Source organism: Mesocricetus auratus, unplaced genomic scaffold (genome assembly GCF_017639785.1).
Source record: "Mesocricetus auratus isolate SY011 unplaced genomic scaffold, BCM_Maur_2.0 Super-Scaffold_100001, whole genome shotgun sequence".
In the NCBI taxonomy this organism is placed as follows: domain Eukaryota; kingdom Metazoa; phylum Chordata; class Mammalia; order Rodentia; family Cricetidae; genus Mesocricetus; species Mesocricetus auratus.
Window position 1 is genome coordinate 13,920,692 of NW_024429187.1, and position 71,584 is coordinate 13,992,275.

Sequence of the window (71,584 nt, forward strand, 5' to 3'; positions counted from 1 at the left end):
GCTATCCTGGTCATGTCTAGCCCATGAGCGACAGATCACATACCCCTAGTGTAGACTATGCGATGTGACATCCTGCAGATTTCATTTGATCTGTACATATTTGTAGTGATGACTTACTTAAAATTGAACAAGTGGCCACTGAGTGTAGTTATGTCCTGGCATGAAGCAGGTGCTCCATTAAAAAATGATGGCTTGGGTATAATCAAAAAGGTACAATTTTATAAACAGGGTTAAAGAAACCATAAACCAGGTATGGTAGCATACATGTGCTTATAATCCTAGCACAGAGTATACTGAGGCAGAAAGAGTACAACTTTCAGGCCAGCCTGGGCTATGGTCAGTCCCAGCCTTAAAATGTTTAAATAAAGAAAAATCAGGATAAACTAGCATCTCCATACTTCAGTGTCTGGGAACATTACATTCCTAGGCCTGGGGGGGGGTAAGGGCTGGTGTCTGGGCTGACAGAAGACACAGTGACTAACCAGGCTTGGACTTGGTGACCTAGGACGTACTCTGTTTTATCCTTTAGTTGGGCCACAGTTAAAACCTAGTAGACTTTTTTTCAGAGAATTACTTCACTTATTCCTAATGAGCTCTTAAACGTCAAGATTCTTGAAGAGTGGCAAACATTTCTGCTCTGGGGCTAACTGGTGTTTAGCAGTAAGTTAGCCTGGAGTGAGGGCCCACGTCTGTCTTCCTAGCACTTGAGAGGCTGAGGAAGTTGAGGCCAGCCAGGGTTAGAGGAACTATATCAAAATGGGGCAAGTTTAGAGCAGGCCCAGCTGCTTTCTTTCTGTGTAAGTTGTGTGCGTGTGTGTGTGTGTGTGTGTGTGTGTGTGTGTGTGTTGAGATAGGGCTGAACTTGAACTCTCCCTGGTGGCGGTCAGTTTGTGTGTGTGCGTGTGTGTGTGCGTGTGTGTGTGTGTGTGTGCGCTGTGTGTTGAGATAGGGCTGAACTTGAACTCTTCCTGGTGGCGGTCAGTTTTAACAGAGATAAAGGGCATACCTGAGCATTGTTGTGAATAAAGTTTGAAGATGGACACTATGGTATTACACAACTATGTTTGTGTGTCATACAGTTTCAGTTGAATGATTATCATGTTTGTGTTCTGGATTCCAGCGTGAGTGTATCTCTATCCACGTGGGGCAGGCAGGTGTCCAGATTGGCAATGCCTGCTGGGAATTGTACTGCCTTGAACATGGTATTCAGCCTGACGGTCAGATGCCAAGTGACAAAACCATTGGAGGCGGTGACGACTCGTTCAACACATTCTTCAGTGAAACTGGAGCTGGCAAGCATGTGCCCAGAGCAGTGTTTGTGGACCTGGAGCCCACCGTGGTCGGTAGGTGCCTGGCCCTGGGTGGAGGCTTTCCTGGGGGAGGGAGTGTCTGAGGAAAAGCCCGCTGACGTCTCTGCAGAGTAGACAGCTGTACACTGTGTGCTTGTGACTTTGCTGTATGTGGTTTATATGTAACCAAAAACTATGAGACGCTGTTGACATACATGCACAGTGGAATTGAATGATCCTTGCCTGAAAGATTCACGGTACATGCGGTCTCTCTAGATGAAGTGCGCACCGGAACCTACAGGCAGCTTTTCCACCCAGAGCAGCTGATCACTGGGAAGGAAGATGCGGCCAATAATTACGCCAGAGGTCACTATACCATCGGCAAGGAGATTGTCGACCTGGTCCTGGACCGGATCCGGAAACTGGTAAGAGGACTTTGGAGGAGGTGGTTGTCCTGGTCAGGAGAGCCACTGTTGGTGGGGTGGGGGTGGGGTCACTCTGGCAAACTGTTAGCATCAGGAATCTCTCATGAGTTTATCCAATTCCTCTGAGATGCATCCGTAGGTCTTCACGTGTTCAGAGTGCGGTGTGTACGCTGTAGACTGTCTGAATTGGATTCGGTTTGCAGAAGTGGCGGTCATGGGTGTGGGGCTTGAGGTGGGTGTGGCTTTGTAGGCACTGGCTTACGTACTCTGGTTCACCACAGGCAGATCTGTGCACGGGACTGCAGGGCTTCCTCATCTTCCACAGCTTTGGAGGGGGCACAGGCTCTGGGTTCGCATCTCTGCTGATGGAACGACTTTCAGTGGACTATGGCAAGAAATCCAAGCTGGAATTTGCCATCTACCCAGCCCCCCAGGTTTCCACAGCTGTTGTGGAGCCCTACAACTCCATCCTGACCACGCACACGACGCTGGAACACTCTGACTGTGCGTTCATGGTGGATAACGAAGCCATCTATGACATCTGTCGGCGCAACCTGGATATTGAGCGTCCCACCTACACCAACCTCAATCGTCTGATCGGGCAGATTGTGTCATCCATCACTGCCTCCCTGAGGTTTGATGGGGCCCTGAATGTGGACCTAACAGAATTCCAGACCAACCTGGTGCCCTACCCTCGCATCCACTTCCCCCTGGCCACCTACGCCCCGGTCATCTCGGCTGAGAAGGCGTACCATGAGCAGCTGTCAGTGGCAGAGATCACCAATGCTTGCTTCGAGCCAGCCAATCAGATGGTCAAGTGTGACCCTCGCCATGGCAAGTACATGGCCTGCTGCATGTTGTACAGGGGGGATGTGGTCCCGAAAGATGTCAACGCGGCCATTGCTACCATCAAGACCAAGCGCACTATCCAGTTTGTGGATTGGTGCCCAACTGGATTTAAGGTAGGGCTGGGTTCTGTGACAGTTGTATCTGCAGGGACGCAGTAGCTCCTGTCTTAGGCCATAGCTTTGGGTAAGAAGCCACCTTTCCATGTCAGGCTCCAATGAAAGCGTGTGTAGTAATTAAGTTGCTAAGTGACTTAACACTTTACGGTTTTACCGTATGTTGTAGTGGAAAATGAATTTTTGAGAAAGCAAGGGCTTTCCAAGGGAGGGAGTCCGTTGGCTGGGGTTGGGAATGCTGTCCCTCGCCAGGTTTCCTCCCAGATGAACCCTGGTTCTGCTGTAACAAGCTGACTTTGGGGAAGTACACGTTAGGGCCTAGGTGTTCCCACAGGGAGAGTCTGCTGACACCATGGACCCTTAGTCTCTGCCCGAAGTTCCTTTTGTCAGCATCTTACGGTTTATTAAGTCTTTAGCTTAGCATTCGTAGTGGCAAATGCCTATGATCCCAGCACTAGAGAGAGTTCAAGGCCATCCTTGGCCACATAGTGAGTTTGAAGCCAGCTTGGACTTTGGGAATAATTTTTATAACCTTTAAATTATAAAAAAGTAGCAAAATTTATTAAAACTATGAAAAGCTGACCACTTTTGTGATGGATAACAAACCTGAATCTGTACATGCCCAAAGCTTTCTTCTGTTCCATAAAACAAGAGGCAGTCTTTGCATACTCAGATATTGTATGCCTCTTATATGATGATGTTGGGGGACAGGCCAGCAGAGAGGAGCAAATGATAGGCGTTCCATCTTAAAGCGGGACTGTCCTTGTTGACAAGGGGAGAAGCCACGCGTCTGTCCTCGTGTTCCCAGCTCTAGCCTGACCGTTGTTAGCTGCTGCTCGCAGTCTGCTGTGCATCAGTGTGTGACAAGGTTACATTCCTAGGGTTTATCGCCCACAGCTCCAAGTTCTCCTTGCTGGAGTTCACTGCTACACGGAAGTTTTCTTCACGTTAATACAAAGATTTCAGATTGGTTTCCTTTTGACTGAGCATACAATAAATGTTGGGTAGGATTCTCATTAGGCCTTTGATGTACTGTGTATTGTTTCCAGTTTGGCCTTAGCAGTTCAAGTAATTACTTTAAACCGTTATGCATGTTACTTTTGTAGGTGATTATTCATTCCCAGAAGTAGGAGTGTTTAGCCTGGCCCTACCGTTCCCAATTTAGAGTAAGCCATCATTTCTTAAGTCTGTGTAAACTTTTTCTCCTTCTCTCCCAGGTGGGTATTAACTACCAACCTCCCACCGTGGTCCCTGGCGGGGACCTGGCCAAGGTGCAGAGGGCCGTGTGCATGCTGAGCAACACCACAGCCATCGCAGAGGCCTGGGCCCGCCTGGACCACAAGTTTGACCTCATGTACGCCAAGCGGGCCTTTGTGCACTGGTATGTGGGAGAAGGCATGGAGGAGGGGGAGTTCTCAGAAGCTCGGGAGGACCTGGCAGCACTGGAGAAGGATTATGAAGAAGTGGGCGTGGATTCTGTGGAAGCAGAGGCAGAGGAAGGGGAGGAATACTGAGGATGTGGGTCTGGCTGGCAGCCATCCATTTATATCTTCCCCATTGAAACTAAAAGATATATTTACTCATTAAATTTTCTGTGTTGAGGCATTTCCTTCCCTGTGTGGTGTACTTTCTAACAAAATTCCTTTCTAGATACTTGCCTTTCCCAAGTAAATTTCTCTGGGGAAAATATAGTAGTGTTCTTCCTAAGAAGTGATAAACATATCTGTCTGTCCTGTGATGTTCTTTAAGGACATTAGGGTTATGTGTTTTGTTTTTAAAGTACTGTTTGGATGGCACAGAAATGGACCCTGCCAAGTTTCATACACACACACACACACACACACACACACACACACACACGGCTATTACATCACAAATCATGAAATTCTTGAGAATAGTGGAGAAAATAGAATTGAAGTTCAAAAACAAATGAAAACTAATGATTTGTAAGCAGGCAGCCAGTCTTAGGAAGTATAAGAGGCTGTGAGTAGAGTAAAACTGGGGCCATCATAAGGAGAGCCGGAAATGAGTGTGCTAGTGGCTGGTTTGTTCTTCTAGAACGTGGTGGATTGAGTGTCCATATTGAGTGGAGAACAGGATGGGTGGAGGAGGAAGAATGGGAAAAAGGTGGGTACCCATGCAGGTGACAGTCCTGAGGGGAGTCAGGTATAGAGGCAACACAGAAACGCCCACCACTGTGGAACCTGACTAGAACAGAGTGAAGTCTTCACAATAATACAAGGGCTTGCAGAACCAACATCCTTCTGGCCTAGAGATTCAGTCAGGCTCTTCTGGAGCCTGCAGCACAGAGGCCCTTTGGGACCCTTACAGCAGCTGCTTCCCCTGTTAGTTCACAAGTGGCAACCTCTCCTTCCAGGTGGCTGTTGAGTTACACGTAGTAGCTTAACAAAGAGACTCAACTTGGAGATAAATCCCAATAAGTATTATCATAACTTAGGAAGCATTACTTTCCAGACACCTGACCTTAACAAGAGTTGTGTGTCTGCATAATAGAGATAATTTTTAGGGGGTTTTCGAGGCAGGGTTTCTCTGTGGCTTTGGAGGGTGTCCTGGAACTCGCTCTGTAGACCAGGCTGATCTTGAACTCACAGAGATCCACCTGCCTCTGCCTCCCAAGTGCTGGGATTAAAGGTGTGCACCACCATTGCCCAGCAGAATAGAGGTAATTCGTGGAGTAATTAATGGTGAAAGTGTGCAGAAGCCACTCTATGGAGCATTACAATAATGTAATTTGCTTCTTGGTTTGCTGTTGAATAATAGGGTTTTTTATTGCTTGTTTGTTTCATTTTATTTGCATAGAACTTTAGAAACTGTGATGGTGCTTTTAATGTAGTGAATTTGACTTTTATTGAAGAGGGTCCCGGGTTCTAGATGTGGCTTGAGCTAACAGCTGTGACATTCCACAAAATACCTCAGGCTTTCTGTTCTACAGACAGGGAAAGTAACTTTCCTGATGTTGCCACAAGACACCTGGGAAGAAAGTTGAGGAAAGAAGGGTTTGTTGAAATTCACAGTTCCAGCCACAGCCCTCCACACTGGAGGTGTCATAGTGGCAGGCTGGTGCTGAGCTCCTTTTTAAAAGTTCTTAAAGAATTACTTTTAACCATAGGTATAAATGTGTATCCGTGTGAGTACATGTGCATATGTATGGGTGCCCAAGGAGGCCAGAAGGCATCAGATGCCCTGGAGTTGTTACAGGCTGTGAGCTGCTTGACATGAGCAACGGGAACCAAACTCGGGTCCACTGGAAGAGCAGGACACTCTGAGCAAAGCTCCTCTCTTCTCCTTGCCATTCAGCCAGGGGTCCCAGATGATAATGATGCTGTCCACATTTAAGGTGGGCCTTTCCACCTCAAACCAATCACGATGTCCCTCACAGACATGCCCAGAGATGTGTTTCCATGTGGTTATAGGTTCAGTCAAGGTGACAGATGGCCCTTCATAAACCCATGACACAAAAAGTCCCTGATATACTACTTCTGCGTCAGCTAGAGAAAGGGAGGTCAAAGCGTCCTTTGCTAAGGTACCTTCAGAATTCTTTCTAAGACTTTGGTGCCTGGTCACCTCTTTTCATCGGGTTTTAAACCAGTATGATTTTCCCCACCATGACAGTGTTCTTCACATCAACAAAAGCACAAATCCAGAAACTCAGAGACAACAGTGAATGTCACTTCAGAATGTAATTATTACTGCTATCATTAGTTTAGCTAAAAATCCATTAGGCCGATCTTTATTACAGATGCATTTCTAAGGAGCTGGAGAGTTGCCCCAGCAGTTGGAGCACTGACTGCTCTTGTAGAGGATCCAGTTCAATTCCCAGCACCCACAAGGCGGCTCACAGTCACCCGTAGTTCCAGCTCAGGGGGTCTAATGCCACCTTCTCCTTGGGCACAAGGCATGCACACGGTACATATTCACAGATGTAGGCAAATGCACACACACACAAATATTAAATCTTTAAAAACTGGTTTTGATATGAAGAAACACCAGGGTGTCTTTTATTCATGAATACTTGTATTTTTATACTACTTTTCCAAAGACTTAATGTTTTATTAAAAAGGGTAAATTTGGCATATATGTCCACCTGACCAGTTGTGTAATAGACTAGCAAAGAATGTCTGGACGAGTAGGATGTAGTTGCTTGGTAGAGTGCTTCTCTAGCACACATGAGGCCCTGGACATGTGATGGTGCACGTGTGATCCTAGAACCCAGGATGTAGAGACAGACCCTGGGCTTCATAGAAAGCCTGAGGCCAGCCTGGATTAGAGGCCCAAAAATAAAGGAATGAAGCAGAATTCAGAATGAAGGGGCTGGAGCAATGGCTCAATGGTTAAGAGCACTGCTACTCTTCCAGAGGACCCGGGTTCAAGTCCCATCGCATGGCAGCTCACAACTGTCTAACTCCTGTTCCAGGGGACCTGACACCCTCAAACAGACGTACATGCAGCCAAAACACCAATGCTCATAAAAGTAATTAAGAAATAAAGATGCCTATGCTTTTAAAAAAAGAAAAATGGCCACACCTTTAATCCCAGCACTCAGGAGACAGAGGCAGGAGGAACCCTGTGAGTTCTAGGCCAGCCTGGTCTACAAAGCATGTTATCTTTTAAGAGCATCTTATTTTCATGAGAATTTTCCTGGCTCTAAAAGCAGTCACCCTTCTTAGCCAGGACAGCCGGCCAGCTAACCCCAATTTCTTTTAGCTGTGGTTAGGGGTGAGACACATCCTACAAAGACCACAGAAAGTGGTCAGAGGTCCTGTGGGCATGATGTCGCTTGCTCACCAGGAAAGCTGTTTCATGTATCCCAGAAAGCCGCATTTCCTGGCTGTTGGTGAGCACCCTGTCCTAAGTGTGGATGACCGCCCCACACATCTGACCATTGCTGAGTGAGTGATGGCAGTAGCCATGACAACTGACGACTTTACTCAGGTATTATCCTTGGAAACAAGGTAATCTATAAATTCAGGGGGATTTTGCTGGCTAGATATTTCTAAATATATTTGCCACCTGAGGAGACTAACAGGTTTGTTTCAGAAGAAATCCTGCAAGCAGAGATATACAGCATTTTTCAATTGGGTAGCAGCTGATTTTCCCCAGGTAGTTCGGTCTCACGTTTAGAAAAATAACTCTTGAAAGCAGTGATACTCACCACTATACCACCAATGCGGGGGGCCCCGATGCAGATGACAAGGGTGTGGCTTGGGCAGTTTGTGGGGCCACTGGCAATGGGACCAGGATCTATCCCTAGTGTTTTAACTGGCGTTTTGGAGCCCATTTCCTTGGAGAGACACCTTGCACAGCCTAGACACGGGGAGTAGGGGTAGTTGGTGCTGCCTTAATGTGGTGATGGCACAGACTACATTGACCCCACAGGAGGCCTTGCCCTCACCGAGGAGCCCATAGGCATGCGGTAGGGGGAGCGGGAGGAAGGAAGGGACAGAGAACTGGGATTTAAAAAGTTAGGGGGGAAATGGCTCTTGAAGAACCCCTTCTTTTACAACATTTTATAGCCAATTCGCTTGTTAACAAGTTCATTCTTTTAGTAGTTACAACATTATCTGATGCAATTCTATCTCAGAGATTGTCCAGTTTTCATTATTAGTTGATTTTTGAATGCTAAGGACTGAACTTAGACCTTCACACATGCTAGTCAAGTACTTGTCAACTCCATTATTATATCCTTGGCTCTGATTAGTTTCCTAGTTTTTAGTTTGTGTGTTTTGTTTTGTCTTTTAAACATGATCTCACTATGTAGCCCAGGCCAATCTCAAGATGACAGAGATTCTCCTGCCTCTGCCTCCTGAGCACTGGGATTGGAGTGCACCACCAGGACTGGCTTGTTGTAGACAGGGTTTCTCTGTGTAGCCCTGGCTGCCCTGAAGCTTGCCCTGTACACCAGGCTGACCTCATACTCACAGAGATCCTCCTGCCTCTGCCTCCTGAGTGCTGGGATTAAAGATGTGCATCACCACTGCCCAGTTTAGATTTTTTAACCTCCATTTCATTGCCTGATAGCCCACAAACGTCTATAGCTTACAGTTTTGGGTTCCACACTTCTTACAAGGTTGAGCCAACATCACACAGTGAATGACAATAGCAGCACACTTTGTTACTTCTGCATCCCCGGGCTGTAATTAAGAATAAGCATGGAGCGCTGAGACGGCCTCACATAGAGGACTAGTGACTAACAACATTGCAAAGAGGATTAAAACTGTAAATAACTGCTCCATTGTCCAAATGCCTGAGCATTCCCTGGGTACAAAGACGCAGCAGGATCAAGTAGGGGACCCATGAGAAGGGGGTCCAGATTTCCATTCAGTAATAAACCAAAAATAACATAATCTGCTAGCCTCATTATGGTTAGAACGAGACACCAGATGGGCCGTGGAAACCTAAGTTGTTGGGGATACTCCCTGGAGACTTCGCTGTGGACTCATCCCTAAGGTGATACACACAGACCCAGCTTGGTAGGATCACCGTGGGCACCTCCCCTGGAGATGAGGCGGTTGTGAGCTGTCGGGATCCAAACAGGTTCTCTGGAAGGGTGGTTAGTGCCCTTACCCACTGAGCTGTCCTCCCCACATACGGAGTCCACACACAGCTCACGCCACTCTTCATCTAGAACGTGAAGACCAGATGCTCCGAGGAGAACCAGGCCTGGCAAGATGGCCCATCAGGTGGGGCTCTTGCCACAGAGCCTTAAGGCTCGAGTTTGGCTCCCAGGACCTACAGGACAGGAGATAATTTATTCCCAGACGTTGTCCTCCTGAGTTCCACGGTGGCACATTCTGCTCCTACCCCTGCACACAGAATAAATGAATAAAGGTCTTTAATAAAAAAAGATTCCACATCAACTATCTCTCACCTCTTGATATCAAAACAAAGATAAAATTTCACATTTGAGACATTGTTGATTAGTTAGGCTTTTCTCTCACAGTTCCTGAGTGAGAGGCCCATAAAGGATCTTTTGTCTGTTCCCAAACCATTCAGACTGTTGAACAGCCAGGAGTGCGCGGCCGCAGAACCTGCTTGATCTGTGGTGGGGGCAGAGGGCTTTCACTGAAACCGGGGTTGGTCAGGACCCTTAAGTCCTGCCTGCCCTCCTACTCCATGGCTCTAGGTGGACCCCACATCCGCAACACCAGCTGGGGACCGACACGTGAGCCTGTGGGCACATTTCACACCCAACCCTTAGCCGTGAGTTGAGGATGGGTGTAGAATAGCGTTCAGCACAAGGGAAAGAAATCAGAAGGCACGCACTATTTCTTCCCCTTGTCTTTCTGCAAGTGTTGTTGTAGTTCCGGCTGAGATGGCCTGTAAACCGGGTGCAGGAGGCGTATCTACCTAGACGTGAAAGGTCAGGCTAAATGGAGTCCACTGATCTTTACTTCACACACAGACAGTGGCAAGGCCTGAGAATCGCTGTGGCTCCTCCCCTGTGCCCTCCCCCACGACGTTCCTCACCCTCACCTGTGTCCAGCTCCTGGGCAACCAAAGTTAGAATGAGGCAAACAAGACTGACAATTTATACTAATTAGCACCTGATGTGCAGCTGAAGACACAGCTAAAGCCTCCTCCCGACTGTTACCCTCCCACCTGTGAGAGACCTGCCTGGCAGGTGCTGAGTCTCTCTCTGTCTCTGTCTCTGTCTCTCTTCCTCCCTCCCTCTCTCTCTCTCTCTCTCTGTCTCCTCTCTCTCTCTCTCTGTCTCTCTCTCTCTGTCTCTCTCTCTGTCTCCTCTCTGTCTCCCTCTCTCCCTCCCTCCCTCCCTCTCTCTCACACACACACCATTCTAGCAGGTGTTGAGTTACATGTATGTGCGCGCGCACACACACACACACACACACACACACACACACACATGTCCACACAGCCTCTGCTCTCCTATGAGGGGAAGCCATAAACCCCACCATTTCTAAAAGCACTCTACGAATTCCACATTTTTAGAAAACTACTGCCCTCGAACGCCCTCTTCTTTGATTTCTCTCTCCACAAACACAAACTGAGGTGCCTACATTTTGTACTCATACTGGCTCAGCAGTTCTGCTTCAGATCAGATGTTTTCAAATGAAGAGTTGCAAGGGTTATGTCCAGGGGAGAGGCAAAGACGGGAAGAGAAAGCCTCGCTTCATCAGAGACTCCCAGGTGAGATCAGGTACTACATGCAGCCTCTTGTTTATCCAGCATGAGTCCAGTGTGGCTCAGGGACACTTTCTGATGTACAAATCCCTCTGATAAGGTTGGCTTTAAGGTCATGAGAACCAAGTCAGCATGCTGACTCTTTGATCTGTGTACTGCAGTTCCTAGAAAAGTTAGTTCCTTGTCAGGTGGAGAGCCAGGAGCCCAAAAGTAACACGTCAATCATCACAGAATGGCAGCATTCTGCTCTCTGTCACAGAGGTGAATCTATTTCTTATTCTGGTTCCATTTAAAATGTGCAGCCATAATTCAGATCCCTAAAGAGAGAAAAATTCAAGTGCATCCGGTCTAAGCCAGACCTGTCGTCCGTACAGGAGCACTTCAGAGGCTTCGGGGTCCCCGAGACAGTGGCTATCACATCTCCTAGTAACTGTGGTTTGGCTGCAGGGTAGAAGGCACGAACCACTCTGGAAACCCCGTTTGATAGAGACAGCCTCTCTGACCTTGTAGCTCTCAGATGCTTGCTTGGTCTGGGACCCCCAATGCAGACCAGGCTGGCCAAACTCAGACACTCCCCTCCTGGACACCTGGACACCCAGACACCCAGACACTTGGCCACCCAGCCACCCGGACACTCAGACACCCGGACACCCAGACACCCAGTCACCTGGACACGAAGCCACCCAGATCACCCGGACACCCAGACACCCGGACACCCAGACACCCGGACACCCAGACACCCACAAAGTAAGAAGGAAAGTAAGATACACAGAAGTAAGAAACATAAAAGCCCAGAAAGAAAAGGTAGATGGGATAATTTAACAATAAGAAAGTCGGGCTTGAAGCAAGCCAAGCTAAGGCCAGGCATTCGTAGGCAGAATAAGCCTCTAAGCCTCTGCGTGTGAGTTCTGTGGGAGCTGGGTGTCAGGTCCCTCAAAAAGACCTAAAGAGCAAACAGCCAAAAGAGTAAAAAACCCTGAGTATAGCAAGCCCCAATGAAATGCTTTCCTTTGTAAGAGCTGCTGTACCATGGTGACTTCACAGCAAGAGGACCGTGACTAAGACACTTTGAGTTAAGTGAGTTATCGTCCCTCTACCTCTGCTAAGCTTGTCCCAGCACAGAGAGCATTGTCTGTGCTGTCTTGTGAAAGGACATACAGGGGCAGGGAGGTGGGACACAAAGACACAGGTTCATGCACACAGTGCCGCTCTAATGAGTGCCTGAAACCCTTTGCTTCAGAGACGTGAACTGAACGGATCACCTGTGGAGTCAGGTAGACGTTCGTGCGTAGATGGCGGAAGCTGTGTTCACTTAGCAGAGTGTTTCCTTTTCCATCCCGGCCGCTGTGATAAAACACTGGCCAAAGGCGACTGCGAAGGAAATCGTTTATTTCCGCTTACTGGTCACCGCCCTAGAGCCACCAAGGAGCTTGGAGCAGAAGCCACGCCATGTAGAGCTGTGTCACCTGTCACTTGCTGCTTTGCTTCCAGGCGCACGCCCATCTGCCCTTCTTTTGTTTTTATAAACAAATGTATTTGTTTCTGTTATTATCTGTTGTTACTTGAAGGGGTAAGCGCCCATGAGCACGGGTCCCCTTAGGGACAGAGGTGATGCTGATTCCCCTGGAGCTGGAGTTGCAGGGGGTTGGAAGAGCCTGATGTGGGTGCTGGGAACCAACTGAGGTCCTATGGAAGCCACTGAGCCATCTCTCCAGCCTCTGACTGCCTTTCGCATACAGCCCGGGTTAACCTGCCCACAAATGTCCCCAGAGGCCACTCCCACCAAGGCACATTGCCAGTCAAAGTTCCCTTTTCCCAAAGCATGTCAGATCGGCAACAAAACCAACCAGGGCAGACTCATGCATGTCTGTCTCACAAAGAATGTTTTTCCCCCTGAATCTGTGTCTTTGTCTGTTCCCAAAAAGCCATGGAGCTTTGTTTCCAAGGGGTCTGTTCAGTCATTATCTACCTTATGCAGATGCCTGCATTCCAGGCTGTAGGCCAAAGGCTGAGGCTACAGAGGTGAATAAAACCAGGCACAGCAGGCGGGGTGGCCCTCTTTCAGGGACCACTCACACAGGGCAGTGTGTAAGGATAGGTGACAAGTGCGGGCATGGGGTGTCGGAAAGACTTCCCGAGAGTCACTCAGTCCAAAGGCACAGCGGCCATAGCAAAGACTCCAGCAGGCTTGTTGGAGAGTGCGGGGCGGGTAGAGACAAAACAAGGAACAGACGCGTTGCAGGGGGAAATTTTATTTTAAGGCACCACAGAGTGCGTCTAAAACTTGGCTATCCCTGTGTATGTATAATGTGTACATATGCGATGCGTGTACCCCACAGTGGAGGTCAGAGGAAAACTTGGTGGAGTCCAACTCAGGTCACCCGGCTTGGACAGCAAGGGTTTGGTCCGCCTAGCTGGCTCTCCAGCCTTGTTTGTAAAATTTGAAACACAGCAGAGGTTGTCGGTGCCCTGCTCTTTACCCCCTTGGCTTTTCAATGCCTTTGGCTCTGGGCCAACCACCGATATTTGCATCTTCGGCCTGAGGGCTTTTCCCAGAATCGAGAGCCAATCTGGCTACTTACCTCGCAAAAACGCAAACACCAGGGTTGGGCCAGCCCTCAGAAACTGCCCTCTGCCAGTGACCCTCGGAAGTCCCCTAGCTTGCTTTGCAGGACAATTCTCAGGCCAGTGTTTGCCTGCTGCTGGCATTTCCCCCTAAGGTAGGCACCGGTCTCTCTGTGGCTGCCGGCTGAATAATGTGCTTTTTATTGGCAGGCTGCCTGCCTCCCCGGGTCATTTTCATGCTCTAGCACTAATGTCCACGGCGGAGTCTAAATGGCCTTCTGTGCTCCAGTCATATTCCAGAGTCTGCTCTGGGCGCCCAAATCACAAGGACAAAAGCTACTCGTAGAAAGGAATCCTTAGCTTCAGATGCCATTTCTAAAAAGATAGCACGTTTATTTGCACGCGTGGGTCCCTGTGAATGTGTGTACACGTGTGCACCTGTGTGGGGTGTGTGCTTCGGGACTTGCATTTTCTCTGACAGCCGGAGGCCCCCCACAAGCTGTACACCGTCAACAGCTCCTCCTCCATTAGGGTGAGCTCATGCACGCTCACCCCCATGCTGGAACCACGGCCATCCAGCCAAGAGCAGAAGACACGGCCCTCACCCCCTGGGATCCTGTCCTCAACAACCTCTGACGTTAAAGCATTTCTGCCACCTTTACGTTTGCATTTCCTCTGGGATGACCCCTGAGTTCGGGGAGAAAGAATGTGATACAGATGTTCCGTTTGGAGTTGGGTGTCTTGTTCTCTGTGGTCTGTGAGCTGTAAGTTTCTGCTTGGCTGCTGCCCACTAGACAAAGATCTGAGAGCTACACTAAGCAGCCTAGGGATGCAGTTCATCATTTTGCCATTTAGCAAAGCAACAGTAGCAGGCTCATCCCTGGGGGCTGCGGGCCAGCCCCTCAGCCACAGGCTCCCGAGGGAATGTGACAGCAGCGGGCCTGCATTTCTCCCTGTGCTCGCCTTAAACCCAACCAGAAAGTGACTGGTTGACCCCCATCACGCGTGTGTGTGTCACTGCCGCGCCGTCGGGCATAGCTTGTCACACTGGCCAACTGTATAGCTCACAGGGTTCACACCTGGGTAAGACTAATGCCCTGCCGGCAGCCTTCGTCCAGTCTTAGTAACACGGGAGGGACGTCCTACCTTCCCTGAAGGTGAAATCACAGGCTGTGGTCAGGACCCCAGAATCTCCTGCAGGCCCAAGTGCTAAAGTCTTAGACCCCTGCTCAGCACTGTTGAAGGTAGGGAAGGTTTTAAGAGATAGATGTCTTCCGTCATAAAGGCACGCCCTCAAGGGGCCCGTGCCTGTCCCCTTCCCTCTCTTTCTCATGTCTGGGCCACAAAGAGACTGCCTTGTGTTCCAGTGCAACCGCCAGCCACAGGCCCGAAAGGAATGGAGTCAACCAACCATGGATTGATATCCCCAAACTGTGAGCTACCACCAGCCTTTCCTCTTGATAAATTGATTGTCTCAGACACTTTATCATAGCAATGGCTCTTTAGTTAAAAAAAAATTTCTAACTCCAGACAACTGAGGAAATCCAGATCTGTGAGGCCCATCCTTTGCCTGTGACTGTCTCCAGCCTCAAGGGACACAAAGAGCAACTCATTCTCATGCCTCCATGTGGACATCTGGCCTTGCACAGGGCTGCACATACCCCTCCAGGACACTCAGAAGAGAAGAAACCATCTCTTTGGAGTCTTTATCACTTATGTAAATGATCCGTTATTGTCCTTAGCAGAAACAGTACCCTCTGGCGTCTACGGAAAGACATCTCTTGAAAAGGGATCTAGAAAACAACCATTTTAAAGCATGCAAATGCTCAGAAACACACATCAGAACACCAGCCTCCTTTGTGAAGACTACCGGCCAGAGAGAAAGCAGACCCCTTTCTACAAATAGTAACAGAACCCCTGCCAAGGCTGTATCTCAGAGCTCAGCTTTTCCAACCCTGACCCCGAGTTAGCTTTTCATAGACCCTGTGACCCAAGTGTTCCTGAGGGGAGTGCTCCCATGAAGTCATCCCAGATAGTAAGTGTCTGCATTGTTAGTGGTATCAGAGCAATCAGTTCACTGCAGACACAGGCTAACTGTGGGGATTTACAAGACACCTGTGCAGCCTTGTAGGATTGCCTCCTGGCAGAGACGGGATTGTTTTTTCTAGAAATATCTATGAAAACCAGCCCTCTTCTTTAATAGGAATTCCTAAAGTTATAGTCGCCTATAAAATCAAAATCACGTGGGAGTAAAAGTCTGCTTTCTTCTAGAAAGTTCCTCCCAACCTTAACAAGGATGTACTTGTGCAACTTCAAACTGTAATGGCAGCATCCATGTTGATAGTGCCAATACAGACCCATCAAGAAGAGAGAAAATAACTCTGTGTGGTGTGTGTGTGTGTGTGTGTGTGTGTGTGTGTTTAAACAACCAGGCAACTCTAGTGATATCTTTGTACAGATAACTACAGGCATTACCTTGAGGGGCATCAACTGTAAAGAATGGAAATAAATAAGTTCTATTATGATAGAGAGGACCCATTTTTACATTTTTTTTCTAGGAACCAGGGTAAAAATATCTATTACACCAATTCATCCATTTGTGTGTCTAGGGGAAGTTACTTCCCTAAACTTCATTTTATTTTTCACAAATGTGCTAGGCAGAATCGATTCAGCCTCTGCTTCTGACATCCCAGCCATGAAAATAAATGACACTCAGGCACAAGACAAAAAATAAAAGACTTAGAAAAAGATTCGTGTTAAAATGCTGAAAAAAGACAAAGGTCCATTACGTTATGGGGAAGGGGAAGGGACCGAAAGTGAGTGGAGTTTGATAGTGAAAGTGGCCATCCCTTAAGTGACAGGTGTACGGGTGTGACCTCAGACCCTTGAGTGACAGGTGTACGGGTGTGACCTCAGACCCTTGAGTGACAGTTATGCAGGGTGTGACCTCAGACCCTTGAGTGACTGTTGTGCAGGGTGTGACCTCAGACTCTGGAGTGACAGTTGTGCAGGGTGTGACCTCAGACCCTTGAGTGATAGGTGTGCAGGGTGTGACCTCAGACTCTGGAGTGACAGTTGTGCAGGGTGTGACCTCAGACCCTTGAGTGACAGGTGTGCAGGGTGTGGCCTTCAGCTTTGTTGTCCAATGACTGCATGGGGCGGGGCACAGCAGACACAGGTGTCCCCTGACGGGGCAGTGTGGGGGCCATGGCCATCCCTCAGTTCTACGGCCATCTGGGAAGAAGCAGATAAAGACATCTAACTCTTCCTTCCCACCCTTCCTTAATTCCCTCTCTCTCCTCCTTCCTTCCTTCCTCCCTGTTCTTTCATCACTCAGTTTTCTCTTTCTTCCTCCTCTCTTCTGTTTCCTTGTGACAACTGGGGAAAACAGCTGAGTGTCTCAGATAAGTCATGTTTTCCCTGGTATCATGACTGAATTTTATTGTCAGCTTGACTAAGAAACATGTGGGGAATTAGTGAAGCTCACTGTTGCGTAGGCCTGTGTCTCCAGAAAGGATTAACTGAGGTGGGGAATTGGGAAGACCCTCGATGTAGGTGAGATAATCTCTTAGAGTCGGGTACCACGGTGAATTTCAGAAGAGACAGTGTCTGGGAAGATGGCGGAGTGGGTAGACCAGACAACTGACAAGGTCCAAGTTAGGTAAAGGCCCTGTCTCAAAAAATAATGTGAAGAACACTTGAGGAAGACACATGATGCCAATCTTTCCCTTGCGTGCACCCACGTGAGCTAGCACAGAGTTCACACCCACGAGAGCCAGCACAGAGTTCACACCCACGTGAGCCAGCACGGCGTTCACACCCACGTGAGCCAGCACAGCGTTCACACTCACGTGAGCCAGAGCAGCGTTCACACCCACGTGAGCCAGCACAGCGTTCACACCCACGTGAGCCAGAGCAGCGTTCACACCCACGTGAGCCAGCACGGCGTTCACACCCACGTGAGCCAGCACGGCGTTCACACCCACACGAGCGTTCACACCCACGTGAGCCAGCACGGCGTTCACACCCACACGAGCGTTCACACCCACGCGAGGCAGCACGGCGTTCACACCCACGTGAGCCAGCATGGCGTTCACACCCACGTGAGCCAGCACGGCGTTCACACACTGTGAGGAGCCGCCCTCGCTATCGCTATCGCCATTAGAAGATGGCGCTGACATCTGCTGTCAGTTGGAGTTTACCGTTTAAGCTGTGCCTCACCCGTCATCTGGGGTGATGAGCAAACCACCAATCCCGGCTCTACACGTCTCACTCGGAGCTCCTAGGCTTATATAAGGGGCTGGGTTTCTTAGCTTGGGGTCTCCCTCTCAGAAGCTGATCATCTATCTCTCAAGATGTATTAAAGCTTTACTGCAGAAGGATCCGAGTGTCCTGCGTCGTTCTTGCTGGTGAGACAACACCCACGTGAGCCAGCATGGCGTTCACACCCATGTGAGCCAGCACGGCGTTCACACCCACGCGAGCCAGCACGCCGTTCACACCCACGCGAGCCAGCACGGCATTCACACCCATGTGAGCCAGAGCAGCGTTCACACCCATGTGAGCCAGAGCAGCGTTCACACCCACAAGAGCCAGCACGGTGTTCACACCCACGCGAGCCAGCACGGTGTTCACACCCACGCGAGCCAGCACGCCGTTCACACCCACGCGAGCCAGCATGCCGTTCACACCCACGCGAGCCAGAGCGGCGTTCACACCCACGAGAGCCAGCACGGCGTTCACACCCACGAGAGCCAGCACGGCGTTCACACCCACGAGAGCCAGCACGGCGTTCACACCCACGCGAGCGTTCACACCCACGAGAGCCAGTGCAGCGTTCACACCCACGCGAGCCAGCACGGCGCTCACACCCACGTGAGCCAGCACGGCGTTCACACCCACGCGAGCCAGCACGGCGCTCACACCCACGTGAGCCAGAGCAGCGTTCACACCCACGTGAGCCAGCACGGCGTTCACACCCACGCGAGCCAACACGGCGCTCACACCCACGCGAGCCAGCACGGCGTTCACACCCACGCGAGGCAGAGCAGCGTTCACACCCACGCGAGCCAGCACGGCGTTCACGTGTGCACTCAGCAGGCTCACACAAAGGGGAGGAGGAGAGCGCGCTGGCATCCATCTCTCCCTGCTCACTGTTCCTGTGAGAAACAAGATAAAAGCCTCAGCGACATGTTCCCACCCCCACCGTGAGCTGTGTCCCCTCAAACTGCAGGCCGAGCTGAAGTCGCCTCTTGTCAAGAGTTTGTCCCACCGGCGAGAAGAGCAGCTCACACTCGAGACATTTGAAGAATCCTGTCTGCGGACCATACACAGGCAGCATCGTTTCCCCCAGTCAGCGACGCCTTCAAGTATCCCATGGCTCCTCTCCTCTCCCCTCCCCCAGCACGTAAACTCTCCTCAAGTTTTCAGCCTAACTTTAGCTATCAAACAAGCGAGAGCCCTTAGGACACAGCTGCTTTTGTTTTCTGAGTGTCCGTGCTGCTGGGCTCCAGCATTTTCCGTGTCTCTCCTTGGTTTAGTTAAGCGTACTGTCAGTTAGCAGGTGGGGTGGGGGAGAGGGGAAGCGTGTGTCGTGAGGTGGAGGGGGGGCACATGTGGTGGGGAGCACGTGTGGTGGGGAGCACGTGTGGGGAACACGTGTGGTGGGGAGCACTGTGGTGGGGAGCACTGTGGTAGGGAGCACTGTGGTAGGGAGCACGTGTGTGGGGAACACGTGTGGTGGGGAGCACTGTGGTAGGGAGCACTGTAGTGGGGAGCACATGTGGTGGGGAGCACGTGTGGTGGGGAACACGTGTGGTGGGGAACACGTGTGGTGGGGAGCACTGTGGTGGGGAGCACTGTAGTGGGGAGCACGTGTGGTGGGGAGCACGTGTGGTGGGGAGCACTGTGGTGGGGAGCACGTGTGGTGGGGAGCACGTGTTGTGGGGAGCACTGTGGTGGGGAGCACTCTTGTCACCCCCCTCCCCCAAGAGGGTGTCCGAGCAGGGTAACTCGCAACACAAGGGTCCATGTTTCAGCATAGGAATAAAGAGAGGCAAGACTTTCTGGGCATTGGTCCCCGGCCTGCTCATCCCCTCCAGGCCCTCTGAGAGCCAGGGGCCTTTCTGTGTGTTCATGAATTGAGCTCTCAAGCCTCTCAGCTGCTGCTAACAGCAAGAATATTCCAGAGAGCCAGGGTCCCCTTCACTCCCCCAGGACCCGGGCCCCCTTGTTCACCGAAACGCTATACTAGTCCAGTGGATTATTGTGGAGGCGCTCCCTTCCTCCGCTGGGAAGGTCACTGTGTTCTCTCCACGCTCAATTAAAAGGCGGCCACTTCCCTGAGGCCACGGGTTCTTTTCGGGATTGACTGTGCCAAGTAATTCAGGCTTCTGTGTCCCTGAAGCAAAAGGCCTCCTGGCCAGGTCCCAGCACTGTAGTCTACGTGACTTCTGAAGTTAGTACCCAATGCAAAGACCTACCCGTGCTGCGGAGACCCCGGTGAACCCGTTGACGCAGGAACAACCTGCCGTAACAACAGGCAGCTGCTAGGCCCTGTGGGAACCCCAGAGCACGGTGAGGCTCAGAAGACGCCCACTGGGGGAGATCTAGCTCAGTAGAGATGGGGGAGGCGTGGAGAATGGAGGACAAGGCCAAGCTCAATTCCTTGCTGAATCACGAGGGATCCTGGGACAGGTGTCCTCCCGGGGGGGGCAGAAGGTCACCTTCCTCCAGCTCCCACAGACCTGTAACTGGGCTCTGAGTGGTTTCATTGCCAACGTTCAACGTTCCATCCGCGTCCACGAAAACAGGAGAGGATGGATGAACATATACATCAGTTTGGAAATAGCTTCGAATCTCTAAAATCACGGAGGTGTTATACGCAGACCTCTCAGGAGTTTTGACCCTGATTGTCGTGTGTGTGTGTGTGTGTGTGTGTGTGTGAGAGAGAGAGAGAGAGAGAGAGAGAGAGAGAGAGAGAGAGAGAGAGAGAGAGAGAGAGAGAGAGAGAGAGAGAGAGATAGGACTCCAATTTTTGAGGGGGGAGAGAAATTTAGAAATTTGTGTTTGTATTTGATTCTGAGAGTGTGTACCTGTAGGTGTGCAAACACCTGTGTGTGAAAGTCACAGTCACAGTGTCTGTCACTGTCCTCACTGTCACAGTCATAGGTGTCTGTCGCTGTCCTTCCTTCTACCTGTGTTCTAGTCAGATCTCTCACTGAAGCCTGAGCTCACCACTTGTCTAGATGGACAGCAAGCTCAGGTGATCCCCTTCTCCCCACCCTACCAGAACTGGGGTCACAGACATCAGCAACTACACCCAGCTTATATGTGGGTTCTGGGGGTCCAATCTCAGGAGCCCATGCTTTAGAGACAGACTCAGACCGAGCCCTCTCCCCCACCGCCTCCCCCTGCATATTTAGGAGAAACATCTCCTGATTGTTTATCAAGCTCTACAGTGATCTTTCCTGGACTTTTGCCTCTTTTTGTACACAGAACCAGGAGATGAAGAAATAAAACACAAAGCAGGTATATATATGTATGTATTTTTTTTCTGTTCTAGACTAAGTGTTTAAAGCTTTGGTTTGCTCAGGGGACACTTCAGCCTCAGTTGCAGAAGCAAGCCCGTAGGACAGCCCTCCACACTCGGTCTCCTCACCAGTCTTTAAGCCTGAGATCTATCTGAACAGTAAGTCCTTCATGAATATACAAGAAGCACGCGGTTCCTCATGAATATGCAAGTAGCCGCGCACTCCTCATAACATTTGCCTAAGTGGGTTAGCAATAATGCTGCGTTTCCCAGTAACCTTTTAACAGTTTCCCAACGTGAGCAAGAGGGGTTTTTTTCCTCCATCTGCAACATGAAAGTCTTAACACCCTGCCAGGAATCTTTTGTTTGTATATTTTATCCTACTAAATGAAAATAACTCAAAGAGTAACAGTTGATGTGAGTCTCTCATGTGGAAGTGACGTCACTGAACGGGGCAGGCGGATGAGACCTCAGGGTTCATGGAGCTAAATCCTACTGTCAAAAAAAAAAAGTGAGGTCCAGGCTGTGGGCGAAGCCCCCTCAAGGCTACATCGTATGCCCTGGTCCAGCAAGCTAGCGTGGATGCAAGTGAGTAGCATAATAAAATGAAGCCACAGGAGCATAGCCTCAGAATGAGAGTCAGATGGGGTTTGCTTACCCCACGACTAGGCCACCATTTGCCTAGACACAACAGATAGCATAGCCATCTATTATAGTGTGACAAACCACCACAGCTTAGTAGCTTACGTCAGCACCCCCTCATCTCACAGTTCTGTACATTGGAGGGTGGGGGTCTCAGCTTAAGTTCTCCACGCAGCATCACCCAGATCCAAAGTCAGAATGTTGGCTGAGCCGAGAGCTCACTTGGGGTAGGAGAAGTGGGCAGAAAGATCCTTCTCTTGGTCACAGTGTTGTCAGAGTCCAGAATCTTTTCTTGGTCGTAGCGTTGTCATAGTCCAGCTTCTTTCCCTGAAGGACTGACATGCCCAACCCCTTGGTGGCTGTCAGCCAAAGGTCACCATCAGTTCCCAAATACCACCCTCATTCCTTGTCAATCATGTTCTTCTCCTTCAAACCAAGATAGCATGAGAAGTGTGTGTGTGTGAGTGTGTGTGTGTGTGTGCGTGTGCATGGTGCGTGTGTATGTGTGTGCGTGCGTGTGCATGGTGCGTGTGTGTGTGTGTGTGTGTGTGTGTGTCACATGTGCTGTGTATGTGGTGCTGTGGATCAAGTCAGCCTTGTGCACACTGGACCCCGGCTTTACCATTGAGCCACTTTCCCAGGTCCCGGGATTCTTCCCATACTTGCTGGGGGATGGTTCAGTGGTTAAGAGAGCTTCTTGCTTCCCCGGAAGACCTGAGTTCAGTTCCAAGCGCTCATGTAGCACAGCTCACAAATACCTCTAATTCCAGATCCTGGGTATCTGATGCCGTGCTGGCCTCTGTGGACACTGTGTGTGTGCGTGCACACACACACTCACACACACACATACACACATATACACATACACACACATACACACACATACACACATACACACACATACACACACACAACACACACATATACACATACACACACATACACACATATACACATACACACACATACACACACGCACACACACACACAATAATCTTAAAAAGAAAACTGTCCTTGTACGTCGTCGCTTCCCATATTCTGAGTTTTAAATACTCCACCTAACTTCCTGCGTTGCCTATAATAGTAACTAATATATTAGTGTAGCAGTTATTTTTATTTGTTTTGCTTTTTTCTCATGACAGAGACATGTCTGATTGATTTGGGCACCCTTCTCACAGTAGCAACAGTATTTTGAGTCTGTATATTGTTCTTTAAAAAGTCCTTTAGATTCATCTATTTTATTTTATGGGCATGAGTGTTTTCCCTGCACGTCCGTGTGTACACCACATGCATCCCTGGTCCTCTGGAAGGGCAGCCAGTGTCCTAACCACTGAGCCATCTCTCCAACCCCTGCACAATTATTCCTGTGAGTTTTATTCCCTTCTTTCCTCCTCACTCACAAATATCTCTCCTTTTGGTTCAAGAAATGCCCGTGAGTTCTGGTAAGCACAGTTCCTGGTTCCTGTAGACTGTCGCTTTCCTACACGAGTTTCAGGAAACGTTGGTTCTGGGTATTGAATATATGGTTTTGATCAGGAAACGTTGGTGCTGGGTATTGAATATATGGTTTTGATCAGGAAACGTTGGTGCTGGGTATTGAATATATGGTTTTGATCAGGAAACGTTGGTGCTGGGTATTGAATATATGGTTTTGATCAGGAAACGATGGTGCTGGGTATTGAATATATGGTTTTGATCAGGAAATGATGGTGCTGGGTATTGAATATATGGTTTTGATCAGGAAATGATGGTGCTGGGTATTGAATATATGGTTTTGATCAGGAAATGATGGTGCTGGGTATTGAATATATGGTTTTGATCAGGAAATGATGGTGCTGGGTATTGAATATATGGTTTTGATCAGGAAATGATGGTGCTGGGTATTGAATATATGGCTTTGATCAGGAAATGATGGTGCTGGGTATTGAATATATGGCTTTGATCAGGAAATGATGGTGCTGGGTATTGAATATATGGTTTTGATTTGAATTAATAGTTGATACATTTAAGCAAGCAGTAAATGAATTCTTCTGACTCATTGCACTTAGCTGAAAAGAAGTGTTGACTTGACCTGACTGGAATGCAGGCCTTGTGAACCTTCATGATTTCTTTGAAATGGGAAACTTTGATCAAAGCAGAAAACTATTTTTAGAAGCAAATTTTAAAAATATAAAACTGAGCATAAATTTACCAATGTTTTGGGGACTAAAATAATTTATAGTTTTTAATAAGGCTAAAATTTAGATAGATGATCGATAGGTTTTGTTTTCGTTTTTGTAAATCTTTCTCTATTTTTTTTCTTTTTAACTGAATAACTTTAACTTGGTGGGTCTGAGTGTTTGCGCATGAGAGCAGTGCCTGAAGAGGCAGGAAGGGGGTGTTGGCTCCTGTGGAGTTCTAGGCAGCTGTTTGCCTCCCAGTGTGGGTGCTGGGAGCTGAATCTGGTTCTCTGAAAGCACAGGGGTTGCTCTTAAACCACTGAGCACCTCTGTGACCTTAAAGATACCTGCATGCTTTGTCCCTTACTCCTCGGTGTCAGGAAGTTATCTGCGCCTCCGATAACAGGTGTGAAACAGTGTGGCCAGCAGGAGACGGTTCGATATAGCACCTCCAGGCTCAACATATCTCCTTGCAGAGTTCCACGCAGCACCCCCCACGAGTATCCCCAGAGACTGTATTCCCCAGCAGTGTCATTCAGGCCTTTGTGGGGCACATCACCCAGAGGCGTCTCTGTCTTCCCCCTCCACCTGGGTTCAAAATAAAGCACTGTAGCCAGAACTGTCAGTGACAGACGGCTCGCTTCAGCCTCTGGGTCTCTGAGCGGCGATGCCTGCAGCAGATGGCGTGCAGGATGGGCTGCATAACCCAACCTCACCCGAGTGGCATTCGGGGTACCGGAGGATGAGGAATGCGCTTCTATGTTCAGCCAACAGCGTGATGATCTGTGCCCAGACCCAAGACATGGATCAGTGCCCCCTCTGACCATGAGCTTGGGGAAATTGCTCCTCAATTTTCTTATAAGAAAAGCAAGTCATTCTAATAGTGCACACCACTTAGGATCTCTGTGAATCGTAGATCGCACGGTTCCTTAAACTGTGCGCCATGGTGGGGTCTTGTAACGACTGAGTACGGGTCACATGACAACATAGGGTTTGAACACTCAGGGACCCAAAGTTCAAAACCAAGTTGGCTGCTGTCTCTGGGGTGCTCCTGGCTGCTCACCAGTGTCACAGCCTCGGTTCACTGAGCATTGAGCATGGGTTTCAGCCCCACCCTGTGAGGGGAGCTAATAGAGACACCTTACAGGAGCCCCCGCGTCTTCACAGAGAAGTCCAAGTGCCATCCACCATGCCCCTCGGACGAAGAAGGAAACCTGTGTCTTTGAAGGCGCTACGCGGGCAGTTTATCCGAGGAGTAAGCAGTAAACAGCATGGAAGTTTGCTATTTGAGGAGTGAGAACCGTAGGAGGACAGCCTAAATCCCGGACGGGAGCCTCGGCTGTTTCGTGGTTCTAATTGCAGTGAATGCCAAAAAGCTCACATGAAGATAATTGGGGTTAGGATAAATTGTGCCGTTGTCTTTATGAAGGTGATAGTAAAAGCAATGGGTATGGTATGGTTATGGTTATGGTTAGTTATGGTTATGGTAAACTTGTAGGTCACATGTCTGTGAACCTCTGCTTTCTAGGGATGAAAAATAAAACAGCCCATGGTGGTGGTTAGGCACAGCCATGCACCAATGTCTTTTGCACAACATCTTCTGTAGCACTTAAAATTTGTTATATTCCTAAAGCCTTTTCCAGCTAGTAAACAATACAAAAAGAACAGGAAAGGAAGAGAAAAAAAACCAAGAGTTACCAGGTGTCAACATGCTTTTCCGTTCCCGACTTCTGGATTACCGGAAGATCATTTCTAGTTGACTGACCCTGAGCTTCAGACCATCTGAGTTTAAGTTTGCTGTGACAAGTCCTTCAGACCTTCGGTGTGGCTGGACCGAGAGAGGCTTAGATTAGCCAGGCCTCTCTCTGGCATGTCTGTGAGGCATCTCCAGACATCAGCAGGCTGTGGGGCTCCAGCCCGGGGAACGGCCGTGTGAGCTGTGGCAGGACGTGGGTTATGCGGCACACCTTTGGATGGTGCCCTTGTCCCTTTCCCCTTACTCCTTCCTGCTTCTTGACTAGCCGGAGGGGAGCCATCCTCCTCCGCAATGATGTTTCTGCCTCACCCTGGCCCTAAAGCCGTGGGATCAGGATGACTCCCTGTTGAGAGAAGCCTTTTCCTTGTCTGCCACTTTGGTTTTTCCCCACCAGTCACCTGGGCTCTGCTGCATTGTAGTCCCCAAATAACACACAAGATGCTGTGCTGTATGAATTATGAAGCTGTTGGCCTTGCTTGTTTCTTACTGACTAGCTCTGACTTAAGTATTTACTCCATAATTGTTAATCTAAGTATTTCTCTTACCAGAGAAAAGGGTCCGGACTTCTTACCCCTATGGCAGTCCTGCTGGACTCCTAGTCCCACCTATCTTGCTTCCCTATTGGCCAACAGTGCTTTATTCAACAACCAATAAGAGACAGATTTACAGAATGGCATCTCCCATCAACTCCCCATGAGTCAGGATGAGTTTGTGCTCGTTGCTAATCATCTCCCTCTTGTGCTTTCCACGGTGACAAAAACTCTAGCGCATTTATGACAGGGACTTCATCCAAATGCTCTGCTGCTGCCGTTTACTGTTATGGAGTCACGAGGTTGTCCCTGTGGGCTGAGGCCTGCAGTGTCAACACAGGACAAAATGACGAGACGCAACCCCAGGTGTAAATGCTGCATTGGGAACTTACGTCCTTTTCTTCTTTCTTTTTCTTTTTTTTGGGGGGGGTGGCTGGTTTTCACGGTGCTTTATTGGACAAGAGAACAATGGCATCCCTGTCCTTGATTGTAGAAGGCAGAGGGTGAGGGGAAACTGAGAAGCACAGCTACAGGCAGGGCTTGTCAAGGACATGGGGAAACGGCCCTCATTCATCTGTTACAACCCTGCTTTAATGAGAATCAAAGGAGGCACTGTTCTTCTGCGTCCCAGGGAGAAAGAAAACAAAAAAAAAAAAAGTCTGAAAAATGAGTTCTGTGAAGTCAGATTTGATTTAAGGACCTGCGTTGGGAGATAGCTAAGATCCACTCTGGTGTTCTCTCTTTTCACACTGGAAAATATTTATACTTATATCCTTTGCCCTTAATTTGGACAAATAATATATTGGAAAGACAATGATAAAATAGGCTGGAGCTGAGAAATGTATACTGAGACATGTGTAGCCTTTTTTACTGCTAAATGGAACACTAGACAGAGCAAAAGACATGTTTGCCGAGTCCTTAAGAGGGTACGTAGTGTCCCTCCCCTCACCTGCGGCAGCCCCGCCCCACATACACGGTGGGTGTCAGCGTGCTTGTGTAGAAAGTGCGCACACAGAGGCCAGAGAACAGCCTCCTGGCGTAGGTGTTGGCCAGATTTAAAAATTCGAAAACGTATTGAACGTCAAATGATCTGTCTTACTGAGATACACAGTCTACAAAAAGCCCTAAAGAAAACAGCCAGCTTAACTACGTATGTTACATCCCCTAAAAGAAGTGAGTAATGCCGGGCATTGGTGGCGCACACCTTTGATCCCAGCACCCAGGAGGCAGAGGCAGGTGGAGCTCTGTGAGTTCCAGGCCAGCCTGGTCTACAAGAGCTAGTTCCAGGGCAGCCTCCAAAGCCACAGAGAAACCCTGTCTCAAAACAAACAAGCAAACAAAAAACCAAACAACAACAGAAAAGCGCGCAATCACAGCAGAGGGAAGCGTGCCCGCGTAGTGTAGTGATGACTGGGAAGGCCTCTCTGCCTCTCATTTGCCGTCCCTGCAGGAAACGGCTCCGTTGTGATCTGTTATCTTTTCATCGACGGGACTGACAGTTCCCTGCTCTGTTTCTAAACCTTCTGAAGCTGCCCACAAAAGGCTCCAACCCACAGTGCCTGCCACCCTCCAGACTCACCATTACAAAGTAGCATAAACAATAAACGAAAATGTGTTTCAAGCCCGGCTTGCTAGGCTTTGTTTTTCCCAAGCATAATTTTAAGTCCCACACAGTGTCCCCAGTGCTCCGATGGACCCCGGGATGTCACCACGCCCAATTTTCCAGTGTCTCAAACAACTGCTTGAATTTCATGGTGCCAGACAAGAGACTTGATCGTGTCTCCTAATTTTTATAGTATTTATTATTTGTACTTTGTGTGTGTGAGTGTTTTGTCTGCATGTATCCGTGTGCACTGTCATATGCATGACCAGAGCCCACACATGCAGAAGCGGGCATCAGATCCCCCCGGAACTGCAGCTGCAGGTGGCAGGAGCTGCCACATGGGTGCTGGGACCCAGACTTGGAAGAGCAGTGTGTGCCCTTAGCCACGGAGCCGTCTCTCCCGCCCCAACGTTTCCTAGTAAAATAATTACCTCGGGTAGCATGAAATTACCATAGTGACTCAGACACCAAAGCAAAGATAATATCCATCTAAATTTCAAGGTTCCACTTCAACTATATGCTTACTATTTCTTTGGGGGAGTGACTAGATGAATATTTAAATACTAAATGAACTCTTCATTACCAAACCTTCCCTAAGGAGAGAAAACGTTGCTGTGCTAGAACAAGCCGGTGTCTGGAGCACTTGGTGCAGTCTCCTGCAGGGCCTGCGCCATGGCCCCCGCAGCACCTATCAGTTCAAACTAAAACCCTTAGGCCAACTAGAGCCCCGCAGGAGACTGAGGGAGCAGCTGGATGCTTGGTGCTGACCGCTTCTCCAACCTTGATCTGGAGCAACCACTTGAGTTTCGAAGTTTCTTTAAATAGCATCTGGAATCATTAATTAATAAACTCACCGCCTTCCTCAGAGCCGGAATGGGCTTCCCTGTGGCATTTTAATTGCACGTAATTGATCGCCTTCATCGCTTACCCAAGACACGATAAAATAAGTTAGCAAGTTCTTACAGGGAACACCTTGTGGATGCGTGTGTCCTCTGACAAGAGCCATTGAATTTGTGTCAGCAGTGTCAATTCAAGTGTGAATTGAATTAGTCTCTAACCTAGTGCAGAATGCGACTCTTGAGCCTTCTGAATGTTGTGTGGTGTTATTAGCACCACCTGACACCTTTTGGCCATTGGGGAGCCAATTTACCAGGTCAGTGACCATAACCAAGCGAGTCCTCTCTTCCCTTCTTTTGAGAAATTGTTGCCATTATAAATTTATTGACGACATCTCTCCCTTCCCTTTCCTCCCTCTGAGCCCTCTCCCACAAACCCCTCCTTGTTCAGTTTCAAACTCATGGCCTCTCTTCTCACCACTGGCTACCGCGTGCACATGTGTGTACACACCTACACTCCTAAGCACAGCCTGCTCGGTCCCCGTGATGTTCCTTGTATGTTCATGCTTCCGGGGCTGACCACTGCGCAGTGGAATGGTGTGCTCGTCCCTGGGGAAGACGGTTTCTCCCGCTGCCAGCATTCCCCGGTTCCTATAGTTCCCTGTGTAGGGCCAATGCCTTCTTTTCACACAGTACATGGTACTTATTTCTCCCAGGGGTAACTGGTGTTCTGAGTAGGTGACTTGTGCTTCTTAGGGTAACTTACATGAGTGCGTGTGATTGATTGATGGCTCTCGTGGGAAGTATTAGTAGGGCTGGATGAAAGCCGGTCGTTTCATCGCCATGATGCAGTAATGCTTCTAAAGGTGCAACCGTGTTATCCGTTGCTTGCCTGTAGGTAAGTGTTACACGCATATTTAATACTGGATTGTAAGGATACCGGGTGACTGGCTCAGCTGTTGACAGTGTGCAGTGTTCTTCCAGAGGACCCGAGTTCTATTCCCAGTACCCGTGTTGGGTGGCCTGTAACTCCAGCTCCAGGGAATGCATCACCTATGGCCTCTAAGGGCTCCTGCACTCATGTAAGTGAGTTTGACCATGCATACAAACACATGCACGCACACACACACACACATACACACTTTAAAAAGAATGAGACAAATCTCTAGCTGGGCATGGTGGCTCACGCCTTTAATCAGTGCTCAGGAGGCGGAGGCAGGAGGATCTCTGTGAGTTCCAGGCCAACCAGGATTACATAGTGAGACTTTGTCTCAAAAACAAAAAAAACATGGGTAACAGGATCTACCAAATATGTAGAAGGGTTATAGGACTTCTCATGGGAATTCAAAAAGAAAAGAAAAACCTAGCAGAAGTCTTTGGTCTGCAAAACCTGACAGGAATGACCAGAAGGTGACCTCAGCTGTAACCCCCAATCCAGTGGGGACTAAGGCTGGACTGTTGCTGAGAACAGCCATGCTCTCTTGGATCTCAACTCTGGAGGGATTCCCCAAATGTCACACACTGTGAGTGTGATATCAGGGGGGACTGACACACCCCACATTGCAAGCCAGGCAGGCTCCAGTGCTGGTGCTGGTGAGCAGTAGCCGGGCTGTCCTAGGAACCCATGTGCAGCAGGAAGAGGAGGCCCCGCAGGCGGAGCCCGGACTCTGTGTGGCCGACTTCAGATCTTACAACCAGGGGCAGATGGTTTCCACACCGCCTTCCTTGCCTGCAGCTTGAAGTTAATCAGAGAGATGGCATTGATCCTGCTGGGTTATTGGGTTCCTGGCACTTAATTAAGAGGTCGATGCTGAGTTAAGGGGAAGACAGAGGCCCCAGAGGACAGAGCTGGAAAGCCAGTGCAAAAGAGGGGAGGGGCAGTGTCAGGAAACCAATGGCCCCTGGAAGTCACCCACACTGTTACTCCCATTGGTGATGGGCGCACACTCAGAATCACATTCACGGCCCATTTGTCAGGGGCCTTTCAAGATTTGAACTTGTGGCAGTGTACAAGCCACTGCCGAATTGATTTCAAGACTCCTCCAGCAAGGCTGAATCATGACTGAAAAGCAAACCAAAACGGGGCCCCTGGTTTGAAGACGTTTTCCTTAAGTCACCTGGTCTGGCTCCCTTTCGCTCCACAGAATTCCATTTGAACATCTCAGGCTGTGCGGACCCTGAACTTCAAGGATTTGTAAGGAAATAAGTCGTTTTCACAGCAGGTTCACGAACTTGCGGCATCTCACAGCCTTTACCCCCAGAATATCAGGTCACAGCAGGCAGAGGAGATGGCGCAGAAAGTGCCTTCCTGGTGAATGTATGGGCCAGAGTTTGGGTCCTAAAAGCTTGGCAGACACGGCAGCCCGCCTGTGGTCCCAGCACTCGGGATGGGGCAAGCTGACTATCCAGACAGGCTGGAGCAGTGAGCCCCGGAATCAGCAAGAGACACCGCTCAATACACGAAGTGGAAAGTCACAGAGAAAGACACTTGCGTAAGGCTTTCACACACATGCGCACAGGAATTGTTCAATCCCAGCCCCCCCCCCCCCAAAAAAAAACAATGGAAGGTTGCTCCCTCCTGCGGCCTGGTCACTTTCATCACAGCACTCTGCAGGTCTGTGTCCGCTGCATTTGGCGCCCAACCATGGTTTGGGTATCATGATGAAATTCCCAGGCTTTGAGTGTGTGTGTGTGTGTGTGTGTGTTTGCGTGCAAGAGCAAGTGTGGATGTGTACTGAGAGTGTGCACATGTGTGTGTATATGTGCATGGGCGTGTGTGAATGTGTAGTGAGAGTGTGTACGTGTGTGTATGAGCGTGTGGGTATGTGCGGCAATGTGTGTGTGGTGTGTGCTTGTGTGCGCATGTGCGCATGTAGTCCTGGCTTCCTCCCAGCTCTCCCCCCTGGGCTCCCGCAGTCCTTCCCTTCATTCTAAAATTAAAAAGCTCTTTCCTGCAGCCCTCACCTCCTGGTTTGTGGGTTTGCGCTTCCCACAGCACCCGCCAGACCATGTCTGTGCCCATCTTCTGCACTTGGAAAAGTGCCCCAGCAGGACAGGGACTTTGGTGTCATTCTGTGTGTCTAGTGCCCAGAACAATGTTAGACACAGGAAAATGACAGAAGGAGAAAGAGGCTGTCTCAGTGAGCTGCCCCTCCAGTAATCACAGCACTCGGAAGACCGGCAAACCGGCCGGCAAACTCATCACCATGGAGAGAACCCCGCGGCTACTCATTGTTTTTTCCACCAGGAAGCCTCTGGCAAAGTCAGATATAGTCTGAACTGTTTCCATCAACACAGAACTCTGCACATGGTGCCGTAATTAGGGCTTTGTACACAGTGATAATCGATAGCAGTCTGCACCCGACACTTTGCCACCCTTGGGCCGCGCATCACGTGGGATCTGTGCTTAGGGGGACCTGTTGCCTCTGTCTGGAAGCAGCAAATTCCTTCTAAAGGTTGCTGGTGAGAAGGGACGGTTCTGAAAGCCATTCCCCCACCTCGGCTTTGTACCAGATGTCCCAGTCTCCCTCAAGGTGGCCATAGCAACCACAGTGGCCACTGCACTGAATAAATCAAATTACTCTCTAACTGCCTTAATGTGGGGCGGATTCTTACGGCTATTACATCTTGTAACATGAGGGATTGTTCCTGATTTTGCAATTGTACAGGCACACAGTTATAAGGGCAAGGCTCTCTCATCTCCCAGGGGGGTCCCAGGCGTTACAGTTCAGTGCACAGTTTCCACAGGGAGACTTTCTTATGAACTATGATATACGGGTGGCAAATGATCCCGGCTGGCATTTCACTTCCCTGGCCCAGTAGCATAGAGAAAACAAACGCCATTCAAGATGGCACAACAAGTTTAGTGATCTCAACAAGATCCACGTGGATCAAAGCACAGTGTCAGACTTTGTCTTTCAAAACCCCACATGCCTCCCAGCTGCATATAGGAATTGTGATGAGTGGGCAGAAATAACCTCCCACCCTTCCTGTCGGGGGTTTTGCGTAGGGAAAGCAGGTTCCACGGTGACGTTTCACACCTGCACAGCACTGCGCTCTGCTCGGACTGGTCCCCACTGCCTCCTCTTGTCCCTGCTCCCACTGGTTCCCTTCCTCCCCCAAAGTAGTCCTCTTTCTGCTTTAGGTCATATATAGTAGGTGGATGGATGGATGGATGGATGGATGGATGGATGGATGGATGATGATGGATGATGGATGGATGATGATGGATGGATGGATGATGGATGGATGGATGATGATGGATGGATGATGGATGGATGATGATGGATGATGATGGATGGATGATGGATGGATGATGATGGATGGATGATGGATGATGATGGATGGATGATGATGGATGATGGATGATGATGGATGATGGATGATGGATGATGATGGATGATGGATGGATGATGATGGATGGATGGATGATGGATGGATGATGGATGGATGATGATGGGTGATGGATGGATGATGATGGATGATGGATGATGATGGATGGATGATGGATGATGGATGGATGGATGATGATGGATGGATGATGATGGATGATGTATGGATGATGATGGATGATGAATGGATGGATGATGGATGGATGATGGATGGATGGATGATGATGGATGATGGGTGATGGATGGATGATGATGGATGATGATGGATGATGGATGATGATGGATGATGATAGATGGATGGATGATGGATGGATGGAGGGTAATAGATGGATGGATGATGGATGGATGGATGATGGATGGATGATGGATGGATGGATAGATGGAATTCATGCCTACACATATGATAGATATATAGACAGATAGATGATAAGTGTATAATAGATGATAGATGGATGATAAGTAGATGATAGACATGTGGAATTTAGATGGAGATAAATAGATGGATAGACAGACAGACAGACGGACAGACAGAGATGTAGTTGTAGTTACAGGTCCCACTTGAAGGAAAATACAGAGTCTGTTATTCTTCTCCCCTCTGTACTCCTTCCCATCCCTGTAAAGAGAAGCTTTTTCCTTGAGAGAAGCCTTCCTGCCAACCTGGTTCCAGAGCCGCATGAGTCCCAAATAAACACACAGGAGGCTATATTAATTATGAAGCTGTTGACCTTGCTTGTTTCTTACTGGCTAGCTCTGACTTAAGTAATTACCCCATAATTGTTAATCTAAATATTTCTCTTACCGGAGAATAGTTCCGGGCTTCCTACCCCATGGCGTTACATCTTGACTCTCCGTGTTCCTCCTTCCCAGAGTTCTCCTGGACTCCTAGTCCCACCTATCTTGGTTCCCTATTGGCCAGACAGTGCTTTATTGACAAATGCACAGGACTTCCCCAACACATCCCCCCCTCATTCTTCCTGTTGTTTCTCTTCTCATCTCTCACGTGGTACAAGATAAGACCCGAAACTCTGGACCAGCTGTCAGAAGTCACAGGGAGACCAAAGAGACAGGCACAGACGAGACTCACTGCAAGGACGGTGCCAGCTCAGGCAGTGGCAGACTTGATGAAGGTACTGAATAAAAATGAACAAGTCTTACCTCTGTGCAGAATCCTTTCAAGGTGACCTCGCGATTTCCCCCCTCTTAAAAAAGGAACGTTTTAAGCACAGCTTTGAGTGTCTATTGACTGAACCGTAGCAGCCCTGCAAATACACCCTCATCTCCTTGGAGAAGCAAAAGCAGGTGAGTCTCGTGTTCCTCGGGCTTTGGTCACACACCTGGATTGTGGCCAGCAGCTTCCACAAAGGCTGACGTCACCTCGGGGGTCATGGCGAGGGGTCACACAGGGCACCCTTGCTGGGAACTGATGCACAGCTGATGTGTCACACACTCCAGAAGTTACTTACTTGTGCATTGTCATACGCTTGTGGGTAAGGTGCAGGTGTGGGCACGTGTGGAGCAGAGGGAGGGAGGGAGGTCACTTAAGGGAGACGGTTCTTTCCTTCCACCCTTATGTGGGCTCTTGGGATTGAACTCTGGCTGACAAACTTTCACAGTGAGCACTCTGACCTCCAGAGCTGTCTCACCAGCTGGAAACACTGTTGGTTTTTTTTAATTAAAATGTAAGATTATTTGAATGGGTGTTTTACTGCACCATGTAAGTGTTGTGTCCATGGAAGGCAAAGAGAGAGTCAGGTCCCCTGGGACTGGAGGTACAGACAGTCGTAACCGGCCTTGAAGGTGCTTGAATCAAACCCAAGTCCTCTGGAAGAACAACAAGGGCTCTTAACCCTTGAGCCGTCTCCCCAGCCCCTGGAAACACACTTTTTTTAATTGGCTAAGAGAGAAAGAGAGAAGAGGGATGGAGGGAGGGAGGGAGGGAGGGAAGGAGATGCTACTAGCTACTAGTTAAGTAGATCTCTGTCTTAGTGTTTCCGTTGCTGTGAAGAGACACCATGACCACAGCAACTCCTTTTTTTTTTTTTTAACAAGACAGGGTTTCTCTGTTTTGGAGGCTGTCGGTCCAGCCTGGCCTCGAACTCACAGAGATCCGCCTGCCTCTGCCTCCCGAGTGCTGGGATTAAAGGCGTGCGCCACCAATGCCCGGCCACAGCAACTCTTATAAAAGAAAACATTTAATTGGGGCTGGCTTATGGTTCAGAGGTTTAGTCCGTTATCATCACAGCGGGGAGCAGGCAGACATGGAGCTGGAGAAGTAGCTGAGAGTCCTATATATCAATCTGTAAGCATCGGAAGAACGAGACACACTGGACAGACAAGCTTACGAGACCTCAAAACCCGACTCCACAGCGACATGTTTCCTCCAAGGCCACACCCACTCCAGCAAGGCCACACCTCCCAGTAGTCCCAGTCCCCCCCCCCCCGTGGGCCAAGCATTCACACACATGCGTCTATGGGGGCCATTTCTACTCAAACCGCCGCAAACTCCAATTTGGCTTTTCCACAGACGGGCTCACGTGTCACCAGACACCCACTGCAGCTCACGACAGCAGGAGGCAGAGCCACACTCTGCCTTCCTGCTATAACCTGAGCTGTGCCGAGAACACCTTGTGGTTTCCACACATCCCTCCTGTCACCAGGTGGCCCAAAGGCCACATCTGGGCTGTCCAAATGATCACATAAAGCAGCTACAGGAAGCAATCGCCTCCCCTCCCCCAAAAGTCAACTTGATGAGCTGTGGAAAGATTGGAGCCATTTTCAGACACAGTGATCTTGATCTGAACTCTGGGGCGTGGCTGCTGCATGTGGGGAGGTGGGAGAGGTTAGGCCACTGGAAGAAGCCTGCCGTGACTGTCGTGAGCAAGGGCACTCTTCTTCAGCTGAGGAACGCGCCAGGGCTGGCTGTGGTGTGAGTTGAGAAACTCTGCTAACATACTAACAACCCCTGAGGTATCTATTTTAAATTGGCAAAGTGTATGTTACATGCACACCTTAACACAAATCTTAACTGTTCATTAAAAAAAAAAACAAAAATTAGCATAGACAAATAGTGTGGTCTATGAAAACACAACATCCTAGAACAAAGTCGTTTCCCTGTATGTGTTCAACTCTGCGAAGCACAGGCAGAAAAGCAAACAGGCTGGGCTACAACATCAGTTTCCCTACGTCTCTGTTCGCTGGCTACAGTTGCCAAAATGAGTGTGGCTTTTAAACTCAACACTGTAATTTTTTTTTTTTCAAAACAAAAGGAATGGGAGCTTCCAAACTTGTTTTCCTTCCTGGGTTCGCGGCACACGGATTCATCAGTTTAGAAGCCGTGCGCACACCTTGTTGTTTCCTGTGTAGCTGTCTTCTGTAGTCTCAGTGTCTGGGGAGCCCATGGCTAACTGCATCTGGCCTGTCTTTTTCTCTTGCTCACATCACTGAGGCCACATCCACTGAGTGAATGATCAGGACTGTGGCTAACTCACCGGACAGCCGACCCAAGAGGGTGAGAGTCTAGAATAGACTCAGTTTGTGCATCTGAACAACAGCATTGTCGTGTCCACGAAACGCACATGGGAACAGCTAGGTCTGACAACACGCCACCTGGAAAACACACTTTGTCCTATCAGATCAACTGCTGTGGTGGTTAGCTTTAATTATCAATTGGACACGCCCCAGAGTCACCTGGGAAGAGAATGCTACACTCTGCCTCTCTCTAGACCTCTTCCTTCCCTCTCGTGGTCAGGGAAGAAACCCCCAGAAGCTCACTGTTACTCAAGGTCTGACGGCGGGCTCGCCGGAGGATGGGTGAAAAGGAAGTTTAAACTCACAAATGAAGAAGGCAGGGGGAAAATATGAATCAAGGAAGCAAAATATAGAGTTCCTTGCCAGTGTTTGCTGAACATTACAAAGAACAGGAGAAAGAAACGGAGAGAGAGAGAGAGAGAGAGAGAGAGAGAGAGAGAGACAGACAGACAGAGACAGAGACAGAGACAGAGAGAGACAGAGACAGAGAGACAGAGAGAGTGAGCAGCAAGACTCCATGAAGGAGAAATGAACTGCCAGAAATATCTCATCCTCGTTGAAACAATGTCTCTCTCCCTCTCTTTTAATATGTATTCATTTTTTGTTTATTCTGAGAATATCTTGTGTACGCAATGAGATATCGCCATAACCACTCTCTGTTTGTCCCCTCAACTCACCTGAGTCCTCCCAATATGTCCTTCTCCAAACGTCACATCCGTAAACACACACACACACACACACACACACACACACACACCCTCACTAAATGAATACATTCACATGTGCATGGGTGTGGGGTCACTCACTGGAGCAGGGTGCCCTACCAGTGGCCACGCCCCCAAATAAGACTGACTCTCCCCTCCACCACCCAATTGCCAATAGCTCCTTGATTAGGGTTAGGGCCTTATGAGTTCCTCTCACCTCATGCTGAAGTTTGGCTGGCAGCTGACTCAGAGACCCATAACAGTTCATAGTGCTGATAAGGACAGCGGTGAGTCTGAGCTAGCCTACACCACACAACGAGTTCCTGTCTATCTCAGAAAACCAATGGAGACCATAGCAATGCAGGCTGAGTGGCCACGGAGCCAGCATCTGCAGGAGACACGAGAGCAACTCAACCACCAAGGGCACCGTTGACTCTTCCGTGACTGTCAATCAAGGAAATTACTATGATGGACACAAGCAGGCATTTTTGGCACTCACCGTTATTTACATAAGCAAATGTGGAGTGGAATACAGTGCCGAAGCCAGCTGTGATTTCACACTGCCTATTTCCGTAATGAGTGTTCAAAAGGCTGAGTCAATACGCCTTCCAGTGGAACATATAATAGCCTGTAATGATAGAGGGGCTCCTTTAATTATTTCAATTAAGCCCAGAACTGGGATGGGAAAAAGCCCTGACTCTTCCCTCGCAGGGTCAACAGTGAGACCCCGAAGAACAGGCTTGGCTTTCATTAGTTTGTAAAAACAAGTTATCAGCTCTGACCTGAGCGCAGACGCTTCAGATGGAAGTATGTAGACTTGTTTTCCTGAAAATGTAGATCGATGCTGGAGCCCAGAGAAATCGGCTTGCTCTGCCTGACAAAGTGGCCAGCTCGAGGCAGAGTAACTCATCCTGCCCTCTCGATAGTGGTCCTTCCGCTCTGGAGCTAAAGTAGGCAAGAATGAATACTTGAGTTTTCATTTGTTTGCTTTTGTTTCTCTTTTTTGTTGTTTTTCTCTTTGCTTTTTGATTTATGTTGAAATCAGTTCAAAATACTCTACATTTTAAAAGGTGTTTTGAATTGTGAATGATTTGTCATTATAGGTACAGGGTCTTAGCCCAACCATGGAAGGCTGAGCTGGGTTCCAGGAAGGATAAGGGCACCACTCTGATTGTCTCCCATTCCCAGCCTCCCAGGATCCAGGAGACAATCAGACACAGCGGGGAGTCTAGTCAAGAAGGAACTCCTTTATTGCCCCACAACAAGCATCCTTTAAAGCAAAAAAAAAAAAAAAAAAAAAAAAAAAGAGTGGGAAAACAGCCAGCCAACCGGTTTTAAAGTTCAGCCTATCACGTGCCTGGGTGCCCTATGCTTCACCTAGTGAACACGAGTCATTCATGCAGTGAACGCATCTGGTTCCATCTTAGCAACCAATCACTCTTTTTTGTAAACATCTCAGGACTCGCCCTCCTCACTTGCCCTTGGCGCCATCTTTAACTGGCTCATGTGCCCTTCAGTAGGGACTTCAAAGTAGCTGTCTGAACTAAAGCCAGACTCACGTGTGTCCCTGTCCTCACACAGGTTTGTGTATATCTTACATATTTTCTTATAAAGAGGCACCTGATACTATTGTACATGACTATTTTATTTAAATATTTATCTGTGTGTGTGTGTGTGTGTGTGTGTGTGTGTGCGCGCGCGCACGCGTGTGTGGGTATGTACCGGCACATGACAGCCATTGCCCGTAGAGACCAGAAGAGGGCATCAGATTGCTCGCGAGCCTCTGCAAGAAAAGTAAGAGCTCTTAACCCATGAGCCATTTTTCAGACCCCAAGGTCTGCTATGGAGATAAGTTCCAATAACTCAGTGTCTGGACGGCTCAGACGGGACAGCACAGCGTTGGCAGTGTAGTCTCCTTGCAGAGCATTTGCCATGACGCTGCTTCTTTGCCGTCCCCTTTCAACACCCATGGATCACCCGAACTTGGAAGCATGCTTATCTTCTAGAAGCTTCTAAACATAAGGAATTACACACAGAGTCCCGGAGAAAAACACCGACAGCATCCCTGCTGTTTTCTCAAGCAGCTCCCGCACGTTAGTCACGTCCTGCTTGGTGCTACCGCTGTCTCTCGCCTGGTTAGTACATCATCCACGCGCCTCCCTCTCCGACCACAGGTGCTGCCAACGCATTTGCCAAGTGGCTGGCCAAATAAGCGGATGGCTGTTACCCGCAGCTACGTATGCACTCAGGGAAGAGAAATGGAGCACATCCAACTGTACGCCTTTTCCCGGCTGAATAAAAACACAGATCCTAAGAGAAACACTCTGGGTGTAGGGTGACTCACCACGGTTTGCCCCCATACACGACTCTCACAAACCACATTTGTGAGAGAAGGAAAAAAGGGGAGCGTGTCTCTGAATTTTGCTAGAGAAGTCTTTTGTTGTTCTTATGGAGAGTGAATGGCTTGAAGGTCTGGCGAAGGTCGTTTTAATACTGGATGTGTGCGTGCACACAGACACACACACGCATGCACGCACACAGGCACAGTCACGCGAATGCACACCACCACCACGTGGCTGTATTTTTTGGGGGGTTACCTCTTCAGTGAAGCCTGACCCTTACAACGGTGGTGCCTACCTGGAGTTGTGTCCTCAGCCTGCTTCACTCCAGATGTCCCCTGCTGTCATTCAGCAATCAAATTCACTGCTATGGCATAAGCTTCCACGCGTGCGCTTGGAACCCTCTGGCTTCAGCTTCCACGCATGCGCTTGGAACCCTCTGGCTTCAGCTCCCATGCATGCGCTTGGATCCCTCAGTCCGCGGGACAGCAGCCTTGCCTTGAGCATCACAGTGGAAAAACTGCAGCCACCGCCACAGCCACCACCGGCTGTACCTCCTGGAGACTGTTACCCTTCCCTTCCACCTCGCCAGACAAAAAGAAAATGTGGGCTTGGTCCAGGCCTTGCGTCATAAAAGTACAGGGTGTGGGGCTGTGTTTGTGCGCAGCTCTTGTTTTATCTTTTGAGATATTATTTTTTTTTACTTTATGTGCATGAGTGTTCCGTCCCGTGCATGCCTGTACACCATAGAGACTGGAGGAGGGCATCAGATTTCCTGGAACTGGAGTTAACAGACGGTTGTGAGCCTCTCTGTGGGTGCTGAGAATCGAACTCCAGTCCTCTGGAAGAGCAAGTGCTCTTAACTGCTGAGCCTTCTCCACTGGCCCGTACATGACGTGTTATTGAAACACGGAAATACCCAGTCATTTGTCATCGCTATCCACAATTGCCAATATCGATCACACTTTCCGATGTGGCCTGACCCTTCATGTACAAAATGACTTGTGGGCCTCTGATTTAGATTAACAAGCCCTAACTAATTTTGTCTCCTAGGTAGCTTCCATTTACATTTATGGCATCTTAAATCTGAGCCCTGGGCAGCTCTTGCCGTTACTCCGCTCTTAACTCCGCCCCTCACTGCCCTAGAACGACACACTTACAGCACCCACGTTTGGGAGGCTGCTGAAGACGCTCCGCACACGTCCCTACGGCTCTGTTCCTCTCGTGGGCTCAGACACGGACGCTGTAGCTGGTAGGTTTTGTTCCCAACTCTCTGTCTGTGGCAGGTATCCTTAGAGACTCCGAGTCTCCCTTCAGGACAAAGAGCAGAGATCTGTTTGCTTTCCGGAGTAATAGAGATGACATCTCCCTTAAAGCAAAGCATAGGTGGGCTTGGGTGAATCCCTCCTAGAATGTTGTGGAGGGAGCTGTAGAGATAGAACCACACTTAGGAGCACTGACTGCTCTTGCAGAGGACGCGGGGCTCAGTTCCCAGCACCCCACACGGTCACTCACAACTCCTCTTCCAGCCTCCACAGGCACTGGACACACAAGGTGCACAGCCATACATGAAGGCGAGACAGCCAAACACATAAAATAAAGTTTAAAAAGTTAAAGTAATTAAACAGAATGTTGTTGAAGTTTAACCTCATGATGCCTGAACACTGTTATAAGCCTACTGTGTGTACAACACGCACATGGGTAGACTCCTGTTATAAGCCTACTGTGTGACGAATGGGAACCTGAGTACTCACACCTTCAATGGCAAGCAGAAAGCAGAGAGAGTGAACTGGAAATGAGGTGAGCCCCTCCCAATCTGCAAGACCCACCCAGCCGTGGCACACATCCTCTAGTGCCCAAACCTCTCCAAACAGCGCCAAGAAACCAAGTGTTCAGATACCTTGGTAGACAATCTCATCCAAACCCCACACCCCACTCCTTCCTCAGCCCATAAGTCTGCTTTCCCACTTAAAGAACACTTCAGGTATTATCTCCTAAGAGCAGCCATCCACAGCCAGTTCCAGTACCCTGCCTCCAGGTTCATAGATCCCCTGGGAACAACTTGATATCTGTTCCTGCTGTGGTTTTGAGAGTGTCTCCCCTGTCACGTACTGAGTACCTTGAGTAAAGAGACGATGGCTTCTTCATCTTGAAATGTCTAACAGTATAACAGCCGGATCTGGAACAACACTGAGTTCTGTTGGGTTTGATTTTGTCACTTTTGTTCTTAAGATGAGAACATTGCTTTCTTGTTCCCTTCCTAAACAGCCCCTTTACTTTTGAGATGGGATTCATCGAGACTTAGAGAACAGTCGGAAAGACTTGGGACCTTCTCGACCAAGTAGTTAATGAATGCTCTAGAGAGTTCTTACGCTTTTCCAGACCTGGTTATAGTCCCCAAACCATATTGCAATCATCAAATGATGCCCGTTATTAGTAGCAGGGGAGAAAGATGGCCCAAATTCTTCAGCATGTCACCCAGCCCGTGGCTGTCCCTGGCTCCCTGCCTGCCACGCCCCTACATTGCTCATACCCGAGTTGTCTCCCAATGTCCCGGGTCCCACATCTTTCTCTTTCTTCCCCACCCATCTTTTCGTCTGGTGAGGTGGAAGGGAAGGGTAGCGATCGCCAGGAGAAGTACAGAGGGTGGTTGCTGTGACGGGGTCTCTAGTTTTTCACTTTAAGCATGCCTCCAGAAATATGCTGAGTCATGCAAGAGCACACAGACCACGCAAACAGGCCTGCTCTGACCAGAGGGCTGTGACATCTGAAGACAACCTCAATCAGGGCAACAGGCCATCAACTCCGTGCGTGGAGAACCTTTTCTAGTTGTTTGGTAGTAGGTTTGGGAGGATGACATCATCAGATTCTTCAGGATTGTCGTGTGTGAGATGAAGGTCATGTTGGGGAAAGAACGCAGAGCTCCACCCCTGGACACCTGCAACAGCCCTCCGCCCACTGTTGGATTTGGGGACCAGGTCACTGGATCTGCTTCTTACCCTAGGGCACTTCCCAAAACTCAGGCGCCTTCCCACAGATGGCCCCACGCCATAGAGATTACCTATGGCTTAACAATGCTAACACCTACATTCCCAGAAAAAAAGCCAAGAAAAGACTTGGTGTGGTGACATTGGGCTGTAATCCTATCACTTGCAAAGCAGAGGTAGGAGGATTTCTGTGGGTTCAGAGCCAGCATGGGTTACAGAATGAGACCTACATAAACCCAAAAAAGAGAGAAGGATGAGAGGAAGAGGGGAAGGAAGGACAGAAGGAAGGAAGGAAGGAAGGAAGGAAGGAAGGAAGGAAGGAAGGAAGGAAGGAAGGGACGAAGGGACAGAAAAGGGGGACATTTGTCATCCTAGTTTCTTAAAAGTTCAACTCACAGTTTCGCTCACGTAAATAAAACAACTCAAGGCCCAGCAGACTCCTCTCCAGAGGAAGCAGGGCTCTGAGGAGTCTGAGACTGATTCCATCTGAAGCTCAGATGAGGCCACACACACACACACACAACCCCCAGACACAGTCGGCAGAGCGAATGCCATGCTGTTCACCGCAAGCTAGGGGTGTGACATTCATGAAACGGCGCAGGAGTCCCACACCAAGTGCCCTGTAGACGTATTCATGTAAATTCTGGTGAAAACTCCATCCCATCCTGTAGTTTTCCATTAAGGTCTCCATTAAGTTCATTCTCCATGAACTCCACTCAGGAAGTCTAGCTAACCCTGGGTGTGCTGTCATGGAAAGTGTTAGTGTTTTGAAGAAGTGCGTGGTGGTAGAAGGGTTACATCCTGCCCCTTACCTCAGGCTACACCATAAAACCAACCCCACTCAGTTCCCCTCCTTAGCTCAAACAGAGCTGTGCACTAAACATGAATGCATAGTGCTTCTGGGCGAGTTCATTCAAGCTGGTTTAGCGGCAGGTGGAGCTCTGTGAGTTCAAGACCAGCCTGGTCTACAGAACAAGTTCCAAGACAGCCTCCAAAGCCACAGAGAAACCCTGTCTCAAACCCTCCCCCCCCAAAAAAAGCTAGTTTACCCTTCTCTCAAGTTTTCCTTACTTCTAAGGGGGACCTCAAGATACATAACAAATCAAAGTGGGAATAAATTAAACACTAGATCTTCCTATGAGTGAGAATGGTTACACATTTTTTAAACATCAAATAGAAACATTCGACTATAAAAACAGAAAATATTTATTATATTTTTCTCTTCAGAAAAACTAGGAATCCTAATGCCTTTTTTAAATAATTTAATCTTAATAGCCGGGCGGTGGTGGAGCACGCCTTTAATCCCAGCACTCGGGAGGCAGAGGCAGGCGGATCTCTGTGAGTTCGAGGCTGGGCTGGACCAATAGCCTCCGAAACAATACAGAGAAACCCTGTCTCGTAAAACCAAAAAAATAATAATAATAATTTAATCTTAATAGCATTTTTGTTAATTCCTTGAGAATTCAAAACCACACACATACCCCAACTCTCCCTAGAGCCACCCCGTCTCTCTGCCCACCCCACCTGGTGTCTTTCTGCTGTTACTGTTGAGCCCTCTGAGTGCAGTTTGCATTGCCCAAATATTGTTGGGTGTGAGGTCATCCCCTGTGATCAACATGACAGGAATCAAATCAGAAAACTCCCTCTCCCAGCAGCTCCATTTTAGACAGAGACTTGGTACCCACCTCTCCATTCTAGGCTGGGATTTTTGTCTGACTTCTATTTTTATTTTGGATAAAAAATCTTATATCTAATTAATTTTTTAATATAGTAGGGGAAGCTCTCAGTATGACTATGGCAAAAAAAAAAGCACTGTGGTGTATTTTAAGGGGATCGTTAGTGACAGGCACACAGACCGAATCGCTATCTATTTCCTAAGAATTAGCACTTTGGGAGAGTTCAGAATCATAAAAACCTATCGATGTGTTGAGCATCAACATTCTGAGAAGCAGCAGCTCTCAGTGGGGGACTTAGTGCAAGATGGCCAAGTGACTTCCAGCAAAAAAAAACCGCAACTAGAGGGGACTCTCACATTCAATTTGCAGGCTCAGATTTCTCCCCAAATGCCAGGGGGATTCAGTTAATCTGCAAGAGATTTTGGTGTTAATCCTGCAACATTTATTGGCCCCTCTCCGGGACTGTTTTAGACTCACTTACTTTTAGTTGTCAGCCTCACGGGTGCCAGAAGTTTCCGCAGAACATCGATGTCATGCTTGGGTAGGGCACAGCTGCAGCCTGGTTTGTTGTGGGTTGTCCCAGGCACCCAGGCACCACCGGCTGTGCCCGAGGTGACAGGGGAGTGTCCTAGGCTGGCTGTGATTTCCTTGAGTGCTGTTGTGGAGCTGAGCCTTGTCTAACCAAAACCAAGGTGCAACAGCTACTGTGTCCAGACAGCCACGGTGTGGAAGCCTGTGCTTTCCCGGGGGCCAAGGAGCTTGTTCTAAATGTAGGGATTAGAATTCAGGTAACCTCCTCTTAGCAAAGCTTGTTAGCAATTGAAACTTCTGTAGTTGTGCTGTCTTCCTAGGGAGCCCCACCGGGCTGTCTACACCACACTGCACTGACTCTTAATCCGACCCCAGCCCTGGGCTGCCTGTGACCAGGAGTCTGCAGCGCCTCAGCAGAGCCCCTTCTGAGGGGTGCTCACTTCCTTCTGTGAGTGCGCACTAGTTTACGCCAGTCTTCATCTCTCAGATCACCACCACATCATCGTCTCCAACTACCTCTTCCCTCTGCGGAGGATGGTCACTTTAAGACATCTGGGGCTAGGAGCTGACTTCACAGCTGTCTTTGGGCCCTGCTATCTTGGGATCCTTGTTATGATTCTGTGTGAGGGGGACCATGGTAGGAGTGACAGACAAACAGGCCACGCAGGCAGAGCATACTGGGAAGTTTTGTTGGGGGGAGGGAAGGGAAAGAGGGGGAGAGAGAAAGGAAGGGGGCAGAGCAGCCTCCTGGGAAGAGGGAGGGGAGGGAGAGGAAGGAGAAGGCAGAGCTCTGTCTTTTAAAGGGACCACACAGCAGGCCAGGCTCGTGCACAGGGCTGACCACTCTGCTGGGTCCCCAAGGGGTGGGGCCCAGTGTGCCTGGATACTAACAAGGGCCATTTTCTCTTTTCTCTCTTTTAAACATAATTCCTTTGTTGGTTCTTTGGCCATTTCACGTTATGCACCCCAACTCTGCTTGCCTCCCAGTCCCCCCATATCTGACCCGTGCTGTATCTCTCCCAAAACAAAAACACTTGGGAGAATAAATAAAAACAAAACAGACAAAAATCCCATTTCTTTCTTTTTTCTTTCTTTTGGTTTTTTGAGACAGGGTTTCTCTGTGTAACAGCTCTGGATGTCCTGGAATTAGCTTGGTAGACCAGGCTGGCCTCAAACTCACAGAGATCCTCCTGCCTCTGCCTCCCAAGTGCTGGGATTAAAGGCGTGCGCCACCGTCCAGCCAAAAACCCTCTCTCATTGCTGGTTTTCTGACTTGAGGCTCTTCTTTTCCTCTTCGCAAGGGTCCTGCAGTATTGTGCGACTTGTGCCCGGGTTGCGAATGTTTTCCAAAGTTTTGCTTTTCGGGTTTCTTTTACCTTTAAATTCACAGGGTGTGTATCTTGTTACTCTGACAACAGACCTGATTTTTTTAAAAGTGGCGTGAGGAGGGGAGGGTTTGTCTGTGCTCCTGGTTTGAGAACCACTTCATTATGAGAAGGAAGGCGTGGCGGCTGAGGTGTGAGGAAGATGCTCGCATTATATCAACCAACCATCTGATGCAGAGAGAGAGGAGTCCTGGTGCTCAGCTCTCCTCAGGACCCCAGCACATGGGGACGGTGCTGCCCGTGTTCAGGGCAGCTCTTCCCTCCTAGGTTAAGACTTTCTGGAAACCCCCTCCCAGACACACCTGGGTCTCCTGGGAGAATCCAAACCCCATTGTGCTGGCACAAAGTCTTCGACACCCAGCGAGTGCATCCCTGAGCTGTTTGCTGACACCAAGCGTGTTCCCTGGCACAGACAAAAAGCACAATATCTCCTCCTTCCAAGCTCTTCCCCGCACTGGGTTCTGCTCGGTGGACCAGGGACCTGGATGGCAAGAGCAGCTTCAAAGCAAGGATTTAGGGCGCTCAGTCAGGCTGACAAGAAACTAGAAAATGTCCTGCTTATATCTGATGCTATCGATGTAACAGTTGGTTGTTTTTATCCATAGTCAGTGACAGGGCAAACCAGGGTAGTCCTTTGCTTCTTAAAAGAAAATAATTGAAATAATTATGGCTATTCATAATCAAAGACTGCAGGTTTTATTGTAAATTCAAATTAAACCTAAACTTCTAATTTTTTTATGAAGCACAATCTCTGTAATATAGCCCTAGCTGTCCTGGAACTCTCTATGTAGAGGAGGCTGGCCTTGGACTCACAGAGATTTGCCTTCCTCTGTCTCCCGAGTTCTGGGACTAAAGGCGTGTGCCGCCACACTCAGACCTGGACTTCTAATTTTTAAATTTCAGTGACCTGGACTTCTGTTGTCACAGACACCAGAGATTCATCTGCCCCAGGACCGTGAGGTAGCGGCTTGCCCATCCATCTGCCTTCTGTCACTGCCCATATCATGTGCTTAATATCCACAGCTTTGTCATGAAAATACCACGCCTAACACCTATCACACGGTGACTGTCCCTGAGCACAGGCATCTCGGATGGAGTGGAAGGGTAGGAATGTCCCCTTTTTAATTTATAGAACCACATCGCTTACTTTCATGTCCACGGATTATGCATTATTATTATTTTTGTTTTTGTTTTTCGAGACAGGGTTTCTCTATTGTTTTGGAGCCTGTCCTGGAACTCCCTCTGTAGACCAGGCTGGCCTCGAACTCACAGAGTTCCACCTGCCTCTGCCTCCCGAGTGCTGGGATAAAGATGTGCGCATGCATTAATTTTAAATGGAACCGATCCTGCTGTGCTTCATAACAAGGACTACCATGGGTCACCTCCGTAGTTTGAAACAAACGAAACGAGCAAACGTGGGCCAGCGAGATGATGGCTCAGTAGCCAGCCACTCACTGCCAGACCTGACGACCTGGGACCCACAACCCACAAGGCAGAGGGAGAGAGCGGTCTCCTGAAAGCTGTCCTTCGGGCCCCCACCCCGGCACCCAGGACACCCGGGCGCGCACACACACACAAACACACTTAAGTGAGCAAAACGTAACTTCTGAAGGCCCAAGGCCGTCTGTGCTGGGGACTCATTTATGATGTGCGGTATCACCGTTGTTGCAAGCTGCGTGGCTCAGGTTCCCTACTTGTAGTCACGCAGCGGGCCTTTCTCCAGAGCCGAAGGTCAGAAGGTGAGGTCCCAGCATCACAAGGACGTTCATAAACACACAGGCACACACCACCACTGGCGTAATCAGCACCTGCACGGGGCCTACAGCTCCAGGCCGGGGGTTTACGGGGACGCAAAGAGACTGAGGCTGTCTGCCCATCTCTGTGTTTGAATCCCACAAGGACACGAGCCAAAGAGAACCTTGGAGACCCGTCCTTGGACCACGCTCGGGGTCCAAGTTCTGCTCGGCATCCGGAGCCAGGAGCAGCTGCCGCTCGCTCCTTGGAGCCGCGCAGGTCGTTCCGCATGAATCTCGAGCAAGCCTTTTCAAGCCCACTCCACCAAACACTGCAGACCGACTTCTCCAGAAACACGGAACCTCGTCTAAGGCTGCTGTGCGCATGCACGCCCCGGGAGCAGGTGGACATCAGGGACAGCTCTGTGGGGAGGTCCCAGGGCCTGAAGGTTGTGTCCCCAAGGCACGTGTCTGTACCCACAGAGCAGCCTCGCTGGGCTGGCCCTCAGCCCTTTCCCTTTGCTTTTTAAAATTACTACTATTATTATTTTTAAATCTTCCTTCCCCTTCCACTTACGTGATCTCAAAGTCTTCCTTTTAAGTTGCAAACTTTGTAGTGCAGCAAGGATGTGGCCGTCATCTCCGTGTGTCCTGGTATTGAATGCGCGTTTTCCTAGCAAGTGCTCGTGGGATATGTCCTTCTGTCCTAGAGCTATAATTATAGAAATTATAACCCTGCCTTCCTGTGCTCATTTTTATTATTTTCCTATAGATTTTGTGCATCTGTTTCAACCTCCGCCCTGTGTTTTACATATATTCTGGTATTTTCTTTGTCTTTTCTCCCGTCCTTCTCCCCCGCAGCACACATTTATGGTCCTGCGTTCTTCTATTACTATTATTAATTGGTTTGTGTACAAAGAGACAGGCTTTGCTGTGACCGGTTCACAGACACACATACCCTTAGGCTCTTACTTGCTCCTCCCCATCCCCCGATTTCCTTTCCTTCCAGCAAAAGCCCCTCCCCCTCTGAGATTGCAACCAAGTATAACTATTCCATAGTTCACAAAGTCGTTTGACTTTTACTCACCCCAAGGGCTGTGTTGAGTAGCTGAACCGAGTCAGGCGTGTTTAGCTCCAGCGAGAGGAAGAAAGACTTGGCCGTAGAACAGAGAGCAACAATTGTGTTGGAAAACGCTGAGAGATAGGTGCTCCAGCTGAGTGCGTCTCATTTCATCTTCTAACTGCTCCGTCAACCAGGTTCTGTTTTCATCCTCGATTTGCAGTGGGGAGAACTCAAGCTTGTGGGGTTTCACATAAGAAAGCCAGGGCCAGCGCGATGGCCCAGTGAGGGAAAGGGCGCGTCATACAATCCCGGCAGCCGGAGTTGGGGCGCTGGGATCCAAGGATCGAGGATGGAAAGAGTTGACTCCTGAAAGTTCTCCTCTGGCCTCCACGGGCACGTGTGTATGACACACTCCCACATGTCACCATGTTAAAGCACACAAATAAAATAAAACGTTTAAGGAACTCAGAGGAGCCCCTGGTGAGGGGAGTGTGGGGCAGAATGCAGAGAGGAAAAGCCAACGTGACAAAGGCGGTGGTTAATTGGTTAATTCGGGCTTTCGCTTGTGTTGAGGGGAAACTTGGGGCCGTGTAAACACGTGCGTGGCCCACAGTACCAGACTGAAATCTGGAGTTCAGAGCAGGTGAGGGCAGGAGGTGGCTGGAGAGGTGTCAGTTGGCGGAGATGCCGGGATAGACCACACTATGAAGCTTGATGAGTGACATCATTCTGTGTTAAGTGTGGAGAGCCCAGCTTCGGGGGAGGGCAGACGCCGGAGTTCACCAAGCCACAGGAGATGGGGGAGGCCGTGTGCCCAGAGCCTCACAATGGAAAGGGAGTTGCCAGCGCTGACATTCACAAACAAATCGAACCTGCGCAGTCGGAGTCCTGAGGAGTGTTTGTGGAGCAGCGGCCAAGCGTGAGTCACGGCTGACCTTGCTCAGAGTCACCTCTGAAACGGGTGGGAATCCCATGACCCTGAGTTGAAATGGTGAGTGGGAAGTCGGAGAGGAGCTCGGGATGCCGTGGCAAGGTGACCCATGGGAAAGGAGAAGCCTCTCCCGGTATGGCTCAGGTCAGGGAAGCCGGTGACCCCGCCCAACAGATAATCAGCAGAGACGGAACAGCTGTGGGCAGCAGGCAGCTCGTGATGGACGGCGCGTGTGTCCGGTGTGGCTCAACACAGGAACCCGGGGCCGACAGAGAAGGCTCTGGAGAAGCCGGGCTGCATTCAGAGCACAGAGAGCTCTGCTTGCCCCATCGCGGGATTTGAACTCTCTCTGATAACACCTGGGGAGGTTTTCAAGCGAGTGTCAGGGGCTGTGTCACCAGCATCGTGTCACTTGTTTATTTTGGTGCTAGCATTGAACCGCCGGCACAAGTTAGCAACCGCTGTATGGTGCAGCTGTGCCCCTCACCCTCCTGTGATGTAGGCCGCATGTCTCACACATGTGGGTTCACATGCAGTCCCCGTGACTCTGGACTGGCTTCCTTCAAGATAGTTTCCTTTCTCTTAACTTACAAAGCACAGCTGCTGTGCTAGGCCTGGCGGTATGGCCTTTCGGTCTCAACTGCTTGGGAAGCTGAAGTCGATGGATCACGGGTTCAAGGCCGGCCTGGACAACTTGGGGAGGCCACGCGACCTCTAGAAGAGAAACTGGGACAGCAGGGATAGACGCTTACAGGAGGGGGAAGTTAGAGAGAGACCTAGAGGTGGTGGCGGCGGAGGGGACAGTGAACAGAACCAGAGCAGACTGTCATCAGGCAAGCGATGGGTGGGCTCTGGAGGTGTGCGTCCTGGTAAGACTGTCGTTCCCACAAAAGGGGACACCATATAGAGGCTGCTGGGGTTAATTGAAATAGGAAGAACGCTTTGAACTCTTACATTTATTCTCTCTCTCTCCCTTTCCCCCTCTCTCTCATGTGTCTGTCTGTCTGTCTGTCCGTGTGCCCACACTATGCGTGTGAATGTTAGAGGACAACACATAAGACTCAGTTCTCTTCTACCATGTGGGTCCCAGGATGTCAGCTTGGTGGCAGGCAAGGCATGTCACCGTTCCCTTATGCCTCTTGCAATTGAAGATTTTGGGGTGGGAGGCACACGCAGAACCTGCACCTGGAGATCAGAGGACAGGCTTAGGGTCAGTTCTCTCCTTCCACAATGTGGGCTCTTAGGACAGAACTCAGACCATCAGGTTTGGGGGCGAGAACCACCACATCCATCTTAGCAGTCCTCCGGTTGAGATACGATGAGCTTGTCTCTGTGACTCTGAGACCTGAGAACTAGAACACCTCACCTGCTCACCTGGACTGGTGTTGAAAACCTAGGGACTGGGGGGAAGGCAGGAAAGGGCGAGCGGGACAGAGAGGCAGCCGCGTGGGCTGAGGGCAGGGACTGGGTGTGAGATTCCAGGGGCTTGGCTGTCCCAGACAGGACAAGGCTGGGCGCTTGGCTTCCAGAGAGCAGCAGGACAGAGGTCACCAGAGTGAAAAGATGGCCAAGTTTCCAGAGCTGCCCAGGGTGCTTTACATAGCCCCCAGCAGTGCCGAGTGCAGATGGGTTCTCGTCGTATTGAAAAACAATGCAACTGCATTTGGAGGCAACAGAGGGGGAGAGTGACTCACGTTCCCACCTCCCACACAGCAGAGTCCTCAATTACTTGTGTTGCTTTCCACAGGAGGCACAAAGCCATGAATTATATATCTTTGCTATAACACACACAGAGACACAGACACACACAGGAGAGAGAGAGAGAGAGAGAGAGAGAGAGAGAGAGAGAGAGAGAGAGAGGGAGAGAGGGAGAGAGAGAGAGAGAGAGAGAGAGTGCATGTATGTGTGTGTGTGTGACTGTGTGTATGTGTGTCAGTGTGTGTGTTGGGGGTATTGTACATGTTAGTGCAGATGCCCAAGGAGACCAGAAGAGGGCGTTGGATCACCTGGAGCGGAGGTTACAGGTGGTTCTGACTGCCAGATGTCCCTGGGAACCGAACTCAGGACTATCACATGGGACATCAAATTTGCACTGTGTCATGCTTGATGGCCAGCACCTTTGTCCGCCAAGTGCCCACCATTTCACCAGCCCAAGGTTTGTTTTGGTTTTGGTTTTGGTTTTAATGTGCCTCTGGGTTTATTCTTTCCAGAAAAATCTGCAAACATTCACAACTAAAGTCAAATGGATGATTACTCCAGTAAATTAACCTTTTGGCAAACTTAAAAACGAGTCATTTCTAACCTATGGAAAGGCCAGAAAGGTCGATTGGGCCCTGTAGTAGAAATGAGAAGTTCTGAGGTGCTGCCATTGCTTTCTAGCTTGTGCGTGTGCGTGTGTGCGTGTGTGTGTGCGTGTGTGTGTGTGTGTGTGTGTGTGTGTGTGTGTGTGTGTGTGGGTGGGTGTGTGGGGGGGGTGGGTGGGTGTGTTGCGAGGGGCGTAGAGAGTAGCTTTTCCATTCTGCGTTCAGTCTTGGGACTCAAACCTGTGGCCTTGTGCGTTCGAGCCAACGCTTTACTGAGCTGCGTCTTCACTCTTCACTGTTAGGGCAGGAACGGGAGACTGATGATCTGCTGTTCACTTTTGTTCCGCAGACTGTGATTTGTGCTCGAGCCAGCATTATAAAAGCCCCAACTTCAAATGTTTGAGGAACGTAGTTGAAAGACAGAAGTGAATGAGGAGCCGGGCATTGTGGGGCAGACCTGGGATCCCAGCATTCAGGAAGCAAAGGCAGGGAAGGCAGCCTGGGCTACCTAGTGAGGTCTCTATCTGAGAGAGAAAGGGAGAGATGGATAGAGAAAGAGGAGATGGAAGGAGAGAGGGAGAGAGGAGGAGAAGGAGAGAGAGAGAGAGAGAGAGAGAGAGAGAGAGAGAGAGAGAGAGAGAGAGAGAGAGAGAGAGAGAGAGAGAGAGAGAGAGAGAGAGAAAGAGAGAGACCATCTGACATTTCCTGTCCCCACTACTTGGTCCCAAATAGCCAACTCAGAGACTGAATATGAATTTTAAATGCTCGGCCGGTAGCTCAGGCTTATTACTAACTAGCCGTTACATTTTAAGTTACCCATATTCCTTATTTACGCTCTATCACGTGGGTGGTATCTTTATTAGCATGGCACGTTCATCTCCTGCTCCCTCTGCATCTGGCTGGAGACACCTGACTCTGCCTTCTCCTTCTGTCATCCTTTGTTTGGTCGCCCTGCATACAGTCCCTGTCTGACTGCTGACCAATTCTGTGTTTTATTCAACCAATTCCAGTGACAAATCTTTACAGTGCACTGGTGTACAAAATGATTTATTCCACAGCAGAGAGACTTGCATCGGTAGCGTAATCAGACGCCCTTGGTCTCTAGCAGCAGCAAGCAAAGAGATCCATGGCCCTTGTGGATTTGACAGTATTTCACATCCTACTTTGGCTACAGAAAAATGAGGACTTTGGTATCTGTACAGAACACTTCAAGACTGCTATCAGAAACACTTACTAAGTAATTGCACCAATCACTAGTGTGTGTCGGAACACGGACTTGCATTGCGCCGTTGAAAGGACACAGTTGCACCTTCGTGCACTGCAGCTAGGATCCAGAGCAAGCATCACCGTGTGGGGGGCGGGGGCCATGAGTCACTCTCCCCCTCTGTCACCTCCAAATGCAGTTGCACCATTTTTCAACACAACCAGAACCCATCTGCACGCGGCACTCACTGCTGGGAGCTATGTAAAGCACCCTGGGCGGCTGTGGAGCCTTGGCCATCTTTTCACTCTGGTGACCTCCGTCCTGCGGCTCTCTGGAAGCCAAGCTCAGTGCTCAGCTTGTCCTGTCTGGGACAGCCAAGCCTCTGGAATCTCACACCCAGTCCCTGCCCTCAGCCCATGCAGTTGCCTCTCTGTCCTTCACAGCAGTACCCACTGTCGACATGCTCCAATCCCTTCCGTCTTCCTTCTGGAACATTCTTTGATTCCTGCCTTGACAGCTCCAGATCTTCAGACTTGTCCGCGACGGCCAGCACACCTTTCCACATTTCCTTCTACGGGTTCCCGACCATCGGGCTTCTTTCCTTCCACGGGCGCCTTCCACGGGGGCGTGTGATCTTGTACATAAACCAGAAGGCAACTGTGTGCGCGCCTGCAGCGGAGATCGGAGGTTTCCTAACCACCCCCCCTCATTGGATACAGCGGTGCGGTGAAAACGCACACCAATGAAGGTGACATTTATCAGGCTCCTGTTCAAAACGGGATCAACAAAGAGACACACTCAGTGTCGGGCCCCTCACAGACTCTTGTGATTGCGCACTTGGGATCGTGTCGAGATGTCGTGGGAGCTTTAGGAGAGTAACATTACCGGAGGAAGTGGACCACTAGGAGTGGGCCTTGAGGCTCTACGGTCTAGCCTCTCCTCCTATGTGCTCTCTGCCTCCTGACTGCTGATGCGGTGGTGTGGCGACCAGTCTCCAGCTCCCGCCACGATGCCTTCTCTGCTGTGACGGGCTGTGTCCCCACAAACTGTGAGCCAGAACAGTCCCGTGTTCCTTAAGGAGCTTCTTGCTAGGTGTCAGGGGACAGGGGTAGGAGAAGCAGCACATAACGGTCAGGCGGGCGGGCTTCCCAGAGGTCAGGCGGGCGGGCTTCCCAGAGGTCAGGCAGGCGGGCTTCCCAGAGGTCAGGCAGGTGGGCTTCCCGGAGGGCTCTCCTGTCCCTCTCTGTGTCTTTAGCTGAGTCTCGGGCACCAAGAAGGGCATGTGTATGAAGAACAGTGGACAGCAGGGAAAGCAGCACCCCGCAGTGACAACGCCGTGCAGTCACTGCATGACCCCAGACTTCCTTCTTTGCCAAGCTTCATGTGGAAGAAATGAATGTCTTTCTTTAACTCGCCGTTGGCAGGTCAATGTTGCTAACAATTCGGAGATTCCTAGCAGGCTCACGACCTCATCCATTCACCGCCAAGTGTTTGCTGGCTTCCTCTTCTGAGGCCAGCATCACATCAGGAGACTGGATTTTAAAAAGCCAACTAGTATCAGAAAAAAAAATGTTAGTGCACCTTAAGCCCCCATTTGTTCTCATATAAAAACCCATGGTGGCCTTCGTAGAGGTCTGTAGTCACTGTTTTCAGCTGCATGGTTAACTTTGCTAGTACTCACAGTGGCAGAGACAGTGTGTTGTCGCCCATGAAGAAAAGACAGACTTGGGTAGGGCTCGCAAGGGAGATTCTCAGCCAGCACAGTTTGGTGTGGCTCCTTCTGCCCGTAGGGAAGTCACAAACCAGGGGGGTGGAGAAGAGAATACATCCTGCAACTCTCTGGATGGGAACGGGGCACTGCAGACCTCGGCCTGGCTGACTTCATTCTGTGGGAGGCCCATCACCCTACCACACACACACACACACACATTCTGTCCTTTCTAAACCACCACCCATGCTTGGGCCAGGTTTCAACATCCGCTGACCTCCCCACACACGGTCATCAGACAGGCCAGGGGTTTCCTTTCGGCTCTGCCTCAACGCTCCTGTGGAAGGGTGTTGGGGCACTTCCCGAGGGGACATATCTCATAGCCCCTGCTCTGGCTGCCAGCGTTAGCAGCGTCAGAGCATGTGAAGTTACTCTTCCTAAGGACATCGGTTTCCCCGGGCCTGGTGGAAAGACACCCGTGTCTGGTTTTGCCCGGTGACTGCCTCGACGAGCTTTGTCCTGGTTTTTTCTTTTTTGTCAGCTTGTCACAAAAGGTTTTATTGTACTGTTTAATTAAACAATGCCGTAAATGGGGTTTGCTCATCTTCCCAGGGCCCCAGCTCCAAAAGTCACACTGGTTGTTCAGTCATTTGTCACCCAGAGGCATTATTTAGTCATCTGCGTATCGCTGGTGTAAGGCAAAAAAAAAGGGGGGGCTGCCATAAAATGAAGGCCTTTCTGTCTTCTCCTCCTTGTCACCAGCACAGATCCTAACATGCCTCTAGGCCTTCAGTTCACTGACCCATCTTGGTGCCTCTGTTCCCACGACTCAGTTCCTGCCTGAGTCCTTAATAATATTAGATTGTTTACTCAGGGTTCTTCTATAGACATCTAGGTTTTCGGCATAAAGCCAATCTTTCAGTCACACGATTCCTGGAGTAAAGGCCTCAACCTGCACAAATGCTCCTAGCCGGTTTTGATTTTGACTGCCTGACCTGACTGTTTAAGAACAAGGCAGGGAGCATAGGTAGAACGCTGGACATGTTCAAAACTGACCTGTGCAGCCTGGAGAGGCTCTTGGGAAACAAGAACAGACCGACTGAGAATAGAAAGGGCTCTAGGATCCGGGACCCCCACACCTGGACGTGTAGCTGCGGACAGAAAAGGCTTCCATCCACCTTGCTCAGGAGCCACCATGCTTGTGTTATTTTGTTGTATCCTGGCCTGGCACTGAGGACAAAGACTGGAGCCCTTGTCTGCCTTGAAGGTACCTGAAGGCAAGCATATCGGCTGTGAGGGACAGCCGTGGAACCCACCGAAAGGCCAGCATGCACAGGTACCACAGGAGCGGACAGAGCAAGGGACAAGCTGCCCTGGGAGCCTGAGGCCAGCCTGGGATGCCTGAGATCCCATCTTAAAACAAAGCAGAAGGAAAGTCCTTACGTATTTGTGTGAGACCCCAAGGCTGCCAAACAGCATAGGAAGGGAGGGGCAGATGGCGTTTAGAATGAGAAACTATTCATATAGCCAGAGCCCCCAAAACCCCAATAGCAAACAGAAAACATGCAACAGTCTTAGAGATTTCTCAAAAGAAGACAAACAAATGGCCAAAAGGCACATTGCAAAGCATGCTTGGTGTCGCCAGCGTAGGAGAAAGGACAAAACCATGGGGAGATACCTCACTCTGGTTTTTAAAAACAAATGATCAAGAAGATTAAAGATAACGGGTGCTTGAAAGAGAACGGAAATCCTTGCACAGGTTGATGGGAGTCTAAGTTAATATAGCAACACAGAAACAGCGAGGAGGAGCCTCGACGTTTAAAAAGCATAACTACCATGTGATCCAGGGTTTCTACACCCAGGTATGCTTCCAAAGGAGACGAAAACCAGAAACATCCGCCCGCATGCCACCGTTCTGACATTATTCACAATAGCCAAGAGCTGGGTGCAACCTGACCCCATCCGCTGGTAAGAAAACGCGGTGCATCTTCTGCGATGCTATTCCGACACACACGGAATGAGATCCTTCCATCTGCAGCAGCGCAGCTGGGTCTGGAGCTCGTTGTGCTCAAATGAAACAGGTACAGAGAAATAAATGATCTCACTTACATGGAATCTAAAAAACTTTGGCCTCACAGAAGCTGAGACTAGAATGAGGATTCCCAGAGCCAGGAGGGAAGGAGGAGGGAGGTATGGGGTAGGATTGCTCCATGGGTGTTGAGTTACACTTGGGAGCAAGCATTTCTGGGGTACTACTGCTTGATGCAATGCTGTGGATCGCAAAAATGGGGGCCGGGGGTGAACCCAGCTGGTAGAGTACTTGCCTAGCTACATGAAGCCCTGGGATTTGATCTCTAGTGTGGAATAAACCAGGCATGGTGGCGGACACCTGTGATCCACGCGCTCAGAAAGTGGGGGTAGGTGGGTCATAAACTCAAGTTCATCCACAGTTACCTAGTGAGTCTGAGGCCAGTCCAGGAATGGGACCCTGTCTTAAAACAAAACAAAGACAAGTGATAATACATTGCATATTTCAAAGTGCTAGAAGAAAAGTTTTGAATATTTCTGCCAGAAAGAAGATTAATATTTGAGAAGAGCCATGTTTAATCTCATGAATTAACATTAAGTAATATAAACATGTATCAAAATACTTCAAGCTACCCCCATTACTTTGTACCACTGGGTTTTAGGCATCGGTGAAAAAATTTAACAACTAAGCAGTGTGGAAAGGGTTAATCTAACAGCTTCCATTTTCAGGTGTGAGAGAAAAGGGTCATGGGAAAGCTTAAAGTCGGGGTCCCTTGAATTTGGGTTATGAGGTTCTGTGCACAGCTGTGCGATGCGTAGCCCAGATCTTAGAGCAAGTGAAAAGTCACCCACTCTACTGTCACTGAAGTTCCTACAAGCTGTGAAAGGAAAATTAACCACGTTCCTCTGCGAAGATTACAGGGTGTTCTAGGAAGACGAACCCGGTCATTAAAGCTTTCTAGTTACACAAAGACTCCGTGTGTCTCTGTGGATGTGTGAGTAATTAGTGCCACCGCACACCGGGCCCACAGAGCAGACTGCAGCAGGAGTGTGGGCAGGCACCTAAGCCACGCCAAGTCGACTTACCCAGCCCTAGACTCAAGTTCCCTCCCTCCAAACCAGCATCTGCCCCAAGATGCCCCACGTGGGACCGGAGGGAGCTCCAAACTCTCTCAAAAGAGCATTAGGGGGGCGTTTACGTGGGTTTGGGACGTGGACAGTAGTTCAGTTCTGGTCTACAGACTACGCGTGCACAGGACTGTGGGTCCCAGCAATTCAGAGAAACGCTCTGAGTAAGTCTTTGTCTGTGAAACAGGGAGGACAGGACCAACCGTGCAGGGTCTCGCAACCTCTGGCAAGAATGTCCACAAGGATCTGACATCTAGGCGGTTGCTGACAATTATCAATCCTGCTGTAAATGAGCAAATCACACACATGTGCAAACATTTATACACACATATACTCATACATATGTGCATATACATGCACAGACACATACATATACACGCACCATACGTACACATCATATATACACAGAAAAATATACACACATACATATATGCATGCACATACACAAAACCAGACACATATATACATGCTTAGACACACATTATGTGCACATGCAATATACATACACACAGGAAACAATGATCACAGGAGGGGGAGGGGAGGATGGAGAACGGCGTGGAGTTCTGTTGTTAGAAGGAAGTCCATAGCCCCTCTTAGACACTGCATCATTTCCTTGTTCCAGGAAATAACATGATTTTATGATATCAGACTCACGTGTGCCAGCTGCCACTCAGAAGGACATACTACTTCAACCCCTCAGACAATGGGCAAGAAACTTTCTTGGGATGCATGGCAGGCAAGTGTCGCTCCCTCGTTCCTGCTCATAAACCATTCTCTCTAAAATTAGCAGCTTTTCCCACCCTCTCTTGAAGCAGTCTTTGGAGCCTCCGTGTCACCGTGGCAGGGTTGGCCATCGGCGTATGGGATGGACTCATGGTGCTCCACTGCCGGAACTCCTCCCTCTGTTGCTGAAAGAGCTGTCCGCTGGCACACAGCTGGCCTATTCTTCAGCTCCTCACCTCAGTCAAAGGAAGCTGGTTCCATCTCCTAGGGCATCCAGTATTCAGCGGCAGCTGGAGATGGGGACAATGGCCCTGAATCCTTCCCTCTATGCAGAAAGAGCCATTCTGATCTTAGAAGCTCCCAGAATCTTCTCAGGCCTCAGCTACAGCCACTGGCATATTCCGGGTCTTGATTCCCTTTTGGATTCCTGAAACCTGGCCAGCTGATTTCTGCACAAGGGCCTGTCTCCTGGCAGCCTGTGCCAAAGAAATGGCTGCTACAATGACCTTGGATAGTAACAGGCCGACTCTGGGAGGGCCAAGATGTGTGTGCCCAACTGCTCAGAAGAACTCAGTGGGGAGCTCAGAGAGGGTGGGTGGGGAGTGCCTGCTCACAGGAGATTGGCTGAAGGCCTGAGTTTGTCACAGGACATCTGGTGGATGGGTGAAATTTCTGGAGTCCAGCTGATGGCCTCAGAGGGCCCTGCCTCTCTGTCATGTGCTGGTTGTCTGACCCAGGCCAAATCTCTACGTTTCTGTGTATCTTACCTTCCTCCATAAGTTGAGGAGAATCCATCTGTCACATAAACGTGTTTGGATAATAACCGCGTCGGCGTGTTTAATGCACTCAGGTTAGTTTGACCTCATAATACGCACTTAGCAAACAGTAGCTTGGGCGACCTGCTCTGTTGTTTATAGCAGTCAAGTTGTTCTGATACCATAACAAAATTCCAAAAGGAGACAACTCACAATGAAAAGAGTTTATCCAGCCCATAGTACCAAAGCTTCCAAGCTGCTCAGTGTCTTCGCTGGCAGGACCTATAGGGAGAACAAAGCATGACATCTTATCGTAGCAGGACAGACAGGTCACCTTTCAAACAGCACTGAGAGGATGACCAGGACCTCCCCAATGGCCTCACCGCTTAGAAGTCCACAGCACCTCCTGTAGTGGCATCTTGCCTTACCAGTGAACTTGTAGAAGTGGCCACACCCTTTGGGCGTGGTTTCAGGTGCAGACTTGATCGCTTTAAGGTAGAGCAGCTGCAGGCGAGAGCTCTCTTGGGTCATGGAGAGCATCAGAAGGGCAGAGAGTGCATCTTCTGGAGCAGGAAGGCTGTGGAGGTTCCTTACTCTCGTCTGTGTGAGCTGTTCCCCCGATAAAACAACTATTTATCTCTTACCTTGGGTCTGGTGAGCTCATTTAAACCCTGTCTTCACACCTCCTCCTCCATGTTCCTGGAGACCAACTCTGCAACACGTGGACCTCGGGGGACACCAATGGTCAGCTTGGCAGGGCCTAGAAGCCCTGACAAGAAAGTCTCAGTGAGTCATCGTCTTTATCAGACTGGCCCGTGGGACTGTCTTGACAGTGAATTGATGCAAGAGGGCCCAGCCCACTGTGGGCACCGACATTCCCTGGGCAGCTGTGTGACAGCTGGCGAAGCACACGCCTGTGAATGAGGCAGACTTCACTTCACCACCTCTTCCTCCTCTCGTTCCTGGTTGGGCTCCTGCCCCGCCCTCCCTAGGTGATGGGCAGTGACCTAGGAAACCCTTCCCTCCCCAAGCTGCTTTGGGTCAGGGCGTTTCATCACAGCAGCAGAACGAAACTAGAGCCGCGGCTACAGTTAAGCCACACCGGGACAACAGCAGAAGCACACAGCGTCATTGTCAGTCACGCATCTTATCTCCAGGTTTGAGGCAGACAAGTCCCTTGAACACAAGGATGATAGATTTAAAGATCAGACCTGGAATTGTAGCTGCGCCAGGTCCCCTCAGAGAAAGAACGAGAGGTGACAGTGACCCCGACAGAGAGCTGGAGAGGGGAAGGTGAGCCCCGCTGAGCTCATCAGTGACCCGCTTGCACCTCCAGCCCTCACCTTCGCTTCGGGAAAGTATTTTCCCAGAGAAGTATTTTTCCAGCTCACCAAGGAATTGAATTGGAGTTGATCATTCCTGCTGAGCGCAAATGTTTAATCTTTCCTTAATATGAAAGTTGAACAAAATACTTGAAGTTGAATCATTGGTGCACAAACAATTTCTACAAAATGTTCATCTACTTAAAAAAATCCTCTATTACATATTGCATTTTGAGTTGGTGATTTTTTCACCATCTGGGAGCTATTATGGTATCATACAAACGTAAACTTGGAGAAGACTTAGAAAGAAGGCATGTGTTTACATTCTCTTGAAAAGGAGAAGACTGCTTCATGGTCGGACAAAATTCTCAAATGTTTTATGGAGTCCTGAGCTCGAGACAAACAACAGATAAGCAAACGCTCAGTTCAGCACTTGACTCCTGTGTGTCTTGAGCCGTGCAATTGAAGGAGGGACTGCAGCAGGTCCAGAGGGGCCCAGGTCCACAGGACTCCGGTCTGCAGGAGAGAAGCTGCCCCAGTTCTCGCGGCAGTGATGGGACAGGCATCTGGCACTTTGCATTGTCTGTTTCCAGACTACATGTGCACAGAAAGCAGGGGAGAGAAAATAACCATTGTCATCTCCAAACCGTGCAGAAGAAGCTTTCCTCAGGGTGGGGGTAGTTAACAAATCTCCCTGGCAATAAGGACGGCACCGGCACTGCCACCGAAAAAAGGGAGAGCGTAACAGAAGTGCGCTACAGATGACCAAGTTATTTCCAAACCCTACCCTTCCCACCTTGCCATCTCCAATGCTCACATGCCTGAGTCAGGAAATAGCATGCCCGTGCGTGCGTGCGTGTGTGCGTGCATGTGTGGTGTGTGTGTGTGTGTGTGTGTGTGTGTGTGTGTGTGTATGTGTACATGTGTGTATGCAGGGATGGAAACAGACTTGGTACCCAATCTCCATTTCGTTGCATTTCGGGATGGGGGGGGTGCCACTGAGCCTGTAGTTTTCCCTTGCAGTTAGGCTGGCTTCCAGTGAACCTTGGGTCCAGGCTGCCCGCATCGTTCCCAGCACTGTCATGTGAATCTCCTGACTTTTGCAGGGGGCCTGGGGGTCCGAACCCAGGTCCCCGTGCTTGCACACACAACTGAATCCCCCCACACACACACATACACGGTGACGTTCTTCTCACTCTCAGCTCTGGGCCCGTTGCTCTCCTCACAGACCGTTTAGGGCAGTGCTGTCTGATGAGCTCACTCACACCAGGATGAATAGAAGCTAAAAAATAGAATCAGAGACAGGAGTCACCTCCGCCATACAGGTGGATTATGGCTCTACCTAGGGCGAGGCCACTCACGCAGCTGCAGAGATGTTCTTCACAGGTTTTGTTTGTTTCTTCACAGGTTTTGTTTGTTTCTTCACAGGTTTTGTTTGTCGTGGGGAAGGAGGCTCATGCTTGGGGCACAGCAATTATATGGAGGTCAGAGGACAGCTCGTGGGAGTTGCTTCTCTCCTTCCACCACGTGGGCTGGGGGCACTGAACTCAGGTCGTCACGCTTGGTGTCAAGCACCCTTACCTACCGACTCTCTGGAGACACGCCAAGGGTCTCCAAGCGCCTACTCTCTAGGTCACCTCCAGACACACCGTGCTTACACATTTCACAAACTTGGCTTTTGTTTCTTCCCAGACCAAGATTATCGGTCCCTCCTCAGGAACTTGTCCAGAGGCCTGAGACCCATAGACCTTCAGCACACGAAGATGAAGGAATCTGCAGCCAGTGGTCCCCTAGAACTCTATGTAAGACACCATAAGGGTGGCAACCCCCATGAGTCTCTTGTGACTTGGACTCCTCGTATCCCGTTCTCCCCCAGGAATGAGGACCACTGATGATCTAGCCATATAACCTTATCTGAAGGGGTTGCTGTGACTGCTCTGTCACTAACAGGTTTTCACAGGCACAGAAACATACAGGCTGTGGAAAGACAGCTGAACCTGGGAAGGACTGTTGTCCACTCGGGCAGAGACCTAAACCAGGGATGGTTTACTTAGTGTTTCTACATTCCCTGAAGGAAATGTGGGTTAAGATTCTTCCTCTGCCCAGGGTTCTATCTCTTCACATTAAACCACTGGAATCCTTTTCCTTCTTTCATTGTCATTGTTACCTGGGTTTTGTTCAGTTAGTTTTTGTTTGTGTGTTTTGTTTTATGCTGACTTTTGAGGCAGTGTCTCACTATGTAACCCTGGCTGACCTGGAATTCACTATGTTAGACCAGGGTGCCTTCAAACTCATTGAGATCTTCCTGCCTCTGTCTTCCAAGTGCTGGGATTAACGCAGTGAGCCACCATGACTGTACCGTTTATTTCTGAGACAAGAGTCTCACCGTGTGGTCCAGACTGACCTGGATCTGTGTTGCTAAAGCTGGCCTCAAACTCACAGTGACTCTCCTGCCTCCCCTTTCTAGAGTTCTGGGATTATAGCCATGACCACTGCCATTTTTCCACTTTCATCTCTGGCGTTAGGACCAAGAACCAGAGCTGAGTTTGTAGGGCAGCTGCAGAGATCAGGTTATCACTTAGCTACTGCTCCATGGGTGTCACGTCTGTGCCTCCGTGGCTGAAGAGGGATCCATACGAGGTTCCGCTTATCAGTCACTCCAGTCTCTGGGGTGTCCGTTGATGGGGTGCCGGTGGGGAATGTAACATTAGGAGCTGATTTTTCTTAACAGAAAGAAGAAAATCTGCATGGAGTTTCTAAAGAGAACCCTGAGCGTGGTTCACTCTGGAACACATAATTACTTCATGCCGACATCAAGAAGTCAGTACGCGATCTCCCTCACAGATGTGCCGCCAAATTACAACCCATTTCCTCGTCACTGCCACCGACCAAAAGATACCCTTTGCTGAGTGCTTAAAATAATGATCTTTCCTTGTGTGAGTTAGTGGGATTGTGGGTGAAATGCGCACCGTGTGTCCCAAGGCTTTCCGCGATCACTCGTGACAGGGCTGGGGACCTGAGGGAGTCTTCCGATGACACTAAAATTTTATCGTAGGTGCTTGAAAGGACGTGTACGTGCTCACATATATTTGTACATGCATATACATGTGAACAATATATTTTGATCATAATCATCTCCCACTTTTCCCTCCAAGACCCACCCCCGACTCTCCTATGACACCGCCTTTGGAAACCTCCTTTTTCTGTAATAACCCCCTCAATCCAGTTTATGCTGTCCTGGTTCTCATGCACCTTGGTCGATTCTGGAGCATGGTTGACCTGCCTGGGGCCACACCGCTAAAGAAAACCGACTGTATCTACCCCGTTAACTGTCAACTGCTTCGCAGCTGAAGGGGCCTGGCTGGTGAGTCCCCCCCCCCCCCACCTTGCCCCTCCCCACCGCCCACCCCCGTTCCATGCTATCATGTTCATTGACTTGATATTGTGCATACAGGGCTGGGGGAAAAAACCCACGGCCGCTGTGACTCCATGTGTGGCGGCGCACACCTTTCACCCCAGAACTCCAGAGGAGAGAGACCCGGATTTCTGTGAGTTCCAGGCTTGCCAGGGATACTTTATAAAGAGACCTGGTCTAACAACACCCCCCCCCCCCCCCCCAGTCTCCCTGTCCCATGCATCTTTCTCGAAAGGTCTTCACTGAATGCTTATTGGTCTGTTAGGGGAAAGGAGACTGTCTCCCTCCCTCTCCCCCATTATCTCTCTTGGCATTCATTTTCCACCAGTTCTCGGGGTGCAACCTCAATGTGGCACCAATTGGCCCCTGCTACATCTGTCCCAGTGAATGGGAGGCCCTTCTGGAAACGCGTCAAGAGTGCTCCGACACAGCCCAGTGACTAGGACCTTTAATCCCCTCCTCTCCCTGGCGTACTGCTGTAGTCTGAAAGAGAACCGGCCCCATAGGTTCAGGCAGACCGATACAAGGCCACCAGTCGGTGGCCTTGCTTGAGGGGGAGTATCGCTGGAGGAAGTTAGGGGAAGGCTCACTTCACTTCCTGTTCCGATTGGTCTGCTTCCTGTGTGTCCTTGAGAACGAGATGTCTGAGGTCCCTGCGATTCCACACCACGCCTTCGTATTGCTACTACCTCGGACTGTCTGTCCCTCTGGAACTGTAAACCAAAGCAAACCCTCCCTTCTGGACACTGCCACGGTCACGCAGCTCGAACACAGCGGCAGAAAAGCAGCTGATCGTCATCACCTGTGCTGAGAGTCACCTCGTCTGTGGAGGTTTCGGTCTCACCCTGTCTGAAACTCACTCACCTTTTCGCACAAACGGAGTTGCGTGTGCTTGGACTCAGAGACACGAGAAGCACTCTATTCCTAGTCTCAGGAAGGACGGACAAATGGGCTGGGTTAGCTTACGGAAGCATTTTAAGGTGAAGATGGACGAGGAGGGAGGTTCTGCTGAACACTGCTGACATGCTCAGTACATAGCTGCTTTGGGGTCAGGTGAACCTAGCGAGCTCCTAGTTAGAGAGAAGCAAATTCAGACACCTTTACAGACACAGGACCATTTCCACCCCCCCTCCCCCCCTCTCTCTCTCTCCCTCTCTCTCTCTCTCTCTCTCTCTCTCTCTCTCTCTCCCCCTCTCTCTCTCCCTCTCTCTCTCTCCCCCTCTCTCTCTCCCTCTCTCTCTCTCTCCCTCCCTCTCTCTCTCTCCCTCTCTCTCTCTCCCTCTCTCTCCCTCTCTCTCTCTCTCCCTCCCTCCCTCCCTCCCTCCCTCCCTCCCTCCCTCCCTCCCTCCCTCCCTCCCTCTCTCTCTCTCTCTCTCTCTCTCTCTCTCTCTCTCTTTTCAGAGACAGGTCTCACATGTACACCAGGCTGGCCTGCAACTCAGAGATCTGTCTACTTCTGCCTCCCAAGCCCTGGGATTAAAAGCGTCCACCACCATGCCCTGACTTCCTGTTTCTTCCTGAGTTTGTGTCTTCACAGGAGTATGTCGGTTTCGTGTGTGTTATTACCCTCAAATGTTGCTGCTAAGGGAAACCAAAAGTTATGAACAGAGAGTGACTAAGAAACAACTGTAGTTGTTGGGTCTGCAGTGATATTTGCTTTTAAGAGTAATTTACAATTTTACGTGCGTGAGCGCGTGGCAGGACTGTGGAGGTCAGAGGGCACCGTGTAGAGTCAGTTCTTTCCTCTGCCTTTGCATGGGTTCCTGGGACTGAACTCAGAGTCCCCAGGCCCTGTGTATCGTGCCTACCAGGTGTGTCCTTTTCCGTTTGTGACACTGGTTGCCTACCCCCTCCTCCATTTTATCCATTTCATAACCTTCTCAAAGAGCCAACTTTCACTGATTTTTAGCTGCCACTTTTCTTTCAACTCTTCCTTTGGTTTACATGTGTTCTTACGTCACTCAGCTCCATTTAGCCTTACAGCTCAATGTACGTGCACTCGTGTGTGTGTGTGTGTGTGTGTGTGTGTGCATGCACATGTTTCAAGCATGCTTGGTGGGTACACATGTGTGAGAAGGACAGAGATTGGCATTCCTCCTCAGGCCCTGCCCACATGGAGCTCGATGAGGAGCTAAGCTGTCTGACCAGTGAGCCCCAAATTCCCAAGGCCCCGCCTCCCGGTCCTGGGAGTACAGGTGTGTTCTATAGCGCCTGACTTGACTTTTTTCTTGGGTTCTAACCAGGGAGTCTCGTTTGCACAGCAAGCACTTTACCAACTGAGCCCTCTTTCCAGGCTCATTATTTCTCAGGAAACTTTAAATCTGCGTGTGTGTGCGCGTGTGCGCGTGCGCGTGTGTGTGTGTGTGTGTGAGTGCGCCTTTAATTTCTCTTTCGGTGCTGTTTTGGCTTTCTCACGCAAAGTCCTTTCTGATTTTCCCACGGGGTTCTTTTCAGACACACAGATCTTCTGCGCTGTGTTAAATACCAAGTGTGAGGATTTTCCTGGCAGCTGCTGACCTGCTCAGTCCCTGCGCTCTGACTGGTTCTCGGTTTGAAGCTGTGACTGGGACCCTACTTTGAGGGCTGAGGCAGTGACTCCGCCCTGGCGTCTGAGCCTTGAAGCATGTGTGTTTTCCCACTGTGTCCCCTCTGCCTCCCCCGCCCACGCCTTCAGAGCTCCCACCTGGATGTTCCTACCTGCTCCAACAGAGGAAGCACAGACCAGGGTTAACCTGATCGGGAGTCAAATGGGTGTTTGATCATAAGATTAAAAGACTGCCAACATTCACGTAGGGATTTCACAGAGATCAGTCAAATCATGCACAAGTCATGGACTCTTCAACCCAGAAACAGGGCGCTGGAAACACGTGATAGGATTCTAGTCCAGCTGGAGAATTAGCAGGGTGGGCAGAAACGTGGCGTGAAGGACTCTCTCTGTTGTTCGTCGGTCTCTCCTTTGACACAACACTGAACTGCTAAAATTGCCCTTTTCAGTTTTCCCATCTGCCTCCCGGGCAGCCAGCAAATGGGCTATGTGAGTCAATACTCATTTGACAGCAGAGCCACAAGGAGCGATACTGGAGGCATGGCTCTGTCCTCGCCGATGGTCACAGCCGTCACCGGCAAGCCCTCCAGAACCGGAATAATACTAGTTAATATTTAATACAACCCAACTTCTTGTCTATGGTTTCAAAGCTTAAAGACATGCTGTTTGTAACTTAAGTATGAGTCACAATAAGGGAACATTTTAAAGTCTTTATATTTTGGAGACACATGAAAAAGAAGAAACACCTGTGGATGAAATGACATTTTTATGAGAATAAAAACTTAGCTGCTTCTTTATTGAAAGAGTGTATGTGTCCTAAACAGCTTGGTCCCGGAAGCCTGGCTGGGGTGGCCCAGCAATGAAGAACTGACAAACACACGTGTGCATGCACACACACACACACACACACACACGCACATGGCCACACGCACGTGCACTCACACACCCACAGAGAAAAGCTAGGTTCAGGTGGACCTGTGCTTCCTGAGGGAAGGCACCTATTATGACCTGGAAACTCAGCTGGTTTGGTATGAAATAGCTCAAAAACACAGGCTGTCATAGCTGTGCCTTCTCTTGGTGTTGTTTGCTGTTTTGCTCCAGACAGGGCTTTAAATAGCCTCCACAGGCCTCGGACTTGTTACACAGGTGAGGATGACCTGAACTCATGATCCTCCAGCTTCTGCTACACAAAGAGCTGGGACCACAGGCTTTTTCTTCCGCACCAGGTTTATGCGGTACCAGGTGATGGACCCCAGCCAGGGTTTTGTGTATGTGGGGTGAGCTCTCTGCACACTAAGACACATGCCCAGTCCTAGCTGTAGGCTGTAAACAAGTCATCTCCTGGTGCACAAAGAGATCAAGTCACAGGATTTCTGTATGAGAGATCTCCTTGGAAGTCCAGTAAAGAATGTTTTCTTCATCAATGTCTGGAGCTGGCCACCAGGGACAACAAGGGCTCCCTTAAATGGGTTACTCAGAGGTGGAGGTGGGGGTTACCTTAGAGGGAAGCACTTGCCTCATGCTGAAGGCCTTTCTCTCCAGCACTCCCCTGTCTCCCTACCCCCACCAGGGACTACAATGTCACCTCCATCACTGACTGCTACCAGCAGCATCGCCACTGCCACCGCCACCGCCACCCTGCAAGCTCCAGGCTGTTACCTAATCTGATCCCAGGCCAAGCTGGGTCCTATATTGTTTTCTTCCCCTTCAGGGTTGCCCACGAGCAAGTGGGCTGTGAATCCCCTTCTAGGAGGGCCCCAGGAAAGAAAGGCAAACGATGACCGCTGACAGGCAGGGCAAACCAAGGCTTGCATCTGTACGTACGAACTGAAAAGCGAGCTTCAGAACTGACTTCTGTCTCTTGGTAAGAAGGAACAAGCGCCTTCCTCGTCTGTGAGATCAATGTCAATGCCTCCCATGCCATGAATTCATTAGTCTGAGCAAGACGCCAGGCGTGTGCATGCGCCTGCTGCCCAGCACTTGTGAAGGCTCAGTCTGGAGGAAGGCAGCCCCCAGAAGGGCGCTGGATGTTTGCACCGAGGCTCCTGCCCTGACAGGTTTTCCAAATCAGTGAAAGATTCATGGTCCCACTGAAGGTGACTAATCAGCTTTACTTCAGCTTAAATTGCTTGTCCTTGTTAGAGCCTAGAAATAACTTCCTCTTGATAATTAAAGTATGATTTGCACTTATGGATTAATGCCATCGAGGCTACCTCATGTCACTAATTAAAAGAACATTGATTCGTGATGAGTTTATGGACCCTCAGGTTTTGTTTTTCTGGTTTTTTTCATCCCAAGATCAATTCTGGAGATAAGAGCTGCTGATCCAGATTAACTTAGAAAATTTGTCTAAGCCAGAAAAGGAAAAGGGGGTGGAACCGGCAGAAGCGGGGAGACCGCGGTTTTAACTTTTACGAGGAATAAAATGTCCCAGAATCGAAACTTGAGTTTGTTTACAATGCAAAAGGGCAGCAGGAATGAATCTGGAAAATACAGAAAACAAACCCGTGCCTTGCTGGCTTCTGCCCTCTGTCTATGTGTGGTGCTCTGAGGAGGGGGAAGTCTAGCCCAGGTTTGTCCTGGGAACGAGGTGCTTACTGCTAATGACGTTTCCGGAATGCACTGTCCGAGGTGACAGGAGTGACATTCCCCACCAGGCAGCAGGGACACGGCACCCCGCACCGTGAGGAGGAGGCCTGTGCTGCGTCTCGGTTGTGGTGATCCTGCTGTGTTTCTGTCTCCTGGGGCCTAGCAGTTACCATCCCATTTAACGGGAACAAGCGAACACCAGCCCAACAAACAGCGTGCCAGCCTCTAAACTGCAGCTCAAATAGCACTTAGGACAGTGGCTGGGGGACACAGGCAATAACGCTGTTTTGCTTGATGACTCTGCAGTGGTCTGCCCGCCCGTTCCTGTGTGCAAGCCTATAAATCCTGCTGTGCATCTTGAAGCCCTTTTCCCCTTGAGCCCAACCCAGACATGGAAAGAGATCAACCTGTTACCATGGATACCTAAAAAACACAGCCAAATGACTACAATTTGGTCCAAATCACTGCTGTGCCTCGCCCGGTACTCTGGCCTTACCCTTGGAAAGAGACGCCCCCAGGGAAGGGGCACGGCGTCTGCCGAACCCTTGTCTGCTGGTCCAGATCTTAGCATGCATCTGCCTGGGCCTCCGTGTTAGGGTTCTGAGCCCGTGGATTCCGCTGTCCACCCACACTAGATCCCCGTGACACCAACCCCCACCGCCCTCCCCACACTGACTCCCACTATGGATCGCCTCAGGGATAGCTGCTCTGACCTCTATGGCCTCTTTAATTTCTCTCTCTATCCAGATATGAAAGTTCTCTTTGACTTTTGCTTTTTGCTTAAGCAAATTGCTTGCCCCAGAAAAACCAGTTTCAAGAATGAACTTAAATATAAGACTTGACTGGCCGCCTTCAGCCTGTTTAACTCTCTGTGGACCTGACACACGCCGCCAACCGTTATTCATTGTACCAAATTCACCCGTGTCTATCACCCCTAACAGACCGGCACATAAAGGGAAATGAGTGATCTTGGTGCCCCTCGTGTAACACCTGGGTCACAGTGCTGGCTGATACTGGTCACAGCAGAAGGAAACCAGAGAGGCTGAGCCAGTCAGTACCAGCTTCTAAAGGACTCAAGACAGAGGCAACGGCTGAAGTAAGAAGACTAGAAAGGAGAGGGAGAGAAGGGAGACATGGTTATGGACTTGGGAAGACAAAAACGTCGCCCTGGCAAGGAACTTGGCCTGCAGGAAAAACTGTCATAATTGCTGGCCAATGCCATAACACTGAAAAAAAAATCTTCATTTTAATTGAATGGTGACAATTTCCCAAAACCACAGTAATTGGCATGGCAGAAGCTGTCTTCCTCCATCCCTCACCCCCCCCCAGCAGACCCCCAGACAACACCTGTCAGTCACCTGACATTCCTCACTGGCCTCTCACCATTCTTTGGGCACTCCTAGAAATGGCCAATCTTGGGCCCAAAGGAAAGCTTTTTGAATCGCAACTCCTGTCAGCTTTCCCTACCTGCTGAAACAATCCCTGGTCTGTAAGCAGACACAGACACTCTGGTTTCCCCACCTGGAGACTCTCCTGGGCAGACCTGCTCAGATTAGATTCAGTCTGTTGTGTGGCTTCCCTTCCAGCCACTTTTCAATAATAAGTAACACTTAGACGTTCTAGTTGCTACACTGTAGATTAAACATTGCTGCAAATAACATTTAAAGATCAACAAGATTTAGTCAAATACCTTAACATTGTTGTATGTAGCCTATGACTAATTGTAATCCCAGGAATTTCCCCCATGCTACAATAAAGACGTTCTGTCTCCATGGCTTCTCTCGTCTCTGTCATAAAACTTCTGACAAGAAATGGCTTTCGGGATTGGTTTCGGCTCACGGGAGCTACTCCACTGTGTGGCAGGCGGCAGGTGATGTGCAGCTGTGTGCAGCCAGCGGTCTGTGGCGGCCGCCTGCTCACATCTTGGCAGACCAGGACGTGCAAGACTGAACCCAGAAGCAAGGCTTTGCTATGACCTTCAAGGCCCAATGACCTCTGCCTCTGAGGTAGGCCCCCAACCGTTCTATATCTCCCCAAACTGCTCCCCAGGTGGGGACCAAGTGTTCAAACCCATGAGCCTGTGGAGACATTTCACCTCCAAAACTTAACTGCTCTTAGAAGGTTTAGGCATGGTA

The 71,584-nt window shown here is 49.7% G+C and overlaps 1 protein-coding gene and 1 long non-coding RNA gene across 5 annotated transcripts in view; one reads left to right on the forward strand and one right to left on the reverse strand.

Annotated features, from left to right (window-relative positions):
• LOC101834899 (tubulin alpha-3 chain) overlaps nt 1-4,281 on the forward strand; it is a 7,545-nt gene extending 3,264 nt beyond the window's left edge. Inside the window, exons 2-5 of the mRNA XM_040743600.1 lie at nt 1,121-1,343; nt 1,566-1,714; nt 1,996-2,676; nt 3,894-4,281. Coding sequence (XP_040599534.1) covers nt 1,121-1,343; nt 1,566-1,714; nt 1,996-2,676; nt 3,894-4,190 — 1,350 coding nt within the window. The 3' untranslated portion in view covers nt 4,191-4,281. The remainder of the gene's footprint in view (nt 1-1,120; nt 1,344-1,565; nt 1,715-1,995; nt 2,677-3,893) is intronic.
• Nucleotides 4,282-7,222: 2,941 nt separating this feature from the next.
• Nucleotides 7,223-45,269, reverse strand: LOC121139698. 4 transcript variants are annotated; one of them, XR_005876611.1, is made up of 6 exons: nt 44,568-45,269; nt 39,722-40,792; nt 37,867-38,029; nt 37,584-37,712; nt 29,228-29,353; nt 7,223-9,500 (listed from the first exon to the last, which is right to left on the reverse strand). It is a non-coding gene; the product is annotated as an uncharacterized LOC121139698 (long non-coding RNA). The 4 variants fall into 4 exon arrangements; XR_005876610.1 differs by lacking the exon at nt 7,223-9,500 and adding an exon at nt 26,055-26,345; XR_005876609.1 differs by lacking the exon at nt 7,223-9,500 and having other exon boundaries at nt 28,817-29,353; nt 39,722-40,734.
• Between the last annotated feature and the right edge of the window lie 26,315 nt (nt 45,270-71,584).